At 41.0% G+C, this 72,089-nt stretch overlaps 1 protein-coding gene across 3 annotated transcripts; it reads right to left on the reverse strand.

The window, feature by feature from the left end:
* Positions 1 to 20,442: 20,442 nt before the first annotated feature.
* On the reverse strand, positions 20,443 to 53,611 carry EPYC (epiphycan). 3 transcript variants are annotated; one of them, XM_034756077.1, is made up of 7 exons: positions 53,465 to 53,611; positions 50,961 to 51,141; positions 32,300 to 32,453; positions 26,832 to 26,990; positions 24,815 to 25,017; positions 23,195 to 23,290; positions 20,443 to 21,195 (listed from the first exon to the last, which is right to left on the reverse strand). In XM_034756077.1, the coding sequence occupies exons 2-7, from the start codon at positions 51,126 to 51,128 to the stop codon at positions 21,025 to 21,027; spliced, it is 951 nt and encodes a 316-aa protein (XP_034611968.1). In that variant the 5' UTR covers positions 51,129 to 51,141; positions 53,465 to 53,611; the 3' UTR covers positions 20,443 to 21,024. The 3 variants fall into 3 exon arrangements, with proteins under 3 accessions (XP_034611968.1, XP_034612141.1, XP_034612055.1); XM_034756250.1 differs by lacking the exon at positions 53,465 to 53,611 and adding an exon at positions 52,158 to 52,248; XM_034756164.1 differs by lacking the exon at positions 53,465 to 53,611 and adding an exon at positions 51,319 to 51,486.
* Positions 53,612 to 72,089: the final 18,478 nt, after the last annotated feature.

A 72,089-nucleotide genomic window follows, 5' to 3' on the forward strand; every position in this document is an offset into this window, starting at 1 on the left:
CACTGATTTTTAAAAGCATCAGATTATTTTCAATTTTTTTTATTGTGGCATAACTACAGCTCAGAGTTAAAGTTATTTGAGTGCCTTAACTGTATGTTTCTTTCCTTAATACGTTTGGACTTCTTTTAAGCATAACCTTAATTCTGAATTTCCTGTGTTTTAGTTGCTTAATTTTGAGATAATTACAAAATCCCTGTAATGTTTATTATCCTTAAATTACTGATCCCTACCTTAACTCCATTTTACCATAGTTTTTTGTCTGAAAATTTCCTTAGTTTTAAGAATTTCATATAAGAACTCCAAAAAAGAGAGTAAATCCAAGGAAAATGCCATTATAGAGTATTTCTAAAAATTTGAAGGCCTTAAATTATTTGTAAAAAATTAATTTCTAAAGACATATTCACTGGTACACTAGAGCAATGCAAAGCAGTTAGAGTGTGCCAGCCACTAAATCTAGGTTTACAGCTGCTTTGCATTGCAAAAGGAATGCAAAACAGCTAAAGTTTGCTGGTGAATCTGACCTGTAATTTGCAATTGCCTTATTTCCTTAGAGGGATATCTTACCCAGACTGGGCTATGTGAAGATGGGGAAGAGAGATTGCCTCAATGCACAGTGTAGCCAAGGTAGCAGTACCTTGAGAAGCCTTTCGAGAACTGATGCCCAAATTTAAAATAGAGCCATGCAGTATTGAAACAACAGTGAAACAATTGGTCCAAGCAGTTTGCTACTGAGAATTTTTATTTGCAGTGTTGTTTTAGCCATCTTGGTCCCAGGAAGTTAGAGATGCTAGGTGAGTGAGGTAATATCTTTTATTGGACCAATTTCTGTTGGTGAAAGAGAAGGCTTTTGAGCCAGACAGAGCTCTAGACCTGAAGAAGAAGAAGAGCTATACAGCAAACAACAGCGGAAGATATTGAATTTAATGGAAACTCCACAGCATGAAGAAAAAGGAAGCATAATTTAACGGTAACATCTACTTCCTAAGCAATGCAAGAAACAGGTCATCATTCCCAGAAGACGCACCATCTGTAACCCTCTGACTGTTACATACAACTCCAAATATGCTGAACATCTCTGCAGAAAGACTTCAGAAAAACTGAGGAACCATCCCCTGCACCTCATATACTCCAGAAGGGACCACCTGAAACAAGAAATCATCACATAGTCCCACACAGTGGGCCCTGAACCGAAGAAGACTTCTGTGTAGCTTAAAAGTTTGTTTCTTTCACCAACAGAGATGGTCCAATAAAAGACCTCACCCACCTTCTCCCTGTCTAATGAGAATTCTTGACACACGTATCCAATCTCTCTTGTGCCAATGAATCAATATAACCAATAGAATTGATTCATGTAAATTAGAAGGGTGATGGTTGGGTTACAGTCGTTCCATTAAGGGTTACCTGAGCCTGTCTGTAGCCTATACAATCATAACAATTAAATCAAACAATTGTTAATATTGAGCTTAATTACAACCCAATGTCATCAAATATGGCTTATCCAAAAGATTTCAGTTAATTTTAACTACAAGGAAAGTTTGAAGTGTCTGTGCTATTCCATTGTTAAGATAATTCAGAACAAAGAAAAGCCTTACTGAAGCTACGCAAAAGAATTAATGGACACAAATCTGACATCAGGAATCAAAATACTCAAAAACCAGTGGGAGAACACTTTAACCTGTCTGGTCATTCAGTGACAGACCTGCGGGTGGCTATATTACAACAGAAAAACTTCAAAAACAGACTCCAAAGAGAGACTGCTGAGCTAGAATTGATATGCAAACTAGACACAATCAACTCTGGTTTGAATAAGGACTGGGAATGGCTGAGCCATTACAAACATTGACTCTATCTCCCCTTGTAAGTATTCTCACACTTATTATCAAACTGTCTGTACTGGGCTAGCTTGATTATCACTTCAAAAGTTTTTTTTCCCTCTTAATTAATTGGCCTCTCAGAGTTGGTAAGACAACTCCCACCTGTTTATGCTCTCTGTATATGTGTATATATATCTCCTCAATATATGTTCCATTCTATATGCATCCGAAGAAGTGGGCTGTAGTCCACGAAAGCTTATGCTCTAATAAATTTGTTAGTCTCCAAGGTGCCACAAGTACTCCTGTTCTTCTTTTTGCGGATACAGACTAACACGGCTGTTACTCTGAAACCTTACTGAAGCTGTATTTCTTCAATGACACAGTTTTAAAGTAATTTACTAATTAATAGATTTCCTTGTAAATTCTCAGAAAATCATTTTGCTCCCAAAGAGTATTGTTATTTTGGAGACAATATACTTTTTCATACAAAATACAGGATGAATCCCTGCTTTAAGTGCAAAATGGAACTCAGCCTGAACTATGGAGTTGTGACCAGCACCTCCATAATTTGTAGGTATTTGCCAAATAATTTGGACAGAAAGTTTAAGCCGATGGATTGTTTATAAAAGGTTTGCTTGGACTTTTCTTTCTTCATTATATGTGGTGTGTGTGATTAGCCTCCTAAATCACAAGGTATGTTTTGTGCTCCATAATAGGAGTATTGACATTTTTAAAACCAGGGAATAACAAATTGAAAATAATGAACTGTGAATAATCCACTTCCATTATGATTTTACAAACATTCATTCATGCTAACATTTACATATTTTTTTTTTTGCAAATATGCACAAATACCGAATAATGAGTCATGGTAATTCCCTACCACCAGTAAAATAATCCAGGGTATTCCCCTTTAGAACATACAGTCACAATCTGGATCCAAGACGATCCTTGAGGCCAAGAATATTTTAATTTGCAGATCTGGTTTGAAGGATTATAGAAAGGAGGTTCTTTCTTCCTCAAGTTTCCACCCTTGTCATTCAGAGACAGTCCTTCATTTGGAGCTTGGGATCCTGGCCCTGCTGGCCTTGTGTATGAACAATTAATTAGGGAATTTTTAAAAAGGCTTTTACAAATTGTATTTAGACACAGGCAACTGGGTGTAGAAGACTGAACATGGGGAGTCAGAATCTCGTCTGTCATTCTCCCACTGACTCACCATATGGCCTTGGGTAAGTTACTGCACATGTCAATTTAGACAGCTATAAAGCGGAGATATTGGAAAGTTGTTAATTTACCAGAGTTCTTTGGATATATTGTGTCTTCAGAGTGACACTGTAGAAGTTGTTCACCTCAGGGCTGGCTCCAGGCACCAGCTTCTCAAGCAGGTGCTTGGGGCGGCCGCTGCGGAGAGGGGCGGCAGGTCCAGGTATTTGGTGGCAATTCGGCGGACAGTCCCTCACTCCGCCTGGGAGTGAAGGACCTCCCGCCGAATTGCCGCCGCAGATTGCGATTGCGGCTTTTTTTGTTTGTTTGTTTTTCTTTTTGTTTTGGCTGCTTGGGACGGCCAAAACCCTGGAGCCGGTCCTGGTTCACCTTGTCTTGTGAGCCACAGAACTATTAATGGCATTACAATAGATAGGGAGCCTTTGCACCAACTACAGATTCAAACATTTCTAGAATCAAATTTATGCAAGAACATGCTTCTCCAGCTCAACAAAGCTTAATTAAGGAATTTTAAGATGAAGGTGAATCAGTGTGATTGTGTAGAGATGATGTATTCAGAAATTGGTACATATCTTTCCCTCCCCCATGAAACTGCTTCAAGAGCTGGTTGAGAACTTTTTGATTACATGTTTTTTTATCAGAAAATGCTGATTCATTGAAGTTTTCTTGGGTCCAGGATAGAATATCAGGTAAAATGAGTACAGAAGAGCTGAAGACTCACCCCACAATAACCCGGTAGTTAGGGAATTCACCTGGTCTAAATCAGCCATAACAGGGACTTGAGCTCAGGTCTTCCACATCCAAGGTGAGTGCCCCTAACCACCAGGCTATTAGCTATGTGACATTGGGCAGGGTCGGGGTTGGAGGGGTGTCTCTCTTTGATTTTTCATGCAGACATTTCAAACGGTCTAATTTTTGTCCCAACATGGAATGAAACCAAATGTCAAACTCAAAATCTTTTTGCAAAACAGCAGATTCCCCATGGTTAGAGACTAACGTACAATAGCAGGAGTCAGGATGGGTACTAATTGAAAAAAAAGACTGAATGAACCACCCTCTAAACTAGGGATTCAATCTGGCTGCAAGATGGAGAGAATCATGTTTACTGAACATGTGAATTGAACTCTAAGATTTATAACTTCCAAAGAGGGAAATGTTTGAACAACATGAGGTTAAGGCTGCAGTACTCCTGATAAAGCAACCTCTAAGTTCTGATAGTGAGACTCCAATGAGATAGACATTTAATTCATTTAGGTAGATATGTTTGAACAGACAAAACTTAATAACCTTTCTCTCTGGGTTTGCAAGACAACCTCATCCTTGTGAAAGGTAGTGTGAGTTGGTACCAAAAGGCTGAATTTCATAAGTGTTCCTAGTGGATGTGATGGCCACTAGGAGGGAAGCCTTCAGGGAAAGGTGGAGCTGATGTTTCTCTCCCTGCCCCCTCGTGACTCAAAAAAGAGCATTGATAATCCCAATAAGAACAAGATTCAAATACAGTTGACTTCTAGGTTTCCAAAATGATAGGTACAAATGGAATAAATCCTTAAGAAAATCATTCAATTAAGGATGTAGGGAAGAAAAAGAAAACATGCACAAGCTTATTAGAAGGCTCAGGGTGTCAGATAAACCCTAGCAGTAAACAGGAACATCCTTAACTTCTGAGAAAATGAAATGGCTATTTTGTGAGAGTTTCGCCAGGTACTTCAATGGATCAGTATTCCACCCAATAAGTAGAATCAGACAAGAATATGGATTAGCTTCTCTAGAATATTCTCACTTCTTAATGACATCTTCATTTGAACATATAAAACATAGATTCATAGATCCAAGGCTAGAAAGGACCATTATGATCATCTAGACTGACCTCCTCTATTGTACAGGCGATAGGACTCCCTCAAAATATTTCCCAGAGCATATATTTAGGAAAACATCCAATCTTGATTTAAAAATTGTCAATGATGGAGACTCCACCATGACCCTTGTAAAATTGTTCCAATGGTTAATTACTCTTGCCATTAACAATTTACACCTTATTTCCAATTGGAATTTGTCTAGCTTCAACTTCAGCCATTGGAATGTGTTACACCTTTCTCTGCTAGATTGAAGAGCCCATTGTTAAATATTTGTTCCCGATGTAGATATTTATAGACTATAATCAAGTCACCCATTAACCTTCTCTTTGTTAAACTAAACAGATTGAGCTCCTTGAGTCTATCATTACACGGCACGTTTTTTAATCCTTTAATCATTCTCATGGCTCTTCTCTGAACCCTCTTCAATTTATCAACATCATTCTTGAACTGTGCAACCAGAACTGGATACAGTATTCCAGCCATGGTCGTATCACTACCAAATACAGAAGTAAAATAACATCTCTGAGATTCCCTTGTTTATGCATCGCAGGGTCTCATTAGCTTTTTTGGCCACAGCATTACACTGGGAGCTCATGTTCAATTGATTATCCACCATGATCCCCAAATCTTTTTCTGAGTTACTGCTTTCCAGGACATAGTCCCCCATCCTGTGAGTATGGCCTACATTCTTTGCTCCTAGATTATACATTTACATTTAGCCATATTAAGACACATATTGTTTGTTTATGCCCCCTTTACCAAGCAATCCAGATCACTCTGTATCAATGATCTGTTCTCTTAATTATTTACCATAGCCACAATTTATGTGTCATCTGCAAACTTTACCAGGGATGATTTTATGTTTTCTTCCAAATCACTGATAAATATGTTTAATAACTTAGGTCCAAGAACTGATTCCCTGCGGGACCCCACTGGAAACACACCCACTGGATAATGATTCAACACCTCTTGTGTCAGAGCTCTTCCAAAAAGTGGAAAGGTTTCCCTGCTAACACCTCAGAAGCCAAGCTTCTAGGTGAAGAGACTAGAAATCTGGGTGAAAGTTTCCTTTCTGTTGAGAAAAAGAAATTCAGGATCAGAGAAAGGAAGAATGTGGGTTCCTAGAAGCATTACTAGCAAATGTCCCTTATTTCAATCCCATATTACTTTTGTTCCACCCCACTTTGGTGTCCCCTCATTTATTATTGAAAATTATTGACATCAAAAATAATGATAATTAAAATGAAGTAACACAAGGTATTTACACAAAAGGAATAAATTTCACATCATATTAATATTCCTGTATGACTAGTGGTTTTGCACTCCCATTTTGGATCTATGTCACTCATTGTGGCCAACTTTTAGGCTTTGGCAAATTGAAAAGTAAGTCTGGGAGAAGCCTTGGAGATCTCAAACTCAATGAGGTGTAAGATTTCATTTTCCCACTTGCTGTATCCAAACATATACTCAATGAAAATAATGCTCACAAGTTCCCTAGTGTACGTTAGAAATCCTGACAGATCCGTAATGACAAGCAGTATCATTAACACCAGCACCCAACAGTGGTGGATTAATGATTTTGCCGCCCCTAGGCCCTGAAATAATTGCTGCCCCGCCCCGACTCCACCCTTTTCCCGCCCCCATTCCAACCCCTTCCCCAAAGTCCCGCCCCGACTCTGCCCCCTCCCTGCCCCTATTGGATCCCTTCCCCAAATCCCTGCCCGGCCCCGCCTCTTCCCCCAGCATGCCGCATTACCCCTCCTCCCCTGTTCCTCCCTGTCCCTCAAAACAGCTGTTTCACGGCGCAAGCGCTGGGAGGGAGGAGAGAGAAACAGGACGCGGTGGCATGCTCGTGGAGGAGGCAAGCTGGAGCAGGGGAGCTTCTCCGTGGCTGCTCAAATTTGCTGCCCCTGCAAATTTGCTGCCCTAGGCCTAGGCCTTGTTGGCCTATGAGATAATACGCCGCTGCCACCCAATATTACTCATTTTATAAAACTGAATTTATTCTAAAGGTTAATAATATGCTGTCAAAATACTTGTGATTTTAGATTAAATACAAGTGAAACAATTTTTTTTAAATTAGAAGTGAAGCAATGTCAAGTTCAGATTGACATTGATGTCAGAACACTTCACTTACCTCATAGACATTTCAATTTTATTATATATTATGTATCCATATTCAGACAGTGTATATATGAAATTATTCATCTCTTAAGAAATGTGATCTTTATAATTAAATAGAACACGTGACTCTTTAGTTGAAGTACGACATTTAAAAAAAAATCACATCTCACCTAAAGATTAATTAGATGCTACTTGTCTAGGCCACCTGTCTAGATGCAAAATGTAGTTTGCTAAAAAGGAATAGTTTGAACCAATGCCATAGTGTCATTATGCTGCCACAGCATCTGACCTGTTAGAAGTTAGTGGCCAAATGCCATGTTAGAGTAAAATATTTTTATATCCTTGGTCACAGTTTTAAACAATTTTAATAACAATTTAGATTTTCTCTTGGTTATATTTCATAATGGGCTTTCTATCTCCCAATTCTAATATCCATGGGTTGACACTATATATAAGATCTGCATCACACATTTGTTAAATGCTGTTTCACTGTTAAAATAGTTTTAAGGATTTCTGCCCTCTTTTAACCCTGGTCACTTCCTTCCCTCTGTTACAGAAGATAACTTCAAAGTGAAGGTTTTCTCTCTGCTCTCTGGAGATAAAATGACATACAATGCTGTTCTCCTCTAAAATCCATCATCTCTTATACAAGAGGCAAAACTGTGAAAGATGCAATGAACTTTGATTTCACAGTCTTAAAATTCTTCTCAGAAACAATACTTAATCCATGTTCCTTTGGATTATGTTTGAGCAATACAGCAGAGTGCTTTCCCCCCAACTATATCTCCAGGAGAAAACAGAATAAATCAAATCAATGTAATTCAGACTCTTGGGCTTAACAACAGCTTCACTGTAAGATTAAAAGAATTTTAGGAAGATTAAAGTGTTCACTTAAAAACAAACAAATAAATAAGGAAACAACAAAAAATCTTTCAGAAGGAAAAAGTGTAAACATTGTAAATGGCTTCATATTTAGTGTTTTATACGAGACATTAGTTCCTGCATGGCAAACTTTGAACAATGCCATACTGCTGTTCCATCTTTGTTACTCTGCACAAAAAGATGACACAAAATTTGAAGATAAATTGTGAATAGTGTCCTGGGGGAAATATTCCATGATTAATTTAAGCCAATTAAAAAGTATAGCCATATTAAAAGGAATTTGAATCAACTGCACTGCATTACATTCTCTGCAATTAGTCCCACAGCGGAACAAACAAAATTAATAGGCAGTTCCATCCAAACTGGTCATTAAAATATCAATGGCCTGAGAACTTAGTCATAAACAAGCAAAAATTGACTCTTCAGATCTTGACTCATTATGCATATTCATATTGTTGTAGTCATGCTTCTATGAATTCCACAGTTCCATGGTTGTATCATTGACCACTTTTGTAGAATTGTGCTCCAGTTGTTTACTATGATGGTAGGCCGCCATTTAAAAATAATAATGAGCCGAAGAAGCAAGTTTCTGCTATCACCCCCTATGATTAGGACGACAACTTTATGCGACCAATGGGAGGTGCAGAGTTGGTGCTCAGAGCACGGGCAGTGTGCAGAGACCCCTGCTTCCAGGGAGCATGTCTTAGCCCACTGGACTGCCGGACTTTAAGTGGCCTAAAATCTCCCAGTTTGGTTTCAGTAGCCTCCGGGAGATACAGCCCGATTCCGGGAGACTCCCAGCAAAACCGGGAGGGTTGGCAACCCTGGGTGCTACTTTCAGAGCTGGGCAGCTGGAGAGCAGAGGCTGCTGGCCAGGAGCCCAGCTCTGAAGGCAGACCCACCGCCAGCAGCAGCGCACAACTAAGGATAGCACGGTATGGTATTGCCACCCTTACTTCTGCGTTGCTGCCTGCAGAGCTGGGCCCTCAGTCAGGAGTCGCCGCTTTCTGGCTGCCCAGCTCTGAAGGCAGCAGCACAGAAATAAGGGTGGTATGGTATGGTAATGCCACCCTTACTTCTGCGCTGCTGCTGCTGGCGAGGCAGCACCTTCAGAGTTGGGCGCCCAGCCAATAGCCACCGCTCTCCGGCCACCAGCCGCTGCTCTCCAGCTGCCCAGCTATGAAGGCAGTGCAGAAGTAAGGGTTGCAACACCACGGCCCCCCTAAAATAACCTTGCGACCCCCCTGCAACTCCTTTTTGGGTCAGGATCCCCAATTTGAGAAAGACTGGTTTCCCCTGTGAAATCTGTATAGTATCGGGTAAAAGCTCACAAAAGTCCAGATTTCATGGTCCGTGATGCATTTTTCATGGCCGAGAATTTGGTAGGGCCCTATCTATAGGGAAAGGGCAAGGGGAATATGGGCTATCAAGGAGAAGGGTAACAATTGCAGCCCCACCTACGTCAAACTCAACAACACAAATGACAGTTCATTACCTTGAAATCCCAACCCACAACTCAGTTATACAAAAGGAAGCTCCTGGACCAGGCTGAAGTTCAATGAAGATAAGACAGAAGTGATGCTGCCTGTGGGGTGGGCACAAGGAACTGGGAGATATGGCTAGGGTTATATGTGCCCTTTCAACTTTTGGTATATGGTTGTCACTTGTTACTCAAATTCTTAATCGGGGGTCTTGTTGGATCCCCAGCTGGGGTTAGTTGATCATATAGCAGCAGTGGCCAGGAAGGCTTTTTTTTTTATGGCTGTCTGTCTTGCAGTTAGCGATGATTTCTCTCTGATGGGGACTGTGCATTCACAATCCATGTCTCTGTCACCGAGAGATTAGACTACTGATATGTACTCTGTGGTACCTGGGGCTACACTTTCATCATCTAACAGATTGAAGCTAGGACACATTGTAAAGCCTCTCTCTTTTCACAGGCTTTTTGTGAGGGGAGGGTGAGCTGAGGGTCAGGATACATCCATTGACAGCAGTGTTTTGTGGCTGAAGTGTGATTTTTTTTTTCTTGTCTTGCTGGTTTTAGGGAAGCTGCTGCATTTATTTTTATCATATTATTGGGTTTTTTAGTATATAAACCCCGAAGTTACCCAAGGCTCTGGATGAGTACATTTTAATGTTGGTATAAATCTAAATAAATTAATGAATTAAGTAGGATTCTCCCAGCTAATGTCCTAACTAGGGCATTAAGCACATAAGCAGGTCCATCCCTATTCAGGAAAATGCATAAGCTTATGCTTAACTTTAATTATGTGCATGAATCCTATTGACTTCACACGTGCTTAAGTGCTTTTCTGAATAGGGATGCTTTCCTGAATGGGATATATGTGCAAAAGAAGGACTTAAATAGACCTTTGAGGAACCTATCAGGGCTAAAGGACACATCTACACAAAACTAGCCCATGCACTTCTGTAGCTTTCATCATCCTGGTCCTGTCTCAGTGCATGTGAATCACTAGGCAGTAGGCAGCAGGTTAGGAGTGCAGATATATATATTTATTCAGGGACCTGAATGTCAAGAGCAGGACTGCTCTTGATAGCTGATGATTCTACGAGTCAGACACTTTCCTTGCACTGCCCATGACTCTATTTTATGTCTCACAGTAGATACCAAGATGGGACCCCAGGTCCTGACAGAAGGGCCCAAATTGGCTTTGCTGTCTTCTCTCCTCCTCCCCATCAGAGATGCACCTCTCTGGGCTCATGGCAGAGAGGGTGACCATGTGAGAGAAGTTCTCTGCCACCAGATTGCAGATGTTATTTCCTCTGGGGTGCTGCATCGCTGGCTTCTCCCCACCTACAGTGGACACTGCTGCGGCTCCCTTGCTTGCTGCTGCTTCCTTCTCCTGCCGCCGCATGTCCTGATACACCTGGTGCATGATGAACTGGGTCGTGTTCCTTGGTGCACGCATCCCTGGTGCACGCCAGCCACACAGGTTCATGGGTCGTAGCAGTGCAGCTACAGCTGCACGCATACTTGCTGGTACACGGAACTTGGGGACCCCGCGGCGCCGTGTTGTGCTCCAATGCTTTGGTTGCTGCTTCTTCCAGGATCCCCTGCTGTTGCCTCCCCCCATCCACCAACACCGCCTCCTTCTAGGGAGTCTGTAGTGGTACCACCTAGGAGAGGGATGGACAGCCCGTGGCTGCCTCTGCCCAGTGCCATAGTGGCAGTGAGAAAACTCTCCCAGGCTTCTTCTCCCCCACACCAGGGCCTTGCCTGCTGTTGCAGGCCACTGATCTTGTTGACCCTGCATAGAAAGCTGCTGCCACCAATTCCGGCTCCTCCACTTGCTAGTCAGGGATATGTAAGGATCCTGTTCCACCAGATACTTCTTCTTTTGCACCACCAACTGCTTCCTTGGCTCCACCTCCTCCTGTGTCTGCCAGTTCCCTCTGTACTGTTGATTCCTTCTGCTACTGCCAGCTCCTCCTGGCCTTAACCAGCTGGTCTCCTGCAGCTGCTGTCCTTGTCTGCTGCTGTTCCTTCCACCTCCTCCTGCCTTGGGGCCATGCCCAACTCCTATAGCGGCTCGTAACATGATGAGCCCCCGGTGCGAGATGCCGCTTGGTCCCTTGTCCCTGCACAGACTCAACAGGCCGCGGGTGTAGTGCCACCGGGGGTGGCGGCCTCCTTTTGCCTCAGGAGTCCTGTCCACACTGAACATAGCATCCCAGTCACCGGGGGCAACAGGCAGCCAATCACAAAGCAATGGGCGGGGCTGTGACTGAACATTCCACAGGCACTTTTGCCGGGAGGTTTTTCTTGCCTAGGAGGCTTAAGGAGAGCCAAATCTCTTGCCTGAGGCTGCGGGGCAACTGCACCATGTTCAAACCCCACATACCTGTCATGCTTTGTGCATGGGTTTTAACTAGAGATGGGCTTGAGACCATCTTGATGCCTGATCCAAACTCCCCAAACTCTGGGATAGGTCAGACCTAGTGTTGCAGTTACCCCTGAAGTCAGTGGATGCTGGTCCCTGTCGTGTGACAAGGATATTAACCTTTGTGACTTTGATCCAGGTCAGGAAGCTGGGGCTGAGAAATAAAATTGTGTGTCACCCCTTTATTACCTCCAGGCCTCAGCCCCACCTCAAGCTTTAATACCAGTCAACATTTTGCTACATATTCCGAGATTTCCATCTGAGGTTCTCAAAACACCTTATAAGGGTGAGTGATTGTTATTATCTCCATTGTATAGATAGGATGTCTGAGACACTGAGAGCTTAAGTGTCTTCTCCGTGGTCACAAGGAGCAAATGGTTGGGACAGGAATTCAACCTAGCTCTCCTGCTTCCATGTCCCATGCCCAGTCACTGGAGCATGTTGCTTTATGTACTCTACCTTTAGGGATTTCCAAAAATAAAACCTGGCCATGGGCTAAAATGCAGCCCATAAAGCTCTGTAATGGGGTCCTGCAGTCTGCCTCCTTTTGATTGCAGAGGGGTAGCCATGGGAGACTACAGGTTACAGCATATCCCTGCCTTCTAGCTATCTAATATATCTGCATGCCCCCCATCTGTATGCCTCTTCCTGTGGGTTGCTAGTTTTATGGTACCCATGTAACTGTGGTTGTCATATGTGGTTATTATCACAAAGGGAGCTGCAATCCCTGAGATAACTAAGGCAATACCCACTGAGGGCTTTTGAATATTATGCCTCAGTATTATCTCAATCTGGGAAAGTTGTCATCACTAAATAGTTCTGGCAGGCTTTTTCTTTATTTAAATACAAAATCAGAAAAAAAAACAGTTAAGAATGGAGTGTGTTTAAAATGCTGGTTTTGAAACAGAGTGTAGCAAAAGGAATTACAGTTAGTTTTTTTTCTTTTGGTTTAATAAACAAAATTTCATACTGTGTCGCCTTGCTTTACTCTCAAACCAATTCCGTGTATTCCATTAGTACTCAGTAAAGAGGCCACGGTGAAAATTCTAGCAGACTGATATACTGGGACTACAAAGGGAAAGATGCTCACAGGGATGAGCACAGCAAATTTGAACGAAGGACAAGTACATTTATCTTTAATATAAGGCTTTGACTTAATACAAAGTTGTATAATGTATCAACACACGATGGCAGTAGTAGTCTGTGTAAAATGATTAACTGAAGATGTCTGGGTATTAGAGAGACAGTGTCGGTGAGGTATTATCTTTTATTGGACCAACTTCTGTTGGGGAAAGACACAAGCTTTCCCAGAGCTATTCTTCAGGTTACCTCACCCACCTTGTCTCTTTAATATCCTGGGACCAACATGGCTACAACTACACTTCATACAATGTATGGGTATGTGAAACCAAACCTCATTTGCTTTTAGTTATGGAGACATCCACAACAAAAGCTAACATAGCCCAACAATTACTGGGATGAACTGCAAATAGGGGAGGATGATGTTAAATTTTGTTTAATGCAGTTGAGAGAGGTTCAACTACAAATATGGTCTCTGAACTAGACTCTGTTGTATAATGAACTAGTCTGGAGATGCTCTGACACATCATTCCAGTATCTGTGGCATGTCACATTAATTATAGCAGATCTCCCTATTCATTCTTTATATAAGGGTCTGATCCAAAGCCTATTGAAGTTAATGGATGTCTTTCCATTGCCTTCCATGAGCATTGGCTCAGGCACTAAGAAAGTTGCCAGATGGACAGGTCTTCTTTATTCACAGAACAGACTCCATTTCCCAAACTATATTGCTAACATACCTTAACCCCATTTCAGAAGGGTCAACTATATGGATGAGAGGGTAATTGAGTAGTCATAAATCTCTATTAAAATGATGATTTTGTTTTATTTTATTTTATTTAGTCTTTGCTATTTCCTTGTTAAGTGCTAGCATCTCGGGCCTCTACAAAGTGTGCTAACAATGATGACATCTTTGCTGATGGACTGTTCACTAGGAAGAAGACTTCTACCATCAACCCATTCCATTTAAGTAATCCTACAGTGTAAGGTGGTAAAGGTAAAGGTTTTTATGTCACTACTGAGCGGAGTAATTTTGAATGTGTGACAATGATAAAAGACTCTGTTTCCTTTTAGCAATTGTCCTTTAAGAATGTAGTCCCTTGTCCTTTCATTCTTAATAGATTTTTCATACAACTGCCACAGTATTGAGTATTTGGCAAACAGAAGTTCCAGCAAAGCTTTCATTCACTGTTCAGGTATTTTGGTTTGGCATAGAAAGGATATGTATGTTTTTCAGTGTGATATACAGAGAGATTTGATATGCCAGTCTGCTCCTGGTGTACTGAAAGCTGTACACTTTCCCCTGCAGCCACTATGTTGAAAATTTACCCCCCTTTGTGTGAACACCACACTATCAAGTTTACCAGAGCAGTTAGTTAAGGTTCACCAGGCATCTGATCACTTATGTTTCTGTCTGATCCAGCTGTTCTTGCTATACTTTTTTTCTCATAGATTAAAGAACCCTCAAGTGCCTGGTACCTTCTCCTCATGGCCAAGTCATGACCCAGATTAAAGAATTTGGGGTCCTTGTGCACTATGAGAAGGGGGGAGAGCACTTCAAGGGAACCCCACTCCATACTTAACCCACCTCATACAGACCCCAAAATGACTTTCTCTCCCCACCCCTCCATAGATCCCTGAATGCCCCTCTGACCCCACATTTATCCCAACAACCCTTCTTCAGTCCCCACTTATCCTCACAGCCTCTACACACATCCCAGCAGCCTGGACACCTCCCACTCATCACAGTCCCCAGCATTGCCCCTAACATCCCCTGCTTGCTCCCAACCGCTCACTCTGCAGCTCTCCAACACTCAGCACTCACCTCATAGTCTACCAACAATTGCCTCCCACCTCCTCACCACTGCCCCAGGACCTTCCTGGCCACTTACCAGTGCCCCCGCAGTTCAGTGCTCTGCTCCTGTCCTGAGCTAGGGTGGCTTCTCCTGATCCCAGGTGCTCAGCTCTATCCGTTCCCCTCACCCGCTCTACACTCACAAGAGCCCACACTGCTCAGGTTTGGCCTGGCTACCACTCCCTTATGATGGAGTGGCGGTGTGGCCAAATTTGAGTGAGTGGCATTGTGATCTGGTGCATGGAGTCTCCACACTGCTCAGGGTTTTTTTTTCCTTTCGTTGGGGGCCCCCTGAGATGGGAGCCCTGTGCAAATGCACCAAGTGCACATTGGTTAATCTGGGCTCTAGATCTTCTTTTTGATAAACTGAATAGATTGATCTTTTTAAGTCTCTCACGGTACGGCATTTTTCCAGCACTAGACTCATTTTGTTATATCATGGACCTGAGACTAAAAAAGTGACTAAATAGCCATTTGTTTGCCTCTGAGTGTATTTATTTGCTGCAGCACTAGCAAAGAAAGCAGAATATGTTGAAGCTGCTGGAGCCCTACATAACAGATCCAGCATTTCAAACGGTGAACACTGGATTCACTTTAAAAAGATTCCCATGATTAATCATAAATATTAGTAACGGTTGGGTTTCTGTGGGTGATTTTTATGTCATTGTTGTATAAAAAACAAAGCAGGAAAATACGAATCAGAAAAGACAGGTGGTTTGTATGCAGTGAGAGAAAGGGAGATTCCTATTTTTCATATATTCAGGCCTCGGTAAATGGGTATGAATAACTCACACCCCTTTCTTCCAATACTCTTCCTTTGCTTTCTCTGTCCCACTGTTTCCCTGGGACTGTCTCTCTAACTAGAACAGCCAAACAAATGGTTTCCTTCAGAACCACTGTTAACAGGAGGGACTGCATATTTTTCAAAAATTTTAAACACAGTGTTATGAAACATATTGCACTTTACCAGTGTAATTTGACCTCTGCCATTAGTGTTTAGTAGTGGAAAATCCTAATTGCCTGTGTGAAGCAGATAAAAATAATGTTAAATGATCATTTTTCCTAACATTACTTTCTATTTGACTGCCAAAAATTTGCATATAGCTTATGTCACAGTTCAGGGCAATTGCACCTGTATTCCCCCTCTATGATCCACTAAAGGCAACCACTTTCAGGGTTCAGGCTCCCCAGTTGTCATTTCTCTTTGGTGGTGGTGTCCCACTACCTCCTGACCAGTTTTTTTTTCCAGGCTGCTTGTTTACACTGAGAATTCCCTAGCAAGTCAGACTGCCTAAATGGGCCTGATTTATGCTCTAAGCAACATAATTGCCCATAGATGTAAATCACCACACAATCTTTCTAAGCAAGCACATTTATTCTTAAAGGGATCTCACGAGGTCATCTAGTCCAAAACCCTGCTCAAAGCAGGACCAATTCCCCACTAAATCATCCCAGCCAGGGCTTTGTCAAGCCGGGCCTTAAAAACGTCCAAGGAAGGAGACTCCACCACCTCCCTAGGTAACGCATTTCAGTGCTTCACCACCCTCCAAGTGAAATAGTGTTTCCTAATATCCAACCTAGACCTCCCCATTGCAACTTGAGACCATTGCTCCTTGTTTTGTCATCTGCCACCACTGAGAACAGCCAAGCTCCATCCTCTTTGGAACCCCCTTTCAGGTAGTTGAAAGCAGCTATCAAATCCCCCCTCATTCTTCACTTCTGGAGACTAAACAATCCCAGTTCCCTCAGCCTCTCCTCATAAGTCATGTGATCCAGACCCCTAATCATTTTTGTTGCCCTCCGCTGGACTCTTTCCAATCTTTCCACATCCTTCTTGTAGTGTAGGGCCCAAAACTGGACACAGTACTCCAGATGAGGCCTCACCAATGTTGAATAAAGGGAAACGATCACGTTCCTTGATCTGCTGGCAATGCCCCTACTTATACAGCCCAAAATGCTGTTAGCCTTCTTGGCAACAAGAGCACACTGTTGACTCATATCCAGCTTCTCGTCCACTGTGACCCCTAGGTCCTTTTCTGCAGAACTGCTACCTAACCATTCGGTCCCTAGTCTGTAGCAGTGCATGGGATTCTTCCGTCCTAAGTGCAGGACTCTGCACTTGTCCTTCTTGAACCTCATCAGGTTTTTTTTGGCCCAATCCTCTAATTTGTCTAGGTCCCTCTGTATCCGATCCCTACCCTCTAGTGTATCTACCACGCCTCCCAGTTTAGTGTCATCTGCAAACTTGCTGAGAGTACAGTCCACACCATCCTCCAGATCATTAATAAAGATATTGAACAAAACCAGCCCCAGGACCGACCCTTGGGGCACTCTGCTTGAAACCAGCTGCCAACTAGACATGGAGCCATTGATCACTACCCGTTGAGCCCGACAATCTAGCCAGCTTTCTATCCACCTTACAGTCCATTCATCCAGCCCATACTTCTTTAACTTGGTGGCAAGAATACTGTGGGAGACCGTATCAAAAGCTTTGCTAAAGTCAAGGAATAACACTGCTTTCCCCTCATCCACAGAGCCAGTTATCTCCTCATAGAAGGCAATTAGGTTAGTCAGGCATGACTTCCCCTTGGTGAATCCATGCTGACTGTTCCTGATCACTTTCCTCTCCTCTAAGTGTTTCATAATTGATTCCTTGAGGACCTGCCGCATGATTTTTCCAGGGACTGAGGTGAGGCTGAGTGGCTTGTTGTTCCCCGGATCCTCCTTCTTCCCTTTTTTAAAGATGGGCATTACATTAGCCTTTTTCCAGTCATCCAGGACCTCCCCCGATCACCATGAGTTTTCAAAAATAATGGCTAATGGCTCTGCAATCTCATCCGCCAACTCCTTTAGCACCCTCGGATGCAGTGCATCCGGTCCCAGGGACTTGTGCTTGTCCAGTTTTTCTAAATAGTCCCAAACCACTTCTTTCTCCCCATACTATTCTGCCCAGTGCAGCAGTCTGGGAGCTGACCTTGTTCGTGAAGACAGAGGCAAAAATATCATTGAGTACATTAGCTTTTTCCACATCCTTGGTCACTAGATTGCCTCCCTCATTCGGTAAGGGGCCCACACTTTCCTTGACTTTCTTCTTGTTGCTAACATATCTGAAAAAACCCTTCTTGTTACTCTTAACATCTCTTGCTAGCTGCAACTCCAAGTGTGATTTGGCCTTCCTGATTTCACTCCTGCATGCCTGAGCAATATTTTTATACTCCTCCCTGGTCATTTGTCCAGTCTTCCACTTCTTGTAAGCTTCTTTTTTGCGTTTAAGATAAGCAAGGATTTCACTGTTTAGCCAAGCTGGTCGCCTGCCATAGTTACTATTCTTTGTACACATCGGGATGGTTTGTTCCTGCAACCGCAATAAGGATTCTTTAAAATACAGCCAGCATGTTGATGAATGCTTGATGTACATGAATTGTTAGGGAGGTGCCAGACTAGAAAGGAAGTATCCATCGGCCGAAGAATGTGTCAAGTGGATGACCAGACAACCCCCGGAGGGTAAACTGGGATCCACCCCATCACCTGGAAGAATGAAAAACACAAACTTTGGACAGTTTGGAGCCACCAAGAATGTGCCCAGGAATGTGTCCAGAAATGTGCCATCTGCTGATTGAGTCAGCAACAGCAGAATGAAACAGCTCCCATAGTCTAACATAGGAATTAAATCCTATAAGAATGGACTCTCAAGGCTGAGGACTTTGAGTCTCTGGTTCTGCTGCCAGCCTCCAGGAGCATCAGGTGCACCTGACAAGGACTCAGCTCCATCCTCATGACCAAAATACCTGGCCAGTAACTTGGCATGAGCAACTTCTAGGCTGGTAACTAGAACACCTATACAGAACTTGAATGAATGATTGTGTGAATGAATGTGTGTGTGTGTGTATAAGGAATAAGTAGTGATAGGAATAAGTAGTCAAACAACATTGTTTACTTTTATCTTTTGCTTTATCATTATATTTACAATAAATGTGGCATCTTTGCCTTATCCCTCTTAACAAGATCCTGCTGGTTTTTATTCTATTGGTATAACAAAGTCCTTCCAACCCTTCCCATGAAGGATTGGGGTCTCCTTTGGGCATAAGATCCTGTCTGTTTGCTAGATCATAAAGCAGGCCTTGAGTCAACTTAAATTCAGGCTATTTATCCAAAAATTGTTTCGTTGTCTGCTTTTTTCTAAAAAATCCAGTCTGAACCAGCATATGCAAGCTTCTCTAGGCGGTGGTACTTCCCTGGAGGTGTTTGCCTAATCACACACCCCCCGCTGTTCTTAGTCCCTGGAGAGCTATGATCTCCCTCCTGCATGGAATTAGGTAAAATCCCTATCCTGCAATGGTACTTAAATTTAAACCAGTGAGATCTCCCAAAGATATTAGAGGAAATTGTCCTATCTCTCACAGATTGAATAATGAATGACAAGATGGGTAAAATGAGCCCCGGGGGCTAGACAAAATGGCTGCAGAACAAACCAATGTGGAGTCCCTATCTTGTAAAATGCAATGCATGTCTGTTTGTGACCCTTGGACTACCAAATACAAAGCAGCTCACTAAGATTTTTTGGTCTAAACTAGGGGGAGATTTTGAAACTGTTGACCCACCAGTTGTTGTCTGAGATAGCAGGGCCCTATGAGGACAAAAAGAAGCCTCACAAGTGGAAAGGCTTATGCTATAGCACATTTGGGGGAGGGGGAGGGAAATGCATGTTTAGGGGGTTGGAGAATGCAAAAATAAACTATTTTCCTGCATTCCCTGATACACCAGGATTTGGGAAATTCTGAAAAATTAAAGTCTGAGCAGAAGTATGAAATGAGAACAGAGGCTGCAATCCTGAAGAACTTATATCCTTCCTATCTAGCTTTCAGAAAAATACTGTCAAGCTTAGTCGGGGAGTAGTTGATGTAGCCTGCTATGACTGTCCAGCATTCATTTTGGCTCTTCTGAATTCATGCCATGCACAAACAAACCTGCTGTCCATGTCCCCAGCATGCCTAGTTCCACATTGTGGTTCAGAGAGAATGGGAAAGGGAGATGCAGTGTTCCATTGCCTGGCTCAGCAGAAGTGTAGGGGAAGTGTTTCTGCTGCATTTGACGCTTACATGATGCACATGCTCATTTAAGCTCAGGTGAATGTTCATACAAAATGAATTTTAGTTTTTGTAGGTGGGAAGATATTTTTTGTTATTGGCTAGCACAATTTTTTTTTTCAGAAATATTTCAAAAGACTTTCAGGGGGTCACTTTTCTCTCTTTATCCTTATGAGTGACCAGCTTCTTGAATCCATCAGGTTGTTTCTGACTATCATGTTCCAAAGTGGAAGGTATTAAACATTCAATAGGAAACAGATTTCTTCAGAATTGCCGGGGTGAGAGAATTTCCAGATCCTAATTGCTGAGACTCCAGGAGGAATGAAGAAGAACTCAAAGAAATGGATATATATACTTGGAGATTTAGATCACATGTCAAAACTGAACTTATTCAGCTGGAATGTTCTGTATGACTATCAAGGTACTCCAGATAAAGTTCTTCAGCTTCTTTAACAGATACAGGTTAATGTTCAATATTTTCCAAACAGGCCATTTAACATGAGGATTTTATTATTGCTCTAAAAGAACTGGATATAGAAAACAAGGCTTTGTGTCTCATCAAGATTATAATGCCCAATTACTACAAAGGCACTGAGAAGCATTTTATGTACATTTATTTATTTGTATATGTTTACTCTTCACATTTTGGTATTGATGCAAGGGATGGTTCAATATTTGCCAAATATTTTGGAATATTATTAGTATTTCTCCAAAACAATCTGGTGCTTTAGAAAACAAGTAGAAAGCAAAGATTTGTATTTCACTGAGAGTATGAAGCCAATTAGAATGAAAATGTCATGGATATAGATCTTATGTACATGCATTTTGTGTTATTCATTTATTGTGTTATAATTAATTTAAATCTATATAAAATTATTAAATTTTAGCGGGTGTACATTACATCTGTTTGCATCCAAGTTATACATGTTTCCATTGTTCTGATGCCCCTTTTCTATATATTCAATGCAGTTGTTGTATTGAATGCATTGATATCTATAGCATTGCAGTCTATATTTCAGTACATCTTTTAGCATTTCACATTATTGTTTGTCTTTTTCATTAATTTAATTACTGATTAAAAACCTGTCAAATGAATGAACTTTGAAAATAATAAGCATTGGGCTTTCTGTAGCAATGACTTGTTCATTTGTCATAGACACTACCATGTCAAATGACAGTGCTGGCCACTGTCGAAGCTTAGATGAGGCTACCAATTGGCAAACGGGGTAGGCACATGTAAGCAGAAGGAGTCTTGCTCAAGTTGATGGGATTGCCATCCAGTCTGATGTCTTCTAGAGCTCTACGGGCATAAGTAACATCTTTCATTTTGCAGAAAGTGTCTTCATGCATCTCCTGAATGTTGTTGTTCTAAAAAGAAAAGCAAAAATATCCATAAAGACACAAGTATATGTTTGACAATAATTGTCTTTGAAAACCAATTTATTGACACATTTTCTGTGTTGTAAAAAGAAAGTAACATAAGTACAGAGGATCAGGTTGTTTCCCAGACCGAGCGCCTTTGCACTGCTCACAGTGCAAAAAAGATTCTGGCTGCAGATAGCCAACTGACAATTGTCTCAGCTAGGGGAAGCTCTCAACTGGTATAAAACTGCAACCTGAAACAACCCCTCACACTCTCGGGAAAAGGCCAAGAAGACAGGGTGGAGCAAGATGGGAAGGTGAGAGACCAGAGCAATTCCAGCTGGAAAATCATGCCCAGCAGAGGTCAACCCAAAGAATCATGGAACTATAACCAGCCCCTTGACATCCTCAGACCTCTCAACTTGCCAAGGCACAGATCTGGAATGCAATGTATGTCAAAGGCCCTAAATAAAGGGCTTACACACCCACAATTCATGCAGGAAGCTTAAAATGCTGTGGGATTCATTCATTTAGTGTAACTAACTCTTTCTGTAACCCCAGCTTTGTGATTCTTTTTCTGAGGTAAACAATTTTCACCAATAAAAATGATAGGGCACCAAATTTGTGTGGGACATAGGTTATTTTAGAACTAAAATGACATGTCTCAAAATGAGGAGCACCTAACCACTGTGGAGATCCCCTCCCACACTTTTGTGCCAGCCAGATATTGGTACAGGAGAGAATCCAGCTCGTTGCCTGTGTGTCATATTGTTCAATATGTAGTGGTTTATGTTGCCCCAGTTTAGCAATGTGAAACCAATAGAATGGATTAACATTGTTAGAATACATTTATTCTATACAGGTCTTTACTTTTTAAAAAGTAGGAATCAAAGTATGAATATGCAATGGGGTATTCACCCCACACCAGCCCAGAAGGGATTTATGATGCTGAGGAGAGGCCAATTAATCTGATAACCTGCACCTGGGGATGAACCAGGCCTTGAAGGGCTGATTGAAGATGGAGCCCAGCTGGGGAGGAACAGGAAGGACTGGTATAAAGCTAGTAAGTTGATAGCAGAAAAGGGATGAAGGGTGGGGAGTTTGAGGCTATGGATTTCAGTAGTCTGCAGCTTCTCCCTGGGAGGAAGGAGTTTGAGCTGGTACACCCAAAGAGTGGGGAGCCAGAAGCTGTAGGAAGGAATCCAGGGAAAGACTCAACAGAGTCTGAGGGAAAGCAGACCACAGTTGCCAGGTATAGGGTCCCTGGACTAGAAGCTGGAATAGTGGGTGGTCCTAGGTTCCCTTACCAGCCACAGGAGAAGTGGCACAGACCAGGCAGCAGAATTCAGACTGCCTAGGATGGTTGTCAAGTGGGACTTTTGTACCCTGGAAGGGGAGGGCTGTAGTGACCTGGCTGGAGGGCTAAGCATGAAGACAGAGCACCCTAAGTCACAGGGGGTAAGAAAGAGTGGTGGCAGAGATGCAGCAAGCAGTACAACGGGGTGTTGGACCCGTAAAGACCTAATCCTCAGGCATCCAGGAGGAGGTGCCACCTAGTGGTGAGTAAAGCACCCCATGACAAATGATAACATGGTTTTGCTAGTCTTATGTTCCGAATTGTGGGCCAGCTCCTTCATTGGTGTAAATAAAAATGTCTCCATTGCCTACACTAAATTATATCAGTGGAGAATCTGGCCCTTTATGTTTGAAAATATTTACATTGCACAGATAAGTTTTAATGATTCATTTTCAGATGGACTAGTGTTTAGATTATTCAAATTTCATTTTTTGTCACCTGACTCTGAAATGAGTAGAAAGAGTGAATTTCATGTAATCAATACCCCGATTAGCCTAAGGTTTCAGATATCCCATGATCCATTTGGATAATAAGAGTTTACCTGAAGTTTAAAAAAACCAAACCACTAAGCACTAATATTGGTTTGCCCTCCCAGTTATATCTGTTGTTCTGTTTTGCTATTAAAAAATCAATTGTTTTTTAATCTACCTGAAGATGAAGAGCTTGGAGGCTTTCAGGGAGTGGGAGTGGGATGTGATCCAGGTTATTGTCAGTGATGTAAAGATGATGCAGATCAGCCATATCCTGGAAGAGAAGGAAGGGGAGTGTTTCCTAAAAAACTAGAATTTTGTAAAATCTCCAAGAAGGAGACAGTAAGTTTTACATCCACCTTTGCAATGAGAAACTGAACTCGCAAATTCCTTTTAAATCAACATGACTCTAGGTTTAAAAAAAATTACAATGAAATATAGATAGGAACATGCATTGCCAAGATCAGTTACTATCAGAGATCTTCTATCTTGGTAAAGCAACTGAGAATGGCAAATAAATATTGAAGTGGAGTCTTCACCTCAGCATTGTGTCAAAATGCACATACTGTCTGTCCCAGCTTCTGCAGAAAGCCTTTCCTTTGGGCCTGTTTTTTTCCCCCCTAGAGGAGTCATCAGGTTATTGTTTGGCAGAAATCAATTTTGTTCAAGCAAAATGTATCTAAATAATAATCTTTACCCCCTACCCCCAAAAGTAAGATGGACTCCTGCATATCAACAGTGGCAAGTCTGGGATAAGCAGTATCTTCTAATTACACCAAGGTACAGACTATCAGGACTCCTGAGTTCTCATCCCTTATGTATCAGAGGGGTAGCCGTGTTAGTCTGAATCTGTAAAAAGCAACAGAGGGTCCTGTGGCACCTTTAAGACTAACAGAAGTATTGGGAGCATAAGCTTTCGTGGGTAAGAACCTCACTTCTTGCATCTGAAGAAGTGAGGTTCTTACCCATGAAAGCTTATGCTCCCAATACTTCTGTTAGTCTTAAAGGTGTCACAGGACCCTCTGTTGCTTTTTACTCATCCCTTGTAATCATCTTGGGGATGTCAATAAACCACTCTGTGTCTCAATTCACTCATCTGTAAAACAGGCATAAGACTACCTACCTATTTCACTGGTTATTGTGAATTCATTAATATTTGCCAAGCTCTTTGAGACTCTAGGATGACAGGTGTGTATGTGTGGAATAGTGGGGCAGATTTTCTCCAGTGTCTGAGACCCACTTCAATGCATGAGTGAGAGGCCATCAGGGAGCCTGGGGGCTGGGTTGTGCATTCCCCATCTCACGCTAGGTGCTAGGCTGAGAGGAAGTAGTTGGTGCAGGAGCTGATTCTGCAAACTTTGTTATGCTGTCTGAGAGCCACTTTCCCATGAAGAAATTCATAGCTGATCAAGTACAGCTAGAATCTAGCTCCTTTGGGACAATTGGACAGTGTATAAGAGTCAGATTAGGCGTGAGAATCTGACCCACTGTTTTCATTATTTAGATGTTTTAAAATCGAGGCCTGGATTGTGATTTAGTGATGTGCTTGGAGTAAGGAGCAGCACATGATAGTTTTGCTACCAGGAGAAAGGGTGTCACTCAGGAAGTTGCAGTCTACCTGCTGTTCCAGAGAAGGAGTGAACATATATGCCCTGAAGTGTGCGTTCTACAAAGTGCCGGTGTAGCTACACTGCTGAGCAAATTGGAAAGGAGAGCCAAGGCTCTGCCCGCCCACAAAGGTCAGGCCACAATTTCCCCCAGAGAGGAGGAGAGATTTTTCTGTCAATCCCAAACTCACTTTAAATGCTTCTTCCTTTATTCCTTTGCGGCCAAGCCTGTTGTTACTAACATCAATGAATGTCAGGGTAGGCGGTAACTCTGGGAGCTGCCTTATCTTGTTATCGCGGAGCACTAGTTCCTGAAGCTGGGGCAGCTCCCTGAAGGCATCTTCATCAATCTCGGATATAAAATTTGATGTCAGATCAATCCTCTTTAAATTGTCTGGCAGAGAAAATTAATAAAATATTTAGAGCACTCCAGAACTTATTTCTGACTGTCTTAAAACCTAAAAAGGAAAAAAAAAGAAAAGAAAAAAAAAGAAAAGATGCAAATACATTTTAATTACATATGAACATTCCCTTATATGGTATTTAATTATACATGTGAACTTATATGGTAGAGCATTGATTACTTCTCCCAGAGGTCTTTAATAATGCAGTAATGCCAATTTGAGGCTTGAAGAACTTTTGCTCTTCTGAAAGGGGCCAGCTTCCATTAATAATGAGCACAAATGCAATTTATGGAAGCTTCAAGAGCAGAACATACTTCTAGGAGGTCCAGTAAGCTCCTTTAGTGGGGGGGTCTTCCACTGAGAGCAAAATTACACAATTGGAACAATTTTTACTTTGAGAGATTCTGAGGAGAGCTGATTAAAAAAAAAAGTGAGTATCTTCTGAAATTGAATAAAAAAGACTCCTTTTGTTCAAAATTTTTCATAATTGAAAAATTTCAGAATGAAATGTCATTCTCTAAATTTTCTGAAATTTTTAAAGTTTTCAGAGCGAAATATTTTTCATACTGGAAAAAGGAAAGGAGGGAGGTTAAAAAAGTAAGCGTTTCCATCCAAACACTTTCATTACCCACTTCTTCCTTTTTTCTACCTTTTTCCAGTAGAAAAGAGTAAAAAGTGATAATGGGTTTCAATTTTTGTTTTTTTTTCTACCAAAATGAAGCAATTTTTCATAAACAAAACCAAAAGAATTTTTTTTTCATTTGATTAAAAAATATTTTCCATTAAAAGTGTGTGTGTTGCCGGGGGGAGGGTTTCCACAAAAAAATTCAGTAGGTTCTTTGTGAGCCTGGTAGTGTCTCTGGATATTGTAAACATGTTTGAGATGAGCAGTCTACTCAATAAGAATAAATTTGTGTTATTTTGTCAAATAGGACATTTTCAATTTAATATAAAATTAATGATATAAGTTGGTGTGTTATATTAAATGATTAATTTTTAAGTGCACTACTTTAACGGTTCAGTACTGGTGTTTTACTTTGTAAATAAAATCAGTAAGGACAAGATTTTCAATATTGGGTGGCTAAAGTTGGGTTCCCAGAAACTGGCTTGATTTCAAAAGTTTTCAGTACCCAATGGTTTCCACTGAAATGAATTGTGGGGGCTCTGAACTTTTATGAAAACCAGGCCCCTTTAAGGCCTCATAAGTTGCTTACCTAAAAAACTGAGGGACTCAAAATCACTAGTTGATTTTGACAATTTAGGCCTCAAGGAGCCTAACTTTAGCACGTTTTTGAAAATCTTAGCCTCAATATTTCCTTTTCCGTAAGGGTTTCCTGTTCATACCAGAGCAAACCAATAAATATCTTTAAACGAAGAACCTTCTTTAAGCTTTTACATAGATTCCCTTCTTACGCTTGCTAATTACTGGATATACTGCCTAAATGATAATTGCTTTCTTTAAAGAAGAGAACTAACCACTGTACTTTAAATTCTCTATGGGTTTTTTCCCCTTTTAACATTAATTAGAAATGCTAGCAAGTGCATAGATAAACAGTCAATTATTTGTATTGTACTATTTGCACTAATTCTAGGATTGAATTTTAGTGAATCTAAGTCAAGCTACTGAAGGCTTAGGCCTCAATACAGCAAAACACTTTACCAGATGCTAAACTTTCAGCATGTGTCCCACTGACATCGATGATTTGACATAAGATTATATAAAACAGTTTACCACTTAAAATGGCATGAAGCAAAAAAGGAAAAAAGAAAGGGAAACCAATTGCATCAGAACTGTCATCCATACTTTGATTAGCAAAGTCATTTTTGTTGATCTTTTTGATTCTGTTAAAGCGAGAGTAGAAATGGGTGGTTTTCTTGGGCAGTGGAGGAACAGCATCGAGTTCATGATCATCACAGTAGACTGTGGTCCCCAGACATGTACACAGAAGGCAAGTCGGAAGACCTATGAAAAAAATTAAAGGAAAGCAATTATGTGAAGAAAAATGTGAGTGTTCACTGAGAATATTAAGATTGGACCAGTTTTATAAAAGCTGTATTATCTAAGAGTTTGGTATTATCATTAAGAAAATAGTAGTGCTTAATTTGTGCCAGGGCCTCCCAGGGCTGAGGCCTGGCACCTCTAGGCTTGGCAGTTCATAGCCCCGGCACCTCTGGGCTTGCCGCATCAGTTATGAAAGTAAAAAAATTGCTTGAGCCCTGGCACCTCTTTCATTACAGAATAAGCACTGGAAAACAGCACATTGTGCAATAATTATAGAACATATGTTCTAGATATTCCTTCCAAACTTGAAGGTTTTTAATGTATACTTTAGCCTGTTTGACTTATTGATGATGGAAATATAAATTAAAGGAACAGTAGCTGTTAACATATGTGTTTCTCAAAATATAAAATGAATCAAATAATCATACAGTAGCTGACATTTTTATTCTGTGCTTCTAAAAAGTATGTGTATACATGGGATCCTATTCTTTTTAATTAATGGAGATATCCTATCTCCTAGAACTGGAAGAGACCTTGAAAGGTCATTGAGTCCAGCCCCCTGCCTTCACTAGCAGGACCAAGTACTGATTTTTGTCCTAGATCCCTAAGTGGCCGCCTCAAGGATTGAACTCACAACACTAGGTTTAGTAGGCCAATGCTCAAACCACTGAGCTATCCCTCCCCCTAAATGGTGTAGCTTCTCTGTTTTCCAAGGGTCTGGCTGTAAACAGGGCATGGATGAGATTAGCTGATTAAAAGTCAGTCCAGATAAAATGGAGGTGATGCTTATAGGTAAAGGCGAAGCATGTAGATGGTATGCCAAAGATGGTGTGTGTGTGTGTGTGTGTGTGTGTGAGTGAGGCTCACTACATATGGATGGTCCTGGATCCCTTAGCACTTCTTGATTTCCAGCTTATAGTAGTGGCCAAAATACCTTTTTTCATCTATTTTTGATTAGAAGATGGTGGACACTAATCCTCTGCATACCTTGTCACAGTTACATGTCTCTGACCTCCCGATTAAATGATGACAGTGTGTTTGTTATGAGGCTAACCTCTAACACCATTTGACATCTGCAGCTAGCATAGAATAAGGCTGTTTGTTTCATGCCCTAGCTATAGGGTGTATATTATGTCATCTCCAAAGATCTCACTGGCTTCTCATTTGCTTTGAGGAGCAATTCAAGGTATTGACATTGATCTAGAAACCTCTGCTTGGTTTGGAAGCTCGCTCCCTCTTTTCCTAGGTGTTTCCATGAGAGTTGAAATCATTTGGAGCCATTTGGCTCAATTCTTAGATTATACTCTGCTATAGTGATGACACTCAACTCTGCTGTACTCCCCCAGTCCCCTTCCCTGCCATGGGTAGAACACTATTGATTACAATAGCAAAGTGGAAAATCAGGCCCAAGCATTCTTGTCAGACTGTTTACCTTCAACTCAAGGTGCAAGGCTTGTTGTGTCTCTTCTTAGGGCTAGACTGTGGTTGTAAGCCACAAGTGTTCAGTAGGGGGCAGTACAGAGCTGTGCAGGTTTCTGTATGCTCAGGAGCAATACTGGGGAGATTGTCTTTCATGTAGGCATGAGCTCCCTGAGGCTGCAGAGTGGGTGCAGAATGCTCCCCTTGGTATTCCAGACCTTTTCTGTGGCCTGATGTGATTCTCTGATCCTCCCTCCCTCCTACACCTGCTCTCCCAAGAGGGCAAGAGTGCAGGGACTGCTATTGTGAGGAGTAGCTACCTACATGCTTCCCCTTTACCATAAGCAGCCATGCAAGGGGTGATAGCTGCTTGCCCACCACTGTATGATTATGCTAGTCCCACTCACTAGTCTTGGCCTTAGGCTTTTGCATAAAGGAGTTAAAGTACAGAATCTAATAAGGTGTAGTTTGGGATGGGGGGGGCAGGTTCTATCTATATTGACATTTGTCCACATGCTAGGTTTTGTGGTTATCTTTACTATATATGTCCCAGAGATTGTAGGATCCACATTTTTTTGTAGAACTAACATAATTATATGGGGAAACTGAACCTTGAATCCTTACACATCCCAGACATCCCCTGGTCCTGTGGTATTCCCAGAAGAGCAGAAGGTTTAAAACTTCAGTGGAATGGATCAAGTTCCTTTGATTGTCAGATTTCTATGAATGGTCACAATGGATACAATCAATGTTGTGTGCAAATTCCATTCTTGCTATAATTTTGATTACAAAGATTAGGTACGTGAACTGGAATTCATTATCTCTCTTATCTATATGGGTTGCCGCTGGACAATCCTCTTGGGGTCTTTAATGGCTAATTCCTTTCTTGGATTGCTAAATCTTATTTACCAGTGGACCGACATGATATGGCCAGTCAGAACTTAGTGCTTCAAAGTTCAGTGTAATGGAATCCATTAAACATGAACTTAATACACAGTAATATGAAACATCTAAGTTACTGATAGATTCCTCTGGTGATTAAAACCGTGATAAGAACAGCAGTCACAACAACTGCAATCCACTTTCATAAGAGTTTCATATGAGAAATAGAATTAATTTGACATTTCCTTCTTATTAGGGTTATGAGATTATAGTCACATTGAACTCCTCAGATGCTAGGCTACCCTAAAGATTCAAATGTGGTGGCTTTGAAACTTATTACAGTTACTTAGGTTTAGTTCCGTAAACAGTATCTTTTGGATGATTATTGAGGAAATGAGTTTTTTCAGAGGCTTATAGAGACAGGATATCAATTTCCTTCCCATTGTTTTTTAATTAACATTTCTGATCCAGAAGCTTGACATCAGGAAAGATTTCTCATCCCTTGAGCTAAAACTGCTTGAAAGATGTGCATTTGCAAAGAAAACATTTAGCTGCCCCAGGAGGAATATGAAAATGAAAATCGAAACTCAAGCCATTTCACCTCATTCACAGAAGGTTCCTACTAAAAGGTGTGGGACATGGAAGGCTAGAGTGGGTCCTTTTCCTGATATTTCCTCCACAGAGCCACACTATGGAAATCGTATGCTTGGCCAGATGGCCTTCAGACCATTTTGAATAGTGAATATTAGTGGGCATGTGCGTATCCCTGAAACCTAACATTTCACTGATGGAGGGTATAAGTATTCCCGCTTCACCTCATCTGTTTCTCACCTGTTTTGGCCATGGACCCAACTGAGCATTTTGTGCTGGATAGTTTTGTTTTTAAAATTTATTTGGTCAGTTTTACTAAAAGTTCAGTTAGTGATGTAGTTAGTGAAAGTTAGTGGAACTTACCATTTAAAAGTACCGGTGCTTATTGGATTGGCTTTTTGATTTTTTTTTTTTTTTTTTGGAGTTGCCTGTTTTGGCTTGCCCCTCTTGGCCAACTAGGATAAGAAGGCTTGTTTCTGTAAAAAGGTCAATCACTGAAGAGCATGATAATTGCTAGCAGTGCTCAGCTGAGGGACACCCCTCCAAGGGCATACTAGGTCTGCTACCTGCTTTCTTCAGGCAAGCAGAGAGAGGAGCCAAAGGCTAAAATCCTCCCTTATTCTGGAACCTCTGTCTGCAGTGCTCAGGGATCCAGGAGAAATATCTTAGAGGCAAACTCCACTCCAGCCTTCCCTCCCACTGGGTGATTTGACCTAGCTTCAAGGAGCAAGCCTGACACAGAGAGATGTAAGTTACACCTCCTCAAACCTCCTTGAATCAGTTGTAGTGAATCTGGGCCTAAGTGAGTTTAGAGTAAAGCTGTTCGGAAAAAAAATTGACACTTTTTTTCTGGCAAAAAAATGCCATTTTGTGAAAACTATTTTCTTGCAAATGTATCAGTTTCAACTAAAATGGTTTCTCAGGGCCAGGATATAGAGATGGCCACAGACTTTAGAATGGCCAATAGTGTGGTGATCAGGGCACTCATGTGGGCCGATTCCAGTCCCCGTTTCAAATGACATTGCTGGTGAGTGCCGTTATCACTGGGCTATAGAGTTATTCCTCATTGGAGTGAAAACAAATATTAAAGCCTTTAAACTTTTCATGAAATGGAGTTGTTGTTTCCCAACCAGGCTTAGTTCAGAGTCTTAGATGGTCACCTTAGACAGGACTTTGCAGCTAAAATAGGGACAGACTTTTGCCTCTTCTCCTTCCTTCTTGGAGACTACTACTTCTTCTCCTGGGCTGGTGTGGACTTAGGAGGCAAGGGATTCTGAAGTGGATTCAGCAAGAGAAGGTGGAGATCCTGGGTTTCTCAGCCTTCCTGTTAGTTGGCAGAGCAGCACCAACACCTGACATAAGAACACATGTTCCAGCCAGGAGTTCCCTATCCACATTTTCAAAAGGAAGATCTCTCTTTCTGATAGATCCCCCTTAGCCCCTGTAAAGTATGACATTCATAATACATAACATAGGGAAGTTTTGCATAACAACTCTTTTGAAAGGTTTGAAAATCTAAAATGGAAAAAATTGCATTCGATATTTCAGAATTGTCCAGAGAATCTCCCACCCCTGTTTTGTTTTCACATCAGTACAGATTCTTTATCCTGGTAAAGTCCAGTTGGTGGCATTTAAAAAAATGGGTCTGGGAGTGATTCCGTTCCATCCACTAAACATCCACATTTGGAAATAGGAACTCCTCTCTTTTTTGTCCCCCTAGGCACTAAAATGATATATTGGTGATATAATCTCTTCCCTGGCTGCATCTCTATCACCACATGACATTGAGACCTGTCATGGTAGCCACCAAAATGGGTGAACCCCCAACTTCCATGTACTTGAGACTATAGCAATTACTGATCTTTGGTGTAGTGGTGTTTTGTGGTTTGATGGGCTTGCATTTTATTATAAACTTTTAAAGGAATTTCCCTTGGGGCTTGTCAAAGATTCCAGTCTGACTAGCAATAGTCAAAGACACAGGAAATGCCCATGTTTCCATTTAGAAAGTTAAGAATGGAAACTTGTCTGTCTTTTCCCAGAGTTGCCACAATGTTTTAATCAATATTTTTAATCGAAAGGCTTACTGAAATTGTTAGAAATCATCAAACAGATGTTCAAAAATGATATTGATAAAAATTTCAATTGTCACAATTTCACAAAAAAATGGAAAATGTTGATGACTTTTTTTCATGAAAAGTTTTGTTTTTGAACACTCCACTCTGATGAGAATTTTTTTTTGTGTGGGAAAAATTTGACTAGCTTTATAGATGACAACTCATCCCAAATTAGATAAATGCTTAATAAAAAGCAAACTCACCACCAGACTCAGTGCATCCTGGAAAGCAACCTAATGCAAATGGGTTTTTTTTTTCACTAACCATCATGTGTTTGGGGCCCAAGAACTCCTGATCCCTGTGGTGAAGAACCGTCAATTAGTTTTGGTGTTGATGCTTCTTCCTCAGCTTCTTCTGGCAGTGGTGGTGGTGAATGAATCTCTCTAGTTACAGGAGGTAACACGGTTCCAATCTCTATCTGGGGAGAAACACAGTTATATTAAGGAGGTACATTACATGTTTGTATTCACTGGCTGGTGGTGTTCTAACAATGCTTCATTGATCAGATTCTACCACTAGAGGCCAGACGTGCTCTGATGCTCAATGGTACATCTGCGTTTTATACTGCAGCTACCAGATGACTTTGACTTGGTCTGCAACTGTAGAGCTTATAAAACTGCAACACATTTATTCACTTTGCACCTCAGATATTTTCTTTGTTAGGGAAAATATTATAAACATTCTGCATTAATGAGAACTTCTATTAACCAAGTTCTTTTCTCACACTTATTCAAAGATAGCATACCGAACCAATTTTGTGATACAGCCAGTGATATTCTGTCTGACAAATGAAAAATTACTAAGACGCTCCTAAGAAAAATGCCAATCATCTGAATTTAGAATGGCAAAATCTGCTAGAATAAATCCACAAAACATACCAGCACATGTGTATCACATTTGAACTATAATATGTTTAAAAGAACCCTCATCTTAAAACAGGAAAGGGAGTCAGTGTTCTTCATAATAAATTAGTCTTTCAGTGTTTGTCAACCTTTTTTCACTGTCTGAATGGTTGACAGCACCGTGTAGCTTTATTCATCAGCAATTGCAGAGGATACAGAAAGGAAGGCTTGAAGATAAAAAGCATCTAAATAAGCATGAAGACCTACACTCAAGAAAATCCTGTAAACTTTGGTAAACCCTGCCATGGCACTAGAAAACATTTTTTCCTTCCCTGAGTCCAACCACCTAATAAGTTGGAAGAACCAATTTTTGTTACTATACTAACTATAAAGCTGCATTCTGTCAGTGTTGCTCCAAAACTACTTTAGGGAAAAATGAATGTGACTAGTCTCTAGCAGGGGTGCTGAAACAATTTGTATATATGTAGGGGATGTTGAAGTCCAATGAACCAAATAACAAACGCTGTATATAATGGAAACCACTTCAAGCCAGGGGGTGAGGCAGCACCCCTGGTTCAGCACCTATGGATTCTAGTGTCACGTCTGCTGCTATCACAGAACAAAGTAGTGTTGGCAAGTGAGTATAGGAGAAGCCTACCATTGCAAATAGGCATTGTGGTCTGAATAGGGTGACCAGATGTCCCGATTTTATAGGGACAGTCCCGATTTTGAGGGCTTTTTCTTATATAGGCACCTATTACCCCCCACCCCGTCCCGAATTTTTACACTTGCTATCTGGTCACCCTAGGTTTGAAGGAGTGAATGCAGGATTGGGAATCAATTGGTCACAAATTCTACTTTGGATTCTGCCACCACTGACTCACTGTGTGGTCTTTGACAAGACTCTTCACCTCTCTGCCGCCATTTCCCCATATGTAAAATGGAAATAACAATGCTTATCTATCTGAAATGCCCCTCTGAGGGTGGGTGAACATTAGTATTTTCATTTGATAAGGAACAAGTAGTTAATGTCTGTCTAGTGCTTTGAACATTTAAGGTGCTAGATAACTGCCAAGTATAATTTATAAAATTCAAGCTCAGCTCCCACTGAAGTAAGTGCCTTAGAAAGGATTACTGGTTTGGGCCTTATGTTTGTACCATGAAAATGAGCCCCAAGGAGTTGGGCTAGAACTAATTCTGTCTGTAAACTGTTCAATAAATTGGCATATATTCCTCCATATTAAGGTGTAGGGAAGCCTCTTAGTGTTTGGACCCAATTGAAATGCCTCATTTGTTGCCCAAGTTCCATAAATCATTACTGTGTAGGTGTTTAAGGAATATCTTTTTGGGGGGGGAAGGAGAGGGGAGGGACAATGAGGAATTTTCACTCAAAAGAGTAAAGTCCACTCCACAAGGCCTGACACCAAATCAGTATTGTGTTTAAAGAATGCTTTATAGAATGGAATATAGCTGCCTGTCCTTGCATCAGCCCAGACAACGGAACAGACATCACATGCTGGTGTGCTGGCCATAATGGACTCCCTAGTTAAACCACTTTGATTTATTTATTTTCAAACTAGAGAAGCTGAACTGAAGAATAGTCCAGATTCAGAATTCTGAAGTGTTATAAAAATTAGAAACCAAACCACAGGCATCTGTGTGCTGTATACAATTATTATTGGCAGCCTGCATCTAGTCCTAGAGCTTTCTTCTCCTAGTAAATGGTTTATTTTGCAATTTGGATGGGTGCTGTCAACATGATTTGCATACTTAACCTGCCTTTACAAGTGTGGAGGTAGATTCTCTCCGGAAAGCGCAGGGTGGTGCAGTTAACACTCACTCCTCTGTGTCCATATGTGAGCAGTGCTGGAGAGGGGCATTCATACCATGATAACTGGCCAGGGGGGAACAGCAGTTTACAAACTATTTGGGGCTTTACACAAGTTGCACCAGGTGACATGGGAGAGGAGCTGAATCCCCACATCTCCCAGGTGATTTGGCACTGCCCCTTCCTGGGCCAAGCCCATCCGTTCTTGTCTCCTTGGCTCCAGTTGAGTGCGGGTTGCTGGATGGCCTGAACTACTGTGCATAAATCCTAGCTACCTGCATTTGAATGAGGAGGACTTTTACTGCTAGGATTTTTTTTTTTTAAATCAGGCCTTTCATGAAGGACAAATAACTTACGAACAAACACACATGGCACTTGGTCTATGTCCTAAACATGAACAAAATTGTCCATATGCCCCCATACAAGTACTTAGCTTGATTATACTTTCAGTATGTTTGTTTTGGAAAGACAGATTCCAGGATTGTCCGGGAATACAAAACACACTTATTATAATCTCTTTAAATATTGTGCTGTAATTTCGTATTGGTGCTTGTAATGTTAAGAACCATAATGCTGTATGGAAGAGATCCTGGCAACCATTTACATTATACTCATTGAACAGAAATAGTTTGATTTAAACTTCGGGGGTGATTACAGGTCCCAGTACTATGAGGTGCTGAGTAGAGCTGAAGAGGGTAAATATTGTTCCCCCCTCCCCTCCCCAACAAAATCTGGGAAAATCAAGATTTCCAAAAAAAATCTATCCTGAACTGGGACAAAAGTCAATCTTGAAAACTTTCATGAATCAACAAACTGAAAATAAAACTATTTCCAGTCAACTGAAACATTTTGTTTTGATGATTTTGAAACTATCTGTTTTGATTTTTTTCAATTTAAGTAAAAAAAAATGTCAAAACTGACTCTTTCCTGCAAAGTTTCAGTTTTGACGAATCAACATTTTTCAATGGGAAAACTGCCAAAACATGCCTGACCAGCTCTAGTGATGAGTTCCATTGAAGTCAGTGAACAGTGAGGCAGTTTAGAAGCTCATAGAAGTTGTTTAATACCACACAGAATCAAGCCCTATGTTTTTATCTTGTCCTAATGACTGTGTATGGAAAGCAGCAATATTTGTTTTGATTGAAACAATTCACAGATACTATCACTTCAATATAATTAAAAGGAAAGCATGTGGTGCTGGAATTAGGAAGCACTAATGTTTCTAAATGTGTAAGAGAAAACGGCAAATGGAGTAAGGAAAAACTAACAACTTCAAAAGACAGCAAATGAGTGCTTGCCAATGTGGGGTAATAGGAAGTAAGGATGCACCTTATCAGTGTATCTACCAAAAACACATACTGTTCCAATCTGTGGGGCTGAGAGTGAGACAGCTTTAACAGGAATGGACGGGTGGACAAATCAAAAGAAGACCAAGAGAACACAGGAAATAGGGGCAGATGTTCTCTGAATGGAGAAAGCCTAGAGGGAGAGATGCATTCCAAACGTATTGACCCTGGGCTGGTGTTGTGCAAAAGTGTTTGCATATGTCTGTCTACAGAAGTTAACTTTCTTTGTTTTGTGGACATCTGTAAAGTTTCACTTTTTGTAAGTGCAGATTTGGAAAAGTTTTAACCCATCCAGAATGTGTTTCCAAACTCAGTAATGGCTTTGTGCACATTTTTATTCAAGTAAGATATGGAAATTGTACTCCAAAGAAAATTCTGGGGAAGAAAGCCATTGAGGTTCAGAGGTAGTAGTTATTGACAGATGTCCAATAACTTCTTGTAAACGTGGTCTATGTTATATGACAGGGGTGAAGTCGTAAAGATAGGTTTCCTACCAACATTCCTGTCTACCACACCATTATTATACCCTATGATCCATATTTTTAGGCACATTATTGGAACATTGATGTTTACAGTATGTACTCTTTCTACTTACATATTCTGAGGATCTCAAAGCACTTATTGAGATGAATTAAGTCCCACAGAACCCCTCTGAAATAAGTATTATCCCTGGTTTTCCAGTTGGGAAACTGAAGAAAATTGATTAAAAGTGAAATCCTGCCTTTATAGAGGGCAGTGACAAAATTCCAATTGACTTCAGTGGAGCCAGGATTTCACGCTAGGTGACTTGTCCAAGGTCACAGACAATCTTTAGCAGAGTCAGGAAGTAAATCCTGCTATTCCAGCCTCCACTCCTATACCCTAAGCATAAGATCATCACTTCTCCTATTGCGTTCCTGTGTAATATTACAGGTATTTTATTTTAAATTTAGAGCTTATGAAAGATACATGACTGAAACTGCATTTTTTCAAACACAGAAATGATAGCATGGACAATGGGAGCTTCCCTATACTTGTCCTGCCAATGAGTTTAAACACTGATCTGGAGAGGCTATTGCAAACAGAGAGTTACTGAGACATTCTTAAAGTCCATTTAAGTCTTAGCACCTCTGCTGAAGTTGTCGAGGAAAATGCCAGTTTAAATGGTGATTTTTATGTCGACATTTCTCCACTAGAAAATGGACAGAAACCACTGATATGTATTACAAACAAGTCACAAACTCTGAACACTTCTTGGCCACTACACAGGGGTTGGATTTGAACCAGTGACCTAGAGGTAAAAGTCTGTTTCTTATTATCAAGCTTCTGAGTTCTGCAGGCCTCCATCTTTTACATATGTGATAGATCACGCAAAATTTTAATAAGAGAAAGATGTTTCCTAGACTGTCAAAAATGGCCCTTTGTCTTTCAGATGTTTGTTTATTTTTGGCAGGATTTGCCTTATTAGATATTTCAGGCAAAAACATTTCTAGATGATTTAGTAGGTTTTTTCTCTGTAGTTCTCTGCAATTCCTTTCTTATTTTAAGAAAGTGAAGAATTTTACAAAGACATTACAGAGGGTCAAAGTATGTGTTTGTTTTTTTTGTTTTGTTTTTCTATAGGAATTTGTTTTTCTTTGTTAAATAGTGTGATTCTTTAAATCATTACAAATCTCCCTTGCCTTGCATAACACACCAAAACATAAGCAAATTGTGTATAAATATATCCCTTTACTCACACAGAGAGAAAACATTAAAGTTGCACACTTATACCCTCAAAGGTAAGCAAAGGACAATCTTAAAGTTGCACATATAATCTTAACTCTGTTCCTTTGTGCATACACATTATGACAGAATACACTGCTCTACAGCGAAAATGCTTCTGAAATAAATGTAGTCAAACTTTACTAATTCTTGGTCACTGAGAACGAAAATGATGCTTAAAATTGTTGATTGGCTCTGGTTTTCAAGATATGCTATTGGGTCAGTATATACGACCCTTGACTTGGGAATGGCAGAGGATAAGTGAGTTATAAAGGGAAGGCATTTCAATTTAAACCAGAAATGACTAAAATACATCTTTGACTGGATCTGTGAATAAATCTATGACTGGGTTTGGACAGTACTTGCTTTTTAGGCAAAATAATGAATGATGCAATCTGAAGCTGGTATACATACATGATATGAATTGCATCATGTTATTCCTAGAAGTTATGGATGATGCAATCATAACGAAGCTTACATCACTCTGCTGAACAAATTGCCCTATATCAGCTCTAGAAATCATACAGTGTCGTGCTCTCTTATTTGTGTTTTTGATTTTGCAAAGGGACACATTTCTGTTTAGCCAAAGTGAGCAGAGATGCCTCGTACTTGTGTGAACAGTGCAGATAACTTCTGCTATGTTTGTGGTGAAGTGACTTTTGCATCACAAAAGCGCAGTATAACCACTATGGTTAGGAGAGCCTATCACCTTTATTTTGGCTGCAAAATTGGAGATCAGGACAAGAGGTGGGCCCCACACATATGCTGCAAAACTTGTGCAACAAATCTTCGACAGTGGTTGAACAGGAAAAGGAAATCTATGCCTTTTACAGTGCCAATGATTTGGAGAGAGCCAACAGATCATACCAGCAATTGTTACTTCTGCATGGTGGCTCCAGTTGGGAAAGGTGTGTCAAAGAAGAAAAAGTGGACTGTGCATTATCCAAACATTCCATCAGCTATACGCCCAGTACCCCACGGAGAAGGACTGCTGGTTCCTGATGCACCAGAATCATTCTCACTTGAGTCAGACGAGGAAGAGGATGAAACTTCTGGTCCTGAACCATCAATGTCACAGGACCCACATTTTCTCCCATCCCCCTCCTCTGAACCACACCTCATAACACAAGGTGAACTGAATGACCTTGTCAGGGATTTGGAACTACCCAAGATTAAGGCAGAGCTGTTGGGCTCCAGACTACAGCAGTGGAATCTCCTGGCAGGTGATGTTAGGGTTTCCATGTTCCGTGACCGTCAAAAGGATGGAACTACTTTTGAGGTGCATAAACTATGACCAACATCAGTGGCAGCTTTGTGGCGATTTGAAGGTTGTTGCTCTCTTGCTTGGTCTGCAGACTGGATACACAAAGTACTGCTGTTTTCTCTGCGAATGGGATAGTCGTGCAAGAGATTCCCACTACATCAAGAAAGATTGGCCACTCTGACAGTCATTGGAGCCTGGGAGGAAAAGTGTTCAGCATTCACCACTTGTTGAATCAAGGAAGATTTTGTTACCACCCTTACATATCAAGCTGGGTCTGATGAAGAACTTTGTCAAGGCCATTGACAAAACACAAGTAGCTTTCATGTACCTCAGTGGAAAATTTCCAAGTGAAGTTAAGTGAACCTAAGATAAAGGAAGGTGTCTTTGTTGGTCCTCAGATTCGTGAACTTCTTCGAGATAATGCATTTGACCATGCACTGCGTGGCAAGGAAAAGACGTCATGGAAAGCCTTCCAGTTAGTGGCAAGAAATTTTCTTGGAAACAACAAGGCAGACAACTACAGGTTGTTGGTGGAAAACCTCTTCAAGGCATACAAAAGCCTTGGTTGCAACATGTCACTAAAGATACATTTTTTGCACTCTCATCTAGATTTTTTTCCACCGAACTATGGAGCAGTGAACGATGAGCACGGTGAGCGATTTCACCAGGACATTGCAACAATGGAGAAACGCTATCAGGGCAAATGGAGCCCATCAATACTTGCAGACTATTGCTGGATAGTGACAAGAGATGCGCCATTTAATGAATACAAGAGACAAGCCAAGAAGCGCCGAGTAGACACTGAATAGGACTAAACTATGTACATAATAGTTTTTTGCCTTTTGTTTCATAATACATTTTATTTATATAACCCTTTTGCTGATTTTTAAAGTGTTACATAAACAGGACAGGTGAAATATTATCATGTAAAGCAACCATAAACACATGAAAAGACGTAGGTTTACAATTTATGATTAAAACTCTACTATTTACACAATATACATAGACATAAAATGTAAAAACTTAAATATCTTAGAAACAGGAGCCAATCAGTTGTTTAATTGTCATATTTGAATTCAGCACATCAAAATACATAATAAATAGCACATTTTATCTCTGAAGCAGACGACTTCTCAAAAATTGTAGACCAGTGATATTTAACCACATGGTCAAACTATTTCTCAAGGAATTTAATATAATATAACACCATGAAATCTTTTAAGCTCAGATACCCACATAGCATCTTGTAATTTTTCTCCTTGTCTATTTACACAGTATGTACTAAATGTTCATAAGTGACAACTTAATTTGGATGCGCAACTTGGAATGCCTAAAAGGAAGTGCTGAGCACCCACTTCCAAAAATTAGGCCTCTTTCAGGCATGTCAAGTTGAGCACCTAAAATTACTAGTCACCTTTGTAATTGTAGGTCTATATCTTAGATAACTTAAGATCTGGTTTTCAGAAGTGCTGAGCACTCCCGGCTCAGACTGACTTTTGTTTGAATTGTAGGTGTTCAATACTTCTTAGAAATACTTTCTAGTTAGACTTTTTGTACAACTCTTCATCTCAGGTATGAAATTTACTAATGTTGCGCCTGATCCAAAGCCCATTAAAATCAATGGGATTCTTTCCATTGAAATCAGCTGGCTTTGGATAAGCCCCAAAGTCAGTACCAATGTTCTATAGACTTTCTCTTCCACCAGCATCCCAGCTTTCTTTAGATGCTATTCATGGAATGAGGCACTCAAAACCAGTTTTCATATGTCCATAGGCACAGTATATCGTAGGCAGAGAGTAAAATGGAGGGAGAGTATTATTCATAACTCAAAGTAATGTATTAGCTTTTTGCTGTTTTACTTTACATTATTTTTGTGATGTTTATGAACTTTTATGGTGAGGCACAAAAGAGAGCAAATACCCCTGAACAGAAATGAGTGATGAAACAATAATTTAAAAGCAAATGAGTTTTGGGGAGGCATTTGAAGGAAGAGGGGCAGATTGCATGGTACAGAAGATGGCAGCTACTATACAAGAAAATGCCTAGCAATTTAAGATGTTTATTACAGAAGTTGCCTCAGCCTAGTTTCTTTCTTTGTTCCTCTTTATCTTAAAATCTATAACCCAGTGAGAAAGCCGCAAATTGCATGTTAAAGTAACATTTATTTAGATGGCAAGTTCTTCAAGGCAGGTACACTGTTATATGTATAGCTCTGTGCAAACAAAATTAGTTGTATGGTGATTCTTCAGAAGCTAACGTCTGTGTCCATGGACACAGGAAGGATCCTGGGTTCTTCCACTGAATTTCTTATGGGAAGTAGGAATGTTCCATCCATTCATCTTTGGCCACAGAATCACAAATAGGTATCCTGAGGCTCCTCTTTCGAAGGGCAAGAGTTTGTGAGTTGCATGCTGATTTCAGACATGCTGGTGTAAATCCTGAGTAACCACTAATTCTACTGGTATGATTGAGGCTTTACTTCTCACTTCTGTTGTACTTGTAACAGATTTAAATGGAGAGACGCTGGGTTTACACTGATACCAATGAAATCAAATTCTGACTCTGACTCCATCCAGCCTGATTACCAATTTCATTTGCAGTTTCAGGTGCCCTAGTTTCTGGTCTTGATGTTTTGTTTAGAAATGTATTAGGTGTGTGAAATAAGTCAGCCTTCAGCAGCTCTTTTGGTTGGACCAGTGCTAAAAACCCAGTGGTAGCAATAATACTGTATAAAGCTGTACTGGGCCAGTTTTGATACTTAGATCTGGTCTCTTTGCAGCTCAGGAGGTGCAAATGAGTGGATGGCAGATAATTCATAGTCAGAGTGGAACTCCCTTCTCATGCAAGTCATAGTCATAGATTTTAAGGTCAAAAGGGACCATTATGATCATTTTGTGACAGCTCAAGGTCCTGTGCATGCCACTTTCCACGTATGTAGGGGTCATATTGGGGGCAGGGAATAGATATGCTGATCTGCTACCCATATGCTCTAGGGCAGTTTTTCCAAGACTTCTATCAATTACTTACAATTACAGATTTGCAGCCATGTGACTTTATGACTATCCTTTAATATCCATGAGCTTTAATATTTTTTTGAAGAGTGCAAGTGGGTGAAGGCAATCATGAATAACTGAACAAATTTAAGAGCTGCAGTTAAACCTTGGTGCGAACACTTACCACTAGTGCTGCCTAGTGCTCAGGCCAGGGTTTGGGAGATGTCTTCTTTCCAGGTGTTCCCCTTTCTCACTATAGCTCCATCTGGTGGTGGAGCTCTGTTCTTTCAGAGGCTCAGCCCTCTGGCCAGGTCACTCAAAGGTGACCACCCCTTTTGGGGTATACAAAGTCCAACAATGTGACTTCTGAAGTCAGCAAGGGCTTTGGAAATTCCCCCTTGGGTCAAGTATCTGTTAGTCTATAAGGTGCCACAGGACTCTTTGTTGCTCCCCTTGGGTCAGTGTCTTCCCCAGCTAGGTTCTTCACTGAGGGATAGACATCTGCTATAGTCCACTCTTTAAATCTTGGTAGGGGAGCCTGGGCCCACCCTCTCCACCAAGCTCCAATCGCAGCTAAACCCTACAGTATGGGGTGTTTTATAGCTGCCTCCCTAGATCACTTCCTACCCCTGCCTGTTCTTCCCACAGGGTAAAGTAAATAACAGAACACAGAGATAAAGTTTCTGACCTTCAAAAGTCACCAGTCCCTCCTTTGCAAGTTGGTCAGATCAGTATCAGCAGGCCTGAGACAGCAAGAGTACCTGTGGTGTTCCTTCCCGGGAGAGGAGTTCAGGTCACCTGCCTGTCTGCCACTGAGCTAATTTGCTTCCCTTTTTAAGCTCTTCCTCCAGCCTACGAAGGCTTTGTAGCTGGGGTAGGTCAGAGTCACACAGGCCCAGAGCAGCTCCTTAACCCCTCCTCCAGTGTGGGGTTTGTATACCTCCATCACAGTTGAGCTATATAAGAAGCTAATAGAAAGCAGGAGATTTTCAGTGTTAAGATAAAGGACAAATGGTGTCTTGTGAAAGCTTTAATTCCCCTGTTGATTGAGGATTTCCCAGCTCCATGTTAGCTTCATCAAATGAAAAGTCTTAAAAATGCATGTCATGCTCATGAAAGGTGTTGGATTGTCAGCCTGAGGCCTTGTCTGCACAACGGAGGTAAGTCGACTTAAGTTACACAACTCCAGCTATGTGACTAACATATCTTGAGTCGATGCAGCTTAGGTCGATTTACTGCGATGTCTACACCACACTCGGTCGACGGGAGACACTCTACCGTCGACTTACCGTACACTTCTCATTCCTGTGGAGTACTGGAGTTGACGGGAGAGCAATCTGCAGTCGATTTAGCAGTTCTTCACTAGACCCGCTAAATTGACCCCCGGTAAATCTATCACCACAGCGTTGATTCTCCGGTAAGTGTAAATATAACCCACACCTCCTGGGTCTAGTGTTCTGTCCCATTTAGTGGTACTGAGACTACTTAGAGAGAGATTAATGAGTCTGCTCTACAGCCTTAGCTAACAGCCATATGTTTTTTAGCTCATGCAGGAGAGGCTCATATATTTAGCTCCAGAGGTCCCAGGTTCGATCCCACCCGCTGACGACCGGGGTCTGTTGGCGTTATACAGACATTCCCTGAAGTCTTCTATCTAGCTCAAGAAAGTATAGCGTAGGTTGTAGAAGCAGTACAAGCTTCCTCACGCTACCTTGACAATGTATCTGAGCCTTCACTTGTAGGAGTGAGTTAATAGCTTCATCTTCGCTCCTATTCAGTCCTCATCTTCTCAAATGAGATTGCCAACAAGTGTGCCAATTGCAGGTGGAATTTTTGTAGTAATATGTGCCTGTACACTATGAATTAAACTACCACCACAAATTTGTTTTGTGTGGGCAGCTGAGCAATAATAACTTACTTAATAAAAGTTTAAGCCAATGAGTATGTGATAAAATAGTGTGCAGACAATTACCAGTCTTCTGAGCCATCCTCTGTGTAGGCTCTTATTCCCCAGTTTTGATTATTAAGCCCCTAAAATTAAGACACCCCTTAAAATGCAATACAGGAAAATTACTGACAAAGCTTTTTTGTAATGATTTGCAAACCTAGGGTTGGACTCTGAGTGAAAAAGTCTCTCAAAACCTATGTTTAAGGAAGATAAAGAAAATGCTGACATTTTGAGGCTGTGGCATTTTGTATCGCCAATGTGTGTATGATAATACACATATTCTAAATAATGATATTGAAATATAAAGAATTGCAGAATGTTCAGATTAAGAGTTTTGTTAGTTACACTTTAGTAATTTACAATTATGGATAGTGAATGAGTTTAGATAAGGTTACATTTAGGCCAAAGCTTTGCCTGACACGAGTGCTGTTCTTCCAATTCTCCTTTTTCATGGAATTGCAGATGTAATTGATGACAGGACAAAGACAACATGTGCTGGAAGATTTTAGGTAAAATATATAAACCTATAATGACAAGAAGCCCGCTTTACTGGGAAATCCCAAGAGCAGGGTGACACAGATGTAGAATGGTATGAAAATTGTATAAGTAGCAAAAGTTGTGTAAATTGAAACTTGCACATGCATATTACCTAAAACAAATGATTAGTGTGCTTAATGTTGATTGGAGAAAGGTTAAATAATGCATGATGAGGAAATATATAAAGTCCAAATTGGGCAAACACCAGGCCAGAAACTGAAGGAACAGGACTGAAGGACCAGATCTGAGGCAGTGACTACCATCATGAAGTACAGGAGACCTTCCCAGTGCCCAGGAATGTGGTAACTTGGGCCCTCTACCAAGTCCATCTTATCCGTTTGTCTGGCATAAACATATGGGCAGACATTATAACAACAAATCTGTCTGAAATTGTACAAAATTAAGGTCAAAATTAATTAAGCCTAAATTGGATGGATTTGTGACTCAGTTTCCCACCTTGCACTCCCAACACCAGTCACAGGATATTATTTTGTTTTAACCCTTTTCCTGACATCAACTCCCCAATCCAATTTCTTCACTTGTCTTGCCCTGGCCTCATCTCTGTCCCTTCTCTTAAACTTGCTACCGTTTCCTTAGCTCCTGTCATCTAACATAGCCATCTTGTATCTCTCAGGCTCACTGATTTTCCCCATCACATTGCAGATCTCAGTTGAAAACATTTTACTTCCATCTCAATGCCTCTTAGGCTACATCTACACTACAAGCTAGGAGTGTGATTCCTAGCTCATGTAGGCATACTCTGGCTGGCTCCTTTCGAGCTAGCACAAGTATAAATAGCCCTGGTAGCACGGGCAGCAGCAGTGGTGATATGGCTTAGTGGGGCCGAGTACATACTCACCTGAACCCCATGGGTATGTACTTGTCATAGCCCATGCTACCACAGCTACACTACTATTTATGTTTGTGCTACCTCTCAAGCTCCTGCAAGTAAGTCTACAAGAGCGGGGGATCACACACCTAGTTCATAGTGTAGATGTTGTCTCAATTTGTCCTTCCTTCTGCTGTAAAGCAGCTTTGTCTGCTGTAAGGAAAATAGATTAGACATGTGTAAATATACCCTGTAATCAGACTGTGCTAGGATTTTCTTTGAGTTTACTAGCTGGAATATGCATAAATCAGTCTCAGTTCTCAGTATTGTCTTACATGCTGTTCAAATCAAGTTTTCATTTAACAGATTCAGTGTAAGCCCTCTTTGAATGAAAGTCTCTGAACCCTGGAATCAGTGATCATTTTACTCACATGAGTAGTGCCTTTGACAGTCTGGTCTTTTGATTACACCAATATTGGGGAAGAAAATATGACTTTGTATATGGTTTTTATAGAACCTAGTACAAGGACGCCCCAATATTGATTGCGACCCTCTGGTTGCTACTATGATATAAATAATCATTAATAAAAATATTATGAGGAAAAGATGTGGTATTTCAACTTATATTTAAACTATGATTGTCTGTCAGTTTAAAAAGATAAACCCTATTTAAAAAGTTTGAAGGCTGCCTTTTAAATCTCTCCTTCCTAGTCTCATTCTGTAAGGACCTCAGCATTTCTTCCTGGTTCTTAAGTTTATTTTCTTTTTCCTGTTGCCTGTGGTTGGCACTAGTCTGTTTACAAATACCACAAAAATTTCTAGTTGAGTTACTTCTTTTCTTTACTTAAGGCTCTCCGACAATAAATTTCCTTCCACTACAAAGCCATAGTAGAACTTGCAGGTCTCAGGGCAATGGTGCTAGAACCAACTTTGGGTTTCATAGCCAAAATTTAACCTTACCTATTATACTGCCCCCCAGTTCTGATGAAGGATTGAGTACATTTCTCCTAAGTAATACAAAACCTCAGCTATCTTACCCTTCTAACATCCATATACCATGTTTCCCACACACACTGATTATACCAGATGAACACATTGAAGGAGATAAAGTTAGGTCTATTATCCACATACCGTGGGAAGGGACCTCAGGGCTCACTGACAGCATCCTTGTAGCCTGTTAACTCTACAAACTTAACGTTGTACTAACAAATTAGAGGCTTCACCAGAGATAACTTTAACAACCACCAGCTAGGTGACATAATTTACAGAAAATAGTCCACAAAGTCCATGGAGTCTATAAAAATACCAGTATACATTTATTTTCACTGGAATACAAAGATTCCCCAAAGAAAATCTCTAAAACAGAAGTCACAGAAATGAACCCCTGGACCTGGATCCCAAGCACAAAATTTAAAGGAAATAGACTCTCCTCGGAATCAGAGGAAGTAAATTGACAGGATATTTAAGGCCCTGTTTGCCTCTAGCAGGCTGCTTAAGTTACCCAACCAGACCTCTTCTCTGAGCTCCCTTACTTAAAAATAAATAAATCTGGCCAACAAGGCAATTTTTTAAAAGTGCCCACAACTCCCCCCATGATCTCTTCCACTAATTACAGCTGCCGTTTTCCTCACCTACCTTCCAAATGGTTTCTTTCTCACAAACATTCCTACAGATACCTCTCTTCAGGCTCACTCATCCCGATACATCCTACCAACAAACCCCAAAGGGCAGAGGGAAAGTGTTAGTGACTAAGTTTCTCAAACATTAAGTTCTGAGACCACACTCATATGACTTCACATTATTGCAAGATCTGCCTATGCTCCTTCCAGCAGGTTCACATCAGTGGACCCCTGCAATCTAGAAAAAGCGACCAGCTCTTTATTTGTGCTCATGTTCAAGATAAATGTCTAAGGGTTGTCATTTTCCAGATCTATTAATTCAGTGTTGAGATGGTACTCACTTCACAGGCAACATGATCTCCAGCCTGAAGAGATGGACTTCCATAAAAGAATATCAAGTACACACTCTCTTTCTTTTTAAATAAACAAAATGGAACTGATTCTTCTCTTACCCACTGTTTACTACTGACCTAGATGGTGAATGAACTCAGACTTTCAATATCTTTATATCTTTTCCCAGTCTGCAGAGATCTAACTGAATTTGGTGCTTGCATATTTGAATACTCAGGTATAATACCTGTTGGGTAAAATTTTGAAGAGCACTTAACTGACTTTGGTGTCTAGGTCCCATTGACATTTAATGGGATGTTGGTGTAAATCAGGCACTTTGAAAAATTCACAGGTCACTTGACTTTAAAGTGCTTAATGCAAGAGGTAGAGTAATTGTCTACAGTGCCTTAAGGGTCTAAGGCTTGATCTAAAGCCCACTGAAGTGAATGGAAGTGTGTCAGGACCCTAAAGAGCAGCCATCCATAAATGGGATAGACTGGGATTCTACAGCTAGCCTGAGTTTTTGCACCATCACTCATCACTTCACACCAATACCTATAATCTGTGCCATTGCATGAATAATTTCTGTTAAACAGAGCCCTTTATGTAGCTCAGATCTATAAGTACAATTGGATTCCATGTCAGATAGGAGGCATAGGAGTGATGGAATGAGGAGATAAATTTTGTTTGCAATTAAACAAATTAACTTTAGCAATTAAACAAATTACAAATTATTTTTAGCAATTAAAATATAATTTATGGCCACAATTTTTAAACTTGGGTGCCTAGGCACCTAAATCCCTATTTAAACACCTACTTTATAGTGGCTTGATTTTCAAAAGTGCTGAGCACTCAGAACTCTCATTGACTTCAGGGAACTATGAGTGCCTTGACTTGCTCAGGATGGGACATGGAAGAAGTAAAGAGATGGAACTAAGCAGAGGAAATTTTTTGGCTAGATAGCTGGAAAATGTTCTTACCAGGAGGTCTTTTAAACTACAAAACCTTCCAAGAGCTGTGATGGATGATGCATCACTAAAGGAATTTAAAATAAGACTGAATGAACTGCTCAGTAATAGGAGACAATCCTGTCTTGGGGGAGAGAGATTGATAAAACAATTTAATAGGGCTTTTCTAGCTCTGATTTCCTTCCTATTGAGGGGCTCTCACCCTCCCATTTGTTACTTTCATAGGGAAGTGGAGGGAAATTGAGATGGAGAGACTTCTTCTCTTTGGTTGGTGGGAGCAAAGATTGGGCTGAGAACCCTGCCACTGCTTAAATTGTAATGAAAGAGGCGCCAGGGCTCAGCCCTGGCAAGCCCCACCACAAATTAAGCACAGATTGGGCAGCCAGAGAGTGATAGCTACTGGCCGGGCACCCAGCTCTGAAGGCAGTGCTGCCGCCAGCAGCAGTGCAGAAGTAAGGGTGGCAATACACCATATCCTGCTACTCTTATTTCTGCACTGCTGCTGATGGCAGTGCTGTCTTCAGAGCTTGGCATCTGGAGAGTGGTGGCTGCTGTCTGGGAGCCCAGAGATGCCAGGGCTATGAATGGCCAAGCCTAGAGGTGCCGGGACTCAGTCCAGAGAAACCCCGGCACAAATTAAGCACTGAACCCTGCACTACCATTTAGCAGGAAGTGAGCCACAAGAAGCTAGCCCTGTTTCGATCCTTAATCGTTGGAATTTGGTAAAGAGAGCCACTCCATGTCTTGATGAAATGGGAGCTTACTGGGCAACTCACAAAGAGAACAGAGTGCATGGGATTCATTATATTCACCACTAGCATTCGGTGGTGTAATATATTTACTGGTTTAATTCAGACATCACAAAGGAAGGGTAGCAGGTGCAAAATTGTCTCTCTTAAATAAGAGAAGCCCTACAGTAGTGATGTAGGTTTCTTTATTTTGCAGATGGAAGCAAGGCATAAGTATCACATATTAATCAACATCAAATATACTCAGCTGACATGCAGCTGAGGCTTTCAATGAGTGCAGGTAAATTTCTCAGGGAAGACACACAGGAAACATGAGTGTGGGGAGAGCTGGGTGTCTGCAAATGGGGGCCGTGCATAGGGGAGATAGACTAAGGGGAGTCATCTCTGTAGGGGAGAGTCAGCCACCTTTTCACCATGTCTGGAGCAGGGAAGGAAGATGATCATTAGCAGGCAGTTTGCAAACATTCCTGAAAGCAACCAGCTCATTGTGGACCTTGTATTTTGGGAACATTTAAAACCATTTCAAGCATTTTTCCATCAAGGCAGATCCCTGGCTTGGCAGAAATCTTCCTCCCTATTTTAAAAGGAACAGTACAGTTCCCCTGCATTACATCAGTGAGTGTTTATGACCTTAGGGCCAGATTCTATGCTAGTATTCAGCATTTATTTCAATAGACCTATGCAAACTTACACCATCTGACTCTGGCCTACTGTTTGACTGCTGGGAAATGTTTATTACATAGTTACCAAATGTTAGTTACAGTTACTGTCCTCGATCATCAAACCCTAAAACAATAACAACTCCTGTAAACCTGTATAATTCTGTTAGGTAATGAGCACCAAAACTTTGTGGAGTGGGGACTGCACCTTGATGCAACCTTGCACATTCCAATGACCCTCAGAGCTGGGCGGGTAGGAACTTTTACTCCTGGCAGGGCCGTCCAAACTGAGCATATCAAAGGGTAGGGACCAGACAAGAAGCAGCTCACTGATGATCCAGGTTAAGGGCTAAATGAGAGGTCAAAAACCTGTCCTCATAAAGAAGTTATAGAAACACAACAAGCTAGTCCTTCTGGCAAACAGCATGATAGACAGGGATGGCATTGCTTTGTTTGTGCCCTAATCAACATCTGATGCCACAGGAAGGATTCAGATTCAGAACCCCCAACATATAATATTTAATACAAGTCTTGTTTTTATTATCTAAATCTAACATTAGTTAACATTCTTTTATTCTTCATATTTTCTTAGCACTCAGTGCTGACTCAGGCAAACCCCCATTGCCTCTTTGGGAGTTTGCCTAAGTCCTTACAGCAGGAGTGGACTATAATCAGTTTAATCATTTTCTCTTTTAGTCTTTTCTCCTTAATTATCTTTCTTCCATTCTTGCTTTTCTCTTATTCCCCTTTCCTTCCCTCCTCCTTTCCTTCATCTCTGTTCCAACAGTTATAGAAAGAGCTTTTGGGCTGAAATACCTGTATCCCGTGTATCCATTGTTCTATAATGCAACCTCAGGAAACAGCCTTGCTCTATCCCACTTTATGGGGCACTGTAGATGTTTCTTCCATCCCAACTGTCTCCATTTCTCGGTTTTGTCCCACTACCATAGTGGCACCACCATGAGAGCCTCCAACCTGTATCAGAGCCAAGTGAGGAAAGCTAAGAGAAACAGAGGCTATTGGCTATAATCTCAAGGATTCGCTCTAAAAAATTCAGGGGCACATCTTGGACCACATGTGAAGATGGGGAGAAATCATGTGTTAAATATGGTATATTAAATTACACAGAAAACTGTTGAGTCAACTGTATGCAATAGCCACCACACAAATAGACCTGTCTCAATGATGAATAGTTAAAAATATCCTAAATAACCACTGCATTTATGCATTTTACTTTTTGGAAAAGCAAAATAAGTGAAGTTCAGATTACCTCTGCCTGGTCCACGGGGAGGTTTTCATTGTAGTCATAAAGATTATCCAAGTCTTCCAATGCTACATCATAGGTTTCAGAGTCATAAGTTAAGGTATCTATTGTAGGAGCAGCCACAATGGTCTCAAAGATAAAAAGTCCCAGAAAAATATTTGCAAATGTCTTCATTGTTCAATTCTTTCTAAATGGAAACATAATATGCATAAATACTGCAAATAACCTGCAAAATTTCAATCTTATACAAGCAGGATATAAGAATTTTAGCAAGAATTCTGAAGACTGAGGAGCTTTCATAAAAATTCCAGGATCATTGATTGAAAGTATTTATTAATTGATGATTATGTTAATGTGAATTTACCTTACAATTTCATTTGAATCAGGATCATTCAGTCAGATCCACTGCTGGTATATATCAGCATAGCTCTGCAGACTTCATTGGGCATGTGCTGATTTACCACAGCTTAGTATCTGGCCCACTGATTTTCATGTGTTTCAAGAGAACATTAACAGAGGATTTCTTGACAAAACTTGCCTCTATGAGAATAGCTCTGAAAAGCTGAAAGAGGAATACATTTTGACTCTAATAACGTTGGCCCTTTCAATTCCAGCATAAAATGACATTTGAGAAGGTAATCAAGGGCCAAATTAGTAGACTTTTTATACATCACGTTAATAATGATTCACCTTTCAAAATGTCCTGCAACAGAATTCTATATTTCCCCTACAAACCCAAGAAGAGTAGAATCTTTTTTCCACCATTCCAGTAGTATCTTATTTCAAGTACTTTTACTCTGTTTACCAATAGGTTGAAATATGGCATTTCAACTGGTTGGAAGGCATGATATATTTTAAAAATATCCCTTCTGCAGATCTCCAACTGAAAAAAATAAAAACAGTATGTCCCCACCACTACTTAAAGGAATGGTATGCTGCATTTTTTCTTACCCACTCGATCCATTCTTTTAACTAGCTCCAATAAGAAGTGGTGGTGTGATAGTCACCTCGTTTCCCCAGCTAGAATATCAAACATGTGAAATTGATTTAAATGTTCCATATTTTAATAAAATCAGTAGAAAATAGGATAGGACTGAATATTAACATTCCTTCCCTCTCACACTTAAGTGATCCATTCACTAATATCTAAAATATCCATGTGTATGGCTCTATTTAGCATTCCTTATTCAATCCTTTACTTACCTATAGCTATGATTGATTTCAACAGGAGTATTGACAGTAATAATTGCTGAATAGGTCCAATAAGGACTAATAAACTGTACTCCCTATGATACTATGTACAATCCTCAGTCGTATTATGGTATTTTATTATTTCACTTATAAATTCTAGCTGCTTAAAAAACTACCCAGTGTATGAGAGATAAGAAATTCATGAGAACCTTTCCTTTTGAGGTTGCATAGTTTGAGCAACAGACTGAACTTCAGCTACTTGAAAGAAGGTCTTTATGAAGCAGGTTTAGGCACGAGGATATGAAATTCCAGTGGGGATGATGAACTGCACAAGGCACTCATTTTTCCTTCCAGTGTTTTTTCAAACAATTTTTTTATCTGCTTCTGGGAAAACCCAGAGACAGCTTAGCTAGTCTTTGAACAAGTCTTAATTGAATGGCAGCTTTTCAATGGTGTCTTACAAGATTATTAAAGTTTTTTTGTTTGTTTTGTTTTTACAAATAATTCTATTACAGAGCCTTCAAATATAAGAAGAATACATTCGTTATGGCCCTCACTCAGTTCTGTATTCCCAGTTCTTTTAATTGTTGCTGCTGGTTTAATAGCCAAAGAAAACATGAAATAATTTGTTTTTCCTTGTCTTTATTTTCTGTTCCCTATTTTTGTCAGGATTGTTACTGGCCTCATTTTATGGTTGGCTTGATTCTGGCATTCATCCCCAAGGTCCAACAATAAAGTATGCTGTGTATTATCACTAATGTATCAGGCATAGGTTTCTTTTTGCCTTGTGTAAACTTTTCTGAGCAGTTCCTATTTATCAATATTACATGTAATTAATCATTTAAGAATTTTCTGTTTTCTTTATGTTCAAATAATTTTAAAACCATTTTTACATTTCCTAGATATAAAAGTGTATGAGTTTTTAAAGACTTTATCTCATGTAACAAGAATATCAGCAACAAAATAAGTATCTGTTATCTTCTCACCTCCATTAAACTGTATCTCTATAACTGTAGTACCTGGACCTGCTTGCAAAGTTTGTGTCTCTACTTTTTTTATGCAGCAGATATTGGAACACACTGTAATTATATTGGCATCTACTGTAGCTGTCAGTTCAAATATTTTATTGAAGATCATATACACCTTTCACAGGAAGGAACTAAGAAATGTTTAAAGAAAAAAAATAAAGTAAATAGCATCCGTAGTCTACCTCATTTGAATTAGTATTTTCCATGATAGAATAAAACAAATATCAAAAAAACTATTTCCATCTTTAAGAATCCAATTTACCAATCAAGAAAAGAAGTAGTAAAACTTACCTTTGGCTTCTACTTTCTCAAATGGCAGAGAGTTACTCAGAAAGCAGAGCCAGTGGTATTTGACCCTGACCAATGGCAGTGGGATTTTGGACCTGTGGGAGGGTGGTACAATTTTTACCCTCAAGTGGAGACCTCATTCTGAGAAGGTTTTTGGTCTTGATATTAATGTTGCTGAATCAAATTGAAGTGAAATCAAACAAAGCTTGTATTGTAAGCAAGTACAGTTTGCTTCAGAAGTTACAGAGCATGTTGCCTAAATAAATAAATAAATAAAATCCATCAATGTGCCTCAAATCTCAGGAGCAGAAAGAAAGAGAGACTTTTAATTTTAGAGCCCATTCATTATAAGTTCTGCAATAAAGGAAAAAGCAAAATACTTGCATTCTATGTATTACATCTGTGCAAGGATGTACCTGATGCTTTAATGCAATGAAACAAATGGAATCAAAGACTTAGAACAACAAGGTTTTTTACATTTAGAAGGGTTTGTCTTTATTACTATTTAATATTCAGATATTAAGTAAAGAATATACCTAATTACAGGATATCCCTGATGGTAAAAGAAAATGTAACAAAATCCAGGATAATATCTACATACTTTTAAAAAGTATTTGTATTGATTTTAACTTTGGGACAAATCCTGATTTAAATTACACCTGAGTGACTTCAATAGAATTATTCCAGATTCAGTTGGGTTATTCTGGATTTATAATGATTTAACTGAGAGTTGAATATGGCCCCTTATTACCAAGTGGAAAACATGTTTTGGCTAAGCCATTTAAAACATTCAAAAAGTAACACATAGCCAGACTTCTGCAGGCAAACACTATGAGTCCCATTGAATTGAGAATGCATATTTTCCCTTGCTGTAAGTGCAAGACCCTAGCAAACTGGATTAAATATTAAATAGTTCTCCCTGCAAGTAATATTTCTTTTTTGGTTCAACATACCTGACAGTGTGAACTGAATTTGAGCCTAGTACAGATACTCTGCATTCATATGTACTGCTTAATATTTTCTTCTTACATTTCACTGAGCACTCTTGCAGCAATATCCTTAGAAAGCACCTCATCCAAGTATTCTTTTCCCAGTCTTTGGGAAATAGCTCTTGTTTAAATGATGGTGGTCCCTATCTCATGATAATATCCCCTCTCTTCAATTGCCCTTTTGTTTTAAAGAACATTCATTCTGCTCTCTGAAGGTAGGTCTTAACTAAGAGAATAGGGTATTTGTCATTTCATTTTCCTGGGTCTCCTTCCATTATATCAATAGCTTCCTCCATTAGACAATTGAGATAGTGAATGCTGAAGTAGGCCCACTCTACAATATGCTCTTTCTGCAAATAATTCCATCTCTTTGCTCTTGAATCAAGCAACACTGGTCTCAAACCTAAGGTATTGTACTTGGGCTCTGAGAGGAGTGAACTGATTTCATTTTGAGCATTTACCACTTGCCCTCAAAGCAAGCAGTTGTACCTTTCATGCACTGTGCAGCAAATGAGTAAGCACCGTCCTGAGCAATCTAGCGCTGATTTTCTACCTCCATTGGTTATACAAGTGGTTTTTTTTAACCTGCTGATTGGGTACTACGGTGACCTATGCTCTATCTTTACATTAAAATTTATTTTGAATTGATTTAAAGGATTTTTTCTACTTCAGTTCACTTTCCATATGTCTTTTTCCTTTACAGAATTATTCTTTCCAGACAGGCAGGCTGGTCAGTGATTGAATTTCTTTTACACAGAAGGCCCTGATCCTTCACGCTTTGGCGAGCCTGGCTAAGGCAGGTAACTGTTTAAGGTAAGCTCATCATAAAGGGAGATCCATGTTTCTAATACTCCTCACATAGTAAGGTTGATTTAGACATATTGTAGCCTAGGACCTGCAACTCGTTATATCTGTGGCTCTGTAGGAGTGGTGCTTTGGTGATTTGTGGTTATCAGGACAAACAAAATTTAAATCCCCTTGGCTGCGGGCCTCAGCTTAAATCCTTTGTTTGGTTTCTGGAGTCCTCCCAGACTACAATATGCTTTATTGACTATACAGCAATACATTCACTCTCAAACATTATATTATTATTATTTTAGTAGCCTCTGGAAGGCCCAACTGAGTTCAGAGCCCCATTGTGCTAGGCACTGTGCAAACTCATGGTAAAAGACATTCCGTGGCCGGAAAAAAAAATGCTTACAGACTAAACAGGTAGAAAAAGGAAGTATTGTTAGTTTCATTTTACAGATGGGGAACCAAAGCATATAGAGATTAAGTGATATACATAGTCACACAGGAAGTCTGTAGATAAGCCAGAAATTGACCCCAGATCTCTGACTCCCTAGCTGACACTTAGGGCATGTCTACACTATGAAAGTAGGTTGATTTTATAGAAGTCAATCTTTAGTAAGCCATTTTATACAGTCGATCGTGCATGTTCCCACTAAGCACATTAGATCGGTGGAGTGCGTCCTCAATACCGTGGCTAGCATCACTCACAGAGCGGTGCATTGTTGGTAGCTATCCCACAGTCCCCACTGCCCATTGGAATTCTGGGTTAAGCTCCCAATGCCTGCTGAGGCAAAAACATTGTCGCGGGTGGTTTTGGGTGCATGTCGTCAGTCTCCCCTCCTCCTCCCTCCCTCCTTGAAAGCAATGGCAAACAATCATTTCACACCTTTTTTCCTGAGTTATCCATGCAGACGCCATAGCCCGGCAAGCATGGAGCCCACTCAGCTGCACACTGCTTTTGTAAGCATTGTAAACACCTCATGCATTATCCTGCAGTATGTGCAGAGCCTGGCTAGGAGCTGCCAGCACGAGCAAGATGGTGAGGAGGACATGGACACAAATGTTCCTGAAAGCATGGGATGTGGCAATTGGGATATCATGGTGGCATTGGGGCATATTGATACAGTGGAACGCCAATTCTGGGCCTGGCAAACAAGCACAGACTGGTGGGACCACATAGTGTTGCAGATATGGGATGATTCCCAGTGGCTGCGAAAATTTCATATGTGTAAGGCCACTTTCATGGAACTTTGTGAGTTGCTTTCCCCCACCCTGAAGCACAGGAATACCAAAATGAGACCTGCCCTGACAGTTGAGAAGCGAGTGGCGATAGCCCTGTGGAGGCTTGCAATGCCTGACTGCTATGGGCAGTCGGGAATCAATTCAGAGTGGGCAAATCTACCGGGGGGCTGCTGTGATCCAAGTAGCCAAGGCAATCAATAACCTTCTGCTAACAGGGGTAGTGACTCTGGGAAATGTGCAGGTCATAGTAGATGGCTTTGTTGCAATGTGGTCCCCTAACTGTGGTGGGGCAATAGACAGAATGCATATCCCTATCTTGTCACTGGACCACCTTGACAAACAGTACATAAACCGCAAGGGTACTTCTCAATGGTGTTGCAAGCACTGGTGGATCACATGGGCCGTTTCACTGACATCAATGTGGGATGGTCGGAAAGGTGCATGACGCTCACATTGTTCGGGACTCAGGGCTGTTTGAAAAGCTGCAAGAAGGGACTTTCTTCCCAGACCAGAAAATTACTGTGGGGGATGTTGAAATGCCAATAGTTATTCTTGGGTACCCAACCTACCCCTTGCTCCCGTGGCGCATGAAGCTGTACACAGGCAGCCTGGACAGTAGTAAGGAGCAGTTCAACTATAGGCTGAGCAAGTGCAGAATGATGGTAGAATGTACCTTTGGTCATTTAAAAGAGTGCTGGCGCTGTTTTCTGAGTAGGTTAGACCTCAGTGAAAGCAATATTCCTATTGTTATTGCTGCTTGCTGTGTGCTCCATAATATCTGTTAGAGTAAGGGGTAGACATTTATAGCAGGGTGGGATGTTAAGGCAAATCGCCTGGTGGCCAAGTTTGAACAGCCAGACACCAGGGCAATTAGAAGAGCACAGCAAGGTGTGCTGCACATCAGAGGGTTTGAAAAACAGTTTCATGACTGACCAGGCTACTGTGTGACAGTTGTGTATGTTTGTCCTTGATGCAAAGCTGCCCCCTTTGGTGAATGTACTTCCCTGTAGCCAATCCTCCTTCCCCCTTTGACCCAGCTGGCACAGGAAATAAAGTCCCTATTGTTTTGAATCCATTCATACTTGCTTTATAAAAAAAATATTGAGATCACTGACAATGCTGACTAGTAGCCCGGGTGGGGTGGGGGAGGAGGGAAAGACAAGGCCACATTGCTTATTGTAGCCACGCTACAAATCAAAACTGTTTGAATGACAGCCTTCTGTTGCTTGGGCCATCCTCTGGAGTTGAGTGGCTGAGTGCCCGGAACCTCCCCCCCCCAGCATTATTGGGCATCTGGGTGAGGAGGATATGGAATTTGGTGAGGAGGGCAGGCGGTTACACAATGGATACAGCAGGGGTCTGTACTCTAGTTGCCTTTCCTGCAGCTCCACCAGATGCCTCATCATGTCCGTTTGCTCCCCCATTAGCCTCAGTATTTCCTCCTGCATGTTCTGATCACATTCACTGTATGCTTTCCTGGCCTCTGCCACTGAATGCCTCCATGCATTCAGCTGTGCCCTATCAGTGTGGGAGGACTGCATGAGCTCTGAAAACATGTCATTGCGAGTGCGTTTTTTCGCCTTCTAATGTGCAATAACCTCAGGGATAGAATTGATACGGGGAGCATTGAAACATTTGTAGCTTCAGAGGGTGTCAGGGTTTCCTCCCCACTCTGAACTCTGGGGTACAGATGTGGGAACCCTCATGAAAGACCCCCTAAGCTTATTTCTATCAGCTTAGGTTAAAAACTTCCCCAAGGCACAAATCCTTCCTTGTCCTTGGATGGCTACTGCTGCCGCCACCAAGTGAATTAGACAAAGATTCGGGAAAAGGACCGCTTGGAGTTCCTGTTTCCCTAAAATATTTCGCCAAGCCCCTTCACCCCCCTTCCTGGGGAGGCTTGAGAATAATATACCAACCAAATAGGTTAACAAGGTGAGCACAGACCAGACCCTTGGGTTTTTAGGTCACTAAAACCCAATCAGATTCTTAAAGAAACAGAACTTTATTATAAAGAAAAAAGTAAAAGAAGCACCTCTGTAAAATCAGGATGCAAAATCATTTTACAGGGTAATACACAGAGGATTCCCCTCTAGACAAAACTTTAAAGTTACAAAAAAACAGGAATAAACCTCCCTCTTAGCATAGGGACAATTCACAAGCTAAAACAAAAGATAATTTAACGCATTTCCTTCCTATTACTTACAATTTGTAATTTTAGATGCTTAGTTCAGGTATGACTTTGGGAGATGTATTTTTCCTGCCCTGATTCCTTGCTGATCTGGAGAGAACACAGAGAGAGAGACAAAAGAAAAACCTTCCCCCACAGATTTGAAAGTATCTTCTCCCCTTATTGGTCCTTTTGGTCAGGTGCCAACCAGGTTATTTTAGCTTCTTAATCCTTTACAGGTAAAGGAGGGATTTTATGCTACTCTTAGCTGTATGTTCATGACTGGGGGCGGGGGAGGAGGAAAGGGAGAGTAGAATATAAGACGATACATGTCTGAGAACAAAAGGGAGACTCTTTCACAGTGAATCAAGCAATTCACAGCAGACAGTACATGTGCTTTAGGTACAAGGTTGCATTTTGCCTTTTATATTGAGCACCTGCTGGTATGGTGACACATCACACACAGCTGGGCAACAGAATTCAGTTTCCAGACAGCCATGGTAAGCCAAAGGGTACATGGGGTTGGCTTCTTCCGCGTTCATAACATGTGGGAATGGTTTCAAACTGCAGCACCCTCCTTTCCCATAGCAACCAATGCCGGTTGGGTTTGCCGTTTAAAGGGAGGGCCTGCGGGTTGCCATTTAAAAGGAGGGGCTGTGGGTTTCGGGGTGGATGTGCAGCACACCCCTCCCCTGCGTGGCTATTCTCTGGGATGATCCCTTTTAGCCAAGTGCAAACAGCCCAGCATGACCAGGGTCTAATATGCCATGGATCACCAAACAGAGTGGATTACTATACCCTTTCAGAAATTCCCCTATTTCAACCAGGTGACCATGAATGACATTACTCTCCTGAGGCTGAAACAGAAAGATTAAGACTGAATGTTGTATGAATGCAACCAAAACCCAGGACTATTCACTGCCATGCTTTGTGCTGCAATGATTCCAGACCACTTGCTACTGGCCTGGCGTGGTAAAGTGTCCTACCGTGGAGGACAAAATAAGGCAGCCCTCCCCAGAAACCTTCTGCAAAGGCTTTCAGTGTACCTCTAGGAGAGCTTCATGGAGATGTCCCTGGAGGATTCCTGCTCCATCACCAGACACGTTAACAGATTTTTCCAGTAGCTGTACTGGACGCAAATGCATCCCAATTCTTCAGGGCAAATCAAACATTAAACACAATTGCTTTTAACCCATGTAGTGTAGTTAGAAATGTGCACTCAGCAGAGGTGCCTTCTCCACCTTCAGGGTCCAGGAACAATACGCCCTGGGAAGGTATTGGCTCCAGGGTGAGGAAAAGGTCCTTGCTGCTGGGGAGAACAGATTCTCCACTTGCCTGCTGCACATTCTCCTCCTCTTCCTCATCCACAAAATCCTCCTCCATGTTGCGCGAGGTTCCCCCTTTGCAGGTGTCCATGGACAGTGGTGGAGTAGTGGTAGGGTCCCCCCCTAGAATGGCATGTAGCTGATCATAGAAGCAGCATGTCTGGGGCTCTGACCCAGAGTGACCCTTTGCCTCCTTTGTCTTTTGGTAGGCTTGCCTTAGCCATGTTCACGTGGCACTGCTGTGTGTCCCTTGTGTAGCCTCTGTCCACCATACCCTGTGCAATTTTGGAATATATATCAGCATTTCTTCTGCTGGATTGGAATTCTGCCTGCACAGATTCTTCTCCCCATACAGCAATCAGATCCAGTGTCTCCCATTTGCTCCATGCTGGAACTCGTTTGTGATTTTGGGAGCTCTGGTCACCTGTTCTGCTGAGCTCTCCATGCTGACCAAACAGGAAATGAAATTCAAAAGTTCCTGTGGCTTTTCCTGTGTACCTGGCTAGTGCATTGGAGTTGAAAGTGCTGTCCAGAGCAGTCACATTGGAGCACTCTGGGATAGCTCCTGGAGGCCAATACCTTCGAATTGCACAGTACTGCATCTGCACTACCCCAAATTCGACCCGGGAAGGTCGATTTTAGTGCTACTCCCCTCGTTGGGGAGGAGTACAGCAGTTGATTTTAAGAGCCCTTTAGGTCGGCGGAACAGGGTTGGTTGTGTAGCTGCATTGCTTATAAAATCGACCTAACATGGCTAAATTCGACCTAACATCGTAGTGTAGACCAGGTCTTAGTATTGCAGCCTGTTACCACAGAGGATCATGAAATGGGTTAGCTAGCATACACTTTAAATCTATTTTTCCATATACAGTATGTAATTAACAGGGCTTTCTTATCTTAAAGCACCATGTTACTTTGCCTTATAAACTTCGTCAATCACTTGCCAGTCTTGCTGTCACACGTATTAACTTAGGGCCTGGTTCACCGTCCATTTGAAGTCAATGGAGGGATTCTTATTCCCTTCATTTGTTTTTGGATCAGGGCCTTAGATGCAACTACACACAGCTGTGGTTTATTGCCTAACACATTACTATCTAACATGCATTCCTGATATCTAATAGCTCACAAAGTTAAGTGAATTAGTTTATTTACTTGTTTTGCAGAAGTTTTTGTTTGCATTTCAGCTTTATTGGAGTGGAAAGGCCTCTGACTGAGAACTTGAATTCAGTCCCAAAGCTTCAGTGTCATCTTGCTCTTCCATATAAAATATTCAACATGTGTTTCCAGCTGTCAGCATCCGTTTGATTAGAGGGTTGTTGTTGTTTTTTGCTTTGTTTTCTTTTGGGATCACAGACTTCAGATCTAAAAACTTTGCAATAAGAAACAAGCTATTATTTTACAGTAAAAGCTGAAAATTAGGTCCGTCTCTAAAAGAGCTATGTTGTCTTTCCTATTAACAAGGGCCAGATCCTATAGTCCTTATGTGACCGTTAGGGTCCAAGCCAGCCACCCTTCCTCATGTGGAGTAAGTAAGTGTTCAGCATAAGTAAGAAGGGCAGAATGGAGTCCCAGGTTGCTTTGATTTCATCAGGATTATTCACATGAATAAGAAAGAACTAGCTGGCAAAGCTAAGGTTGCATGATCTTCCCCTAGATCTTACATCATATAGCAAAAGTAGTAAAAAATCCATAAAAGATAAGAACAATAAGTTTAAGGCCACCTTGTCACCTGCATAGAACTAAACTACATACAGGAGAGGAATTCCATTTGTCTGGCCCCCGTTGAAAAAGCTAGGGGTTCTTGCCCATTTGCAATATTGGCTCTGTCCACACAGAGATTAAAAAAAACCCTGCAGCTGGGCTCAGGCTCCGGGGCTGAAAAATCACTGTGTGAACTCTTGGGCTCAGGTTGGAGCCTGAGCTCTGGGACCCTGAAAGGTTGGAGGGTCCCAGAGCTTAGACTCCAGCCTGAACCCAAATGCCTACACAACAGTTTTTAGCCCTGCAGCCCAAGCCCCACAAGCCCGTCAGCTGACCCGGGCCAGCTGCAGCTGTGCCAGGAGCCTGGATCCATGTGTAGTTGTATACCATGGATCCCCTAACACTCTCAGAGCTCTTGTTGGGGATTCACCAGAGGCAAAGGGTATCACCTATACTTAATCAGGCCATTGTTGTAAGTGTGTCATAATGGAAATGCTAAAACTTCTGTTTAGTCATTTAAAATCTGATTTCTAAACTTGTTCTCTAGGCAGACACTTGGCATCCATAGATCCAGACAAGGAGTTACCTTTTTTATTTGTTTTTGTTTTTTTGTTTTTTGTTTTTTACAAAAAGAGCTAGTTTGATTGCATTAAGAGCCCTATATAGTATGTAGTACATTTTGCATGTAGCAGAAGAGAATTCATGGCTGAAGTGGTAATGCTTCTTATTGCTTTACACATACATTTTCATTCTATAAATGCTTGCACTCTTTTCTTAAGTGTCTATAGATAACTCCAACTGTAACCTATTTCTTTTAGATTTCTGATTTTCTGGTGGCACACACATCCTTTATTAATTAAAGCTAATGTTTGCAAGGAATTCCTCTTCTTTAATTTGAATTTTAATACAGGGAAAAGAGTTGAAAGTAAAATTAATCAGTTGAAGTTACAAAATCCCAAATCAATGTATTTCATGTTGGAAAGTACCAGTTCTTTTGCAGCTCAAAACTCCCTTGGTTAACAGATATACGGTTCCACTGGTTGCATCTGGATTTTTAAGAAATGATTATCTCTTAATTCCCTCAATAATAACGGCACTCAGCCCTAATATAGTGCTTTTCATCCATAGATTGAAAAAATCTTTACAAGGGAAGGTGAGTATCATTACAAATAGGGTTACTGATGTGACGTGAGTTGCCCCAGATTAAACAGCAGGTCTGTGGCAGATCGAGGTCTCCTTATTCCCATCCAGTTCCCTACTCACTGCTATTATAGTCAGCGATAGTCAATAAGTAGCACAAAAGTCCAGGGAAGGATCTTGAGCAAGAGAGTACCTCCCCAATAAGTGTGTGCTCGTTCTCTTGCTCTCTGAATGCTAAATCAAGTAGTTTTATGTGTTTGTGCTTTTCTCTGGGGAGGAGGTGACAGTATAAAATTCCTGAACTGTCAATATATCAGTGATTTAAGAGAAAAGTGGTTACTAATCACTTTTTGGGCAATAGTGCAAAATATGTTTGGCCTTTTGAAACTGTTTATGCTCATTTCTAGTGATATTATTTATTCATAGTTATCTATGTAATAAGATTTCAGGATGGTCACTGTGTGTGCTACTCTGAAATCTAGAATGTCTGAGTCAGTGTGAAGTGATAGAAACAGCTACAAGCATGGTTGAGAGTTATTTTTGTTCAGAATATCACCAGCTTCAGTAATCACTGGGATTACCAGTAACTGGTCTGTTACCATCCAATGTTTAAGTTTTCAGCCATTTTGACTTTACAGATTGCACCTGTGTGACAGTAAGGCATATATCTATGCCATACCAAGTATCCTAGAATATTGTGATATCAGTGGTAATGCAACCAATCACAGCCCTTACTCTACAGCTAATTTGCACACAACAATTTCATTGGCTATATGAGGGAGACTCCAGAGGTTGTGGATTACTTGGGTAAAACAAGACCAGCTAATAAGTCTTTAAATGAGTCTTGATGAAACTTTCAGTCAAGTTAAACTAACTCAAATGAAAACAACCTCCCTTTTGCCCATCAAGATAGGGCCAAAGAGCTTGTATGATCTAAGCATAAAATAAGAGAACAGGTGGATACAACAGAGGGGGAACACTCTATTCTCACTTGTAGGGTAACAATTAACCCCCTTCTCATTCGGGCTGCAGAGAGATTAAATTGTTGGAGTTCCCTCAAGCCAGAGAAGATTGACCTTTATCTTTGGGTCAGGGAGAGAACTCTTAAATGTTTGTTAAAATTTATGTAGATGTAAATTGTCTGCCCAGCTCTTCTCCTATATGTAAAAGTTGACATGTTGGGACATCTAAAAAAAAACCCCTTTCAGTTCTCTTTTAAGAAGTTTTGAAGCTTTTGGAAGAAATATCTGTACAGATTGAATCTCAGCTGTTATTCAGGAATGAATGAAAGAGAAAGGCCTGTGCCACATGATGAACCTTTGAGATCTCATCTCTCTAATTATTGTTACATACTCATACCTATAGTGTGCTACCCTTTCCTTAAAAGTTTTTGACTTCTAATTGGAGAGAGATACTAAGAAAAGGTAATAGATTCTTCATGGCACTTTGTGTCCTCTCACATGGTGGTAAGAACGCAGACAACTTCTTAACACTGATTATAGTGCTTAGAGGGTGATGAATAGGGATCATTTGTAGTTCCCCCACCTTGCTCGCTTGGGTCCAAATTCACTTATGTCCATACTTCAGTGCCACAGACTGTCCCTTTAAGGCAAGCCAGTCTCAGCATTGCCTGTGATCTACCAGCTAGCCCCCAGCTGAGGGTGATATGGAATCTTAAGAATAATTAGTGATTCCAGCTGTGAAAGGGTCATGTAAAGGATATACACAGTGGAATGCTTGTCTGAGGGGGAGAGACTGAAGAGAAAGCAGTGCTTTCCCACAAGGAGGAAAACTCACAAGGAGCAGAGTCAGGCTATAGTGACTGGGAGTCCTGAGACAGGGCTTAAACAGGCCAGAAGTCAGGGAGGTGGACCCACAGGGAGCAGCATAGGCTCCTGTGGGGGAAGCCGTGAGAGCTGACAAACTAGGGAGATCCCTAGGACAAGCTGCCAAAGTCCTGGGGGAAGGGAGGGAAAGCCTGCTAAGACAACAAGCAACAAAGGAAGAACTCTGCAGGAGCGGGCTAAACTCCTGTGAGGGAGGCCCTGAGGTAGGGTCAGTAAAAGCATTTTAGTGGAGCCTGAGTGGGACAGAAGTTTATTAGATCAGCAGAGAAAGGAGAAGATGGAAGGATCTAGGGATATGCCAGAGGCCTCAGAACCAAAGGGAGGCTGTGTTAAACACAAGCTGTGGGGAAGCAGTACAAGAGCGCTTGGAAATAGCAGCATATCTGAAGAAGCAGACCTAACTGCTTAATACAGGGTCCCTGAGCCAAACCCAGAGTAGAGGGTGGGCCTGGGTTCCCCTACCAGCCCCTGAGGAAGGGGCATGCAAACCCAATAGAAGGAGATTGAGCCCAGGGTGGGGCTGGAAACTGACCCCAAAGGAAGGGCCAAGGAATTGCCCAAGATGGAGGAGGGCAATCTTTTGCCTTAGGAATTTCAACTGGAACTTTTCTTACCCTGGAAGGGGACTGAACTTTGTGTGATGAGGCTAAGGCATGGAAAACCCAGCGAGAGGCAGATGGTCAGCATGAGGAGCCAGAAATGAGGACCCCTCACAGCATTGCACCCTGAAACAAGGGACACTATAGGTTGTGAGTACACAATCTTACAAGCACATTCAATGATTTTAAGGTTATGTGGACCATTAGAGCATCTGGTCTGACCTCTGGTATAATGCAGGTCATAACATTTCATCCAGATACTCTGGTATTGAGCCTAATAACCTGTGTTTGGCTAGAGCATGTCTTCAAGAAAAGCATCCAGTTTTGATTTGCAGCCTTCAAGAGATGAAGAATCCACTAATACCTTAATAGTTTGTTCTAAGTACTAATGACACCCACAGCTACATGCCATATTTCTAATTGGAATTTGTCAGTTTCCAGCCATTGGTTCTTACTAGGTCTTTCTCCACTAGTTACTACTTTGTATTTTTGCCCTGTGAAGGTACTTGGTATTTATACATTGTAATCAAGTAACCTCTCAATTTTCTTTTTGATAAACAAAACTGATTGAGCTCTCTAAGTCTGTCACTGTAAGGCATCTCTTCCAGCCCTGGAGTAGGTTTTGTGGCTCTTTTCTGCATCTTCTCCAGTTCTTCCAACATCATTTTTAAAATGTGGGTAGAAGAACTGTATGCAGTATTCTAGTATCAGTTCCACCAGTGTCGTATAAAGAGGTAAAATCACCTCCTTACTTCCAACTCAACTGGCGTCAATGGCATTTAAGCATATATGTGTTTCACTGAACTTAAGCCTCAGAGAATAGTGGTAAGATTTCTCTTTACCCCCTCTGCACTTGCAGGAAGATTTTGCAATTGTGGAGGGCCTCTGTAAGGTCATATGGTCACTCATCAAGGAGCAGCTGACAGTCTTGGGATCCAGCCATAAACTGGGAAAACATAGCAATAGAATACATACACAAATAAAGAGTAAAACAACTCTCCCTTTCAATAACTTTGGCAGTAGTCCATCTAATTTCCTTCCCATCCACCAGTTAGAATGTCCCAGGGGTAGTAACCCCAAAACTGCACAATCTACCAAACCCTAGCCATGGTGGGGATCAGTGAGGAATAGCAATAGTCCATGTGTCTCTCTGCATGTCTGTCTCTAGTTCCAAGGTGTAGGGGAGAGAGAGCCTAGAGCAAGATCTGAGGCCTGAATCATAATCAGCAAAGTTAGGTCATGTCGTGAACCGAAGTCAAGCCATGTAGTAAAGCAGATGCTTACAAGTTTACTGTCCGATACATGACCTTGGAAAAGATATTGCTAGCGTTGCTAGAACACAGGCACTCCTAAAAAGCAACAGATACTAAATTTGTGTGTGAAGTTACCCACTCCAAAAGATTAGCACAGATACAATGTAACCTAGCACAAGATAAGAGGGTTTGACAAAAGTGATGAATAGGGATATTTTGTCCAAGACACCTGGAGCAAGATACAAGGGGAGGTAACAAGTAGATTCATGAAACACATAAAGGTGGTATGTAAATCATTTCTCAGTCCATAAATGTCAGAGTACCTCACCATAACCCTTTGTGTGGCCTAAGGGACAGCAGAGACTGCTGCTACTGACTGAGACACTTCTTGCCACTGGGCACACATGTTAGTGTACCTGTAACCATAGAGCCAGGGCGCTAGTACTGTACATTGAGGGCAATAAACCTGGCTGACTGCCCACTATACAGTGCCTGTGGTCTTTCTTGCTGGGTAGAAATATGGAGGTCTGCTGAACCAACTACCCGTGCAGGGCTGGGACAGCATATGGCAAGAACACACACCCACACTAACTTACAACACAGGGAAGCTGCTTGCTGTGTCCTGCTGATGTCTGCCACCCCATGACCCAGCTTAATGACTCAGCTTTATTAAGGTTCTGGGAGGCAAAGACTCAGCAGAATCCACTTGTCTCTGACCTTTATGTTGTTTCTTGCCATGAAGTTCTCTGTCTATAAAAGCTCTTACAGCAAAGTCTGTATAGGAGGAAAGCCAACAATACTTAGGACCCTTGAGTAGAGTTCTGGCTGCTTAGAAGTTCACATATACTTCTGGTGATTTCCTCAAGTGTCACTAGAGGAATTGTGGGTAGGTAGCCTATGCAAATTAGGCTATGTATGGTATCACTTTTGCCTTTTCACCAATAGAAGTTGAGCTCTTTCTTCTCTTGAACTTATGGAAGGAGCATGATTTAATAGGAAAGCCTCAGAAATTGAAATCCTATTAATTGTGTTCTGTTTTGAGTTCTGCCACTATCTTCCTGTGTGACCTAGGGCAAGCCACTTAACTTCTCTGGACCTCAGTTTCCTTAGTTACAATGTGAGAACAATAACACAGCTTTTGTGAAATTCTTTGAGATATATACTAGGTATTCCAACTACAGAAACAGTTTCTGTATATAGTATATATCTCAAATTCTTTGAGATATATACTAGGTATTTCCAACTACAGAAACAGTTTCTCCTCCCTTGGTGTTCACACCTCAACTGCTAGCAGAGCACCTCACCCTCCCTGATTGAACTAACCTCGTTATCTCCACACTGATATATACCTGCCTCTGGAGATTTCCATTACTTGCATCTGAAGAAGTGAGGTTCTTACCCACGAAAGCTTATGCTCCCAGTACTTCTGTTAGTCTCAAAGGTGCCACAGGACCCTCTGTTGCTTTTTACAGCTTCAGACTAACACGGCTACCCCTCTGATACTTGACATACTAGGTATTGTTCACTAATTGTAAAATCTCAAAATCTTTAAAAACACTGGCTTTTCAGGATTCTCAAGATGGTCTACAAAGGTTCCTGGAATGTAATATATTCCAAAATGGAGGCATGAATCATAAATGTTTGCATCCACTGAACCAGGATTAGTGATGCTGCAGTCCTGACTCTTCAGGATTGCATTCAACTTATTTGGAAATTCTTAAGACTCATAATCAAACTTTATTAAAAAGTAAACTTAGGCAAGCAATATGAAAAATTTGTACAAAGTCAAATAGAGCTCTGTATATAGCTATTTGATTTTGTTTTTTCATATTGCTTTTCATATTTTATATATGGGGTGGTGGGAGAGAGGAGGAGGAAGTGGGCGGGAATTAATGCCTCCCAGATGCCACACTGCAGAGATGCTACAGAATCCACAAAACCTGCTTCTGAAATCCCCAATCCTTGCTGTAAACTTTGGGTCTGATCCACTGCCCATTGACTTTAATGATCCTTAGAACAGGCCTATTGGCATGGAAGTTCTTCAGAATTAAAGAGATCCTGCTTAATCCTCTTCCAGCTTCAAGTCCCTTTAAACTTTGTTTTCACATGGAACCAATAAGTGAAATCCCTCAATCTGTGGTGTTCCTTGTATTATTTTTTTTTCTATGGATGCCCAGGCAGATGAAAAACAAGCCAGATTGTCAATATAAGTTAATGATGGGCAAACCATATGGCAGTTTTAGCTGTTAGCCTTGAATAAGCATCTGAAAGTTCACACGGTATAAATTCACAAAAAGAAGAACAGGAGTACTTGTGGCACCTTAGAGACTAACAAATTTATTAGAGCATAAGCTTTCGTGGACTACAGCCCACTTCTTCGGATGCATATAGAATGGAACATATAATATAGTATAAATTCATATAGTATAAATTCAAACTGTCCAAACCTCTAGTGTCTGCTAAAACTTCTGAAGAATCTCTCAGTGATAGCCTTTTTCATGAGATTTCTGCTACCCCCTTCTTTTTATTTGGGTCTGAGGTGTCCCTGAGAATACCCTTTCTTTGAGATTTTGTCATCTCTAGTTCTGGACTCTGTCAGAATCTGGGAATTCAAAGTTACATAAAACTTTTTTTAAAAAATGGGAGAAGAAAGTTAGATGCACTGTTTGGCATGTCAAAAATAAGGCTTGGTTCTTGCTCTGGCATAGTTTGGAGAGGTGTTTAACTTTATCAGAACTTCTTCAGCAGTGCCTAATGTATACCTGGGAGGCAGGGGACATTTTGAAGAACTTACAGTAGACGACAGAAATCTTCTAGGATCAAATCCTTCAGTCCTTACTCAGACAAATCCCATAAAGGCCAATGGCCTGAGTAATAGCTGCTGGATCTGATTCTTCTTGGCTTATATTTCATTCACATTACAGACTACCATTCTTTTAAAACCAAATTTACATTTGAAAATGTATAATTTGCCACAGTTTTGAGAGAGGGAAAAGGAATATATGATCTTTCTTTAATCATAGCTGAACATAAGGTAGCTCTGCTGAGCATGCAAACATGTGGTGTGGCAGAATGTTTCTTTATTAACGTTTAGAGTTATGGCCTGTAATTCCTGCCCAGCTTGTGGATTGGTGTTAGACCCTCTCAGGAAAATGCAGTTCTTGGCCACAGAGATGGAAAACTTTAGTTTAGAATTTTCTTGCTTAGCTAAACAAATACAGTTCAGATGTGAGTTATTGTATTCTTCACTGAAAGAACTATAAAGTTTCATTTGGGATGCAGCAATAAACCAGAAGCAGGATTCAATAATGCAAGAGTTTTAAAGTGTCCATTGGACACACTGTATGTTGCAGTTTCTCCTGTCCACTTTCGGAGTTGATACACATACACCCACATTCAAGACAGTGTGTTATATTGTAGTTACTAAATATAGCCCCTAGAATTCCTTTACATTGTACAAGGATCTTAATGCCAACCACCATCCAGAGCAAATTTGAAATTTGGAAAACAAAGTTTAAATAAGTGGGTTTTCACACATTATCATTACTATAAATTTTATGGAGACCCTATTTCCTATATATAATATTTGACTATGAAATTATGGTTATTTTTAGTTTGGAAATGGACATTCAATATTCCTGCAGAGTCTAATGTCCTCTACTCTCATTCTAAAAATGCCTACAAGGTGAAGATCAGAAGTGTACAAACTTAGTTTCATCTAATTTCTAAAATTCAGACCTAATGGCCATCTGCGTTTCATATCACTTATTGCAAAATCAGGTGAATTTCTATTATGTAGTAACATCTAGATTTGTGTGCATTGCAGTAACAGCGTAACCCACTCAGTGTGTGTTTTAGGTCCTCTACAGATGATATGAGTAGTTACAGCAGTTAGTTACAAAGACTTGTCTCTTTAGCTCAGTCTGTAGCAGCTCATGTTTTTTAGCTCTGGAGGCCACCCGTTCAATCTTGGGTACGTGTCAGCCAATATGGCAGCCATCACAATAGTAGTTCTCTACTCTGTGCTCTAATGACTTCTTCAACTGGAAGAATTCAAGCTATTGATGTCAGCGGGGTGGAAAGTCTGCCTCATGGGAGGGCACTGTGGCATAAGCGTCTGCAACTCCTGCTCCATCTGGGAATTCAGGAAACACAATGATTCAATACATCTCTTGGGTGCCAAATAACTTCTTATGGCACCAGTCTCAACTTAAAAGATATCTTTCCTTGGTAGAATGCTTGAGCAAAGACAGGCCATGGAAAAAGGGAGGCTGCATTAAACACAAGCTGTGGGAAAGCACGCCATGGAAAAATGGCTGTGGGTAGAGCTGGTTTAAAAAATGAAGAAACATTTTCATAGTTAAAACCTTCTTTGTGTGTATTGTTTTTTTTTTTACTTTTTTTTTAAATGTCCACCTCTCTCTAAACTTGTAAACACCTAGAATCAAAATTAAAAAAAAATGTATTCCAGAATTTTTCAAAGAATCTTAGAAAATGCAAACACTTTTTTTAATCCAACTTTAGCTGTAGGTGTGGGTTTTTTTTTTTTTTTTAAGAACTATACAGGCCTAAAAGATAGTTGTCTTCTACTAACATTTTGAAGTAAGCTGTCAACGGTACCATGTGTAAATAGTGAGTAAAAGGGCTCAGAGAGAGGCCAGTGACAGTTGTATGTAATTATTTGAAAGCAGGACTGGACCACCCACTCTCTGGAATTGAGCTGAATTTCAGTAGGACTGCGTGAATGTGTCTGAAGGCAGAAATCGGGCAGCCATGTAAAATTTCCTGTCACGTTTAGGTAGTGTCCCTTGTAAGCATTTTTCACACTATGTATATCAGGTGGATTATTTTTAGTAATAGGCACAGCTTTATAAAGAAAATATAGGTATCTATACTTTGGGCAGCTTGAACCTATTCTTCCCTTTTTGAATTGTTGCTGCCATTGGCCCAGATAGTAACAAAACAGCCTAAATCATCTGGAACGAAGTCAGGGTCATACTTATGAGTAGGACAGTGGGTTGAGCTGCAATCCTAATAACCAGTGGTAGTGAACAGGAGTGGGCTTTCACTCATTTTCACTCATTTCCACTTCATGTATTGCTGACTTTACCTATTGCCAGGGTGTATACAATCCTTACTTGTTAGTGTGGCATGCTTTATAGACCTGGCTAGCTGCTTACTCAGGGATCTCTGGTAAAACTGATCTTGACTATCTGACCTACATCTGGCAGTCTTTATGCTTGTGGAAAACTCTGAGAATCATGAGTTGAGGAGCCTCTAATAGAGGAAATGTTAGAAACATATGCTGGCCACTGTCAGAGACATGATACTAGACTACGTAGACCTCATCTGATTCAGGCATTACTATATTTCTCCAGCAGAGGCTGTAACTATGCTCTGTGGCTACTTGCATTTGCCCTGTATCCTATCCTAGAAGTGCAGTCTGAAAGTCTGCTCCTTTCCCTACTGCCATATGCCCAGGGCCGGCTCTGGCTTTTTTGCCACCCCAGGCAAAAAAATGTTTTGCCGCCCCCTGGCAGGGAGCGCAGCAGGGGAGGGCACCGAGCCCA

Source organism: Trachemys scripta, chromosome 1 (assembly GCF_013100865.1).
Source record: "Trachemys scripta elegans isolate TJP31775 chromosome 1, CAS_Tse_1.0, whole genome shotgun sequence".
NCBI lineage: Eukaryota > Metazoa > Chordata > Testudines > Emydidae > Trachemys > Trachemys scripta.

What these genes read in the sequence shown, in the direction of transcription:
- EPYC (XM_034756077.1), bottom strand. Translation starts at nt 51,128, where the DNA reads ATGAAGACATTTGCAAATATTTTTCTGGGACTTTTTATCTTTGAGACC. An exon ending in TCCCCGTGGACCAGGCAGAG is followed by an intron (nt 32,454 to 50,960) that starts GTAATCTGAACT and finishes GTTTCTCCCCAG; the next exon opens with ATAGAGATTGGAACCGTGTT. An exon ending in TCCAAGCTCTTCATCTTCAG is followed by an intron (nt 21,196 to 23,194) that starts GTAGATTAAAAA and finishes TTTTCTTTTTAG; the next exon opens with AACAACAACATTCAGGAGAT.